Below are 65486 nucleotides of genomic sequence, written 5' to 3' on the forward strand. Positions count from 1 at the left end.
TTGAATTTAGAAAAATATCGATTGCGAATGGGGGTTTTTGAAGATAAAGGATTTGCGGACTTCATTTATGATGCAAATAATAAATCAGTAGTAGTAGATATTGCAAAAGTATATGCAGAACCAACTAAATTAATTAGAGATAAATTAAATACGTCATTAGTGTTTGTTCCGGTTCCTAAGGGAGAAAGATTTGGCACGATTTTGGATAATGGCACCTCATTTGGAGAACTTGGTCTGATAGAAAACCAGAAAGCAGATTGTACAATACATACTCATATAAACCAAGTTCAAAAGTCTAATAATGTAATTTCTTTATATCCAACTTATTCTATGCACATAGTTGCATTGGCTCCGAAGCTTTGTGATGATTATCATACAACTTTGTATCAAATTCTTGGATTCAAAAATGGAATTGGTTTACTAATTTCTATTGTATCTGTTCTTCTTGTCAGATTGTGCATACATTATTTGAGAGAAATACGAAGTATTGAAACAAATATGATGAAATATACATTTTCGTTATTGGCCGTCTTATTTATGGTCTCTCAACGCATGCCAAATTCAACTAGTGAAAGATTTTTAATTATAGGTTTTATCTTAGGGAGTATGGTACTCTGTTTTGCATGCCAAGCTTTTATTTTCCAAATCCTTGCACTCCAACATGAAAAGGAAGAATTCAACTCTTTGGAAGATGTCCTTAATAGCAACTATAAAATATATATGACCAGAGGATTATCAGACCTTACTAAATATTACTCAGTTCCTCCAACAACGAAGGATAAGCTATTGATGAAAGCCCATTTTCTTACTAAAACCGATGAGGTTGCCAGAAAAATCTCTCATGGCGAAAAGTCAGTGTTAATAACCGATTCCATAACAATCTCTTATTATAAATACCATTTTCTGTTGCCGAATACCAGGAAATTGTCTATGTATATCGTAAGAGAAAATTTTATGGTGGCTTACGCTGGAAACCTGTTTTTGAAAAAATGACCGTTTTTTGAACGTTTGCAAGATTTGAAACTACGTATGTTGAGTTATGGGATATTCGCAAAAGTAGTATGTGATGCAAAATATGAGTGGCGTTTGAGTACACTTAAAAATGAAATGAATGCTGATGAGACTTTATTTTTTACACTGAACGAGTTATCTTCATTATTTTATTATTATTTCATTTTGAACGTTCTATCATTTATTGTGTTTATTTTGGAAATTATATCGCATTATTGTAGTAGAATGCGCAGCGCGAAAAAGTTGTAGTCATTATTCATCCAATTATTTATCTTGGCAAAAATATAAAAATCCGAAATCATAATTTGCAATTTTTGAGTTCATCATATCATTTCAGTACGTTTTGAAATTGATTTTAACATCTTTTCAATATTTGCTAGAATAATTTGAACAAAAATTTTTAACAGAAATATTTGTATAATAGTGAATTGAAGGACAGCTATCGATTCGGGAGTGTTTTTATCAATTTGGTACATTTGGCTACATTTGTCGTATTCAATTTTTTAAGGGTTATTCCAGCGGTTTCCAACCTGTGGGGCACTCCCCTTATGTTAGGGAGAGAAATAAACCAATAATTTTGAATTGATATAAAAAAATAAATAAAGAAATAATTATATTTTATACATATTTTACCTAATATTACATACTAATTTGTAGACTGATAATATCAGGAGAGTATTTATAAAAATAAAATTGTGGAAAAAATTAAGGGAGCGCACGAAATGTTTTTATTAGAGCAGGTTATTTATTTGGGCGCGGTGCGATAAAGGTTGGAAACCACTGGATTATTCAATTCATACAATTGAGACTAGTATTTTACACTAAACAAAACGGATTTCTAATTCCAAAATTTTTCCCAAAAAAGGGATTTTAAAACTCGACAAATTATAGTTGCAGTTCGTCGTGCAGTTGCAATTTATAAAATATTGTATACATACATCGATAAGTTCACCAACTTGCTTTAATGCAAAATGCCGCTTACGCCTAGTTTGACTTTTCATTACTCAACGAACATATGTGAACTTGTTTTATATTTTTATTGCAGATTGCTTGCCATGTAGTTTTATATATTTTGTTTAGTCATAATTCAGGATTATAAGAATATTAGAGCTTTTAAATGTTGATAAATAAAAAAGGATATGTGCGATTTAATGTAGACTCATGAATTTAAATTGTGTAACCGCTTATTTCAGTAAATAAAAATATTGATAATAGACTAACTGTATTATTGTCTAATATTTTTCCATAAACATTAACTGAAAATTGCTATTTCTCAAATAATATGGTGTACCTAAATGCAATGATGAGAATAATGATATACCATAGCATTTGTGTCAAAGACGGTTGGCCAATGTTAGTATATATATTTTCGCCAACTATTTTGCAAAAAATAACAGTATGTATGCATTCACGAGCATTTTTATTTATATAAGTTTTACATTATTTGGGAAAACATTGTCAATGCAATATATTTGGGCAAACATCTCTAATGAAGAGGACATCCGGCTGAAAAGTTTCGTTGAAGAGTACTTTTTGGTAAGTAAGCATTTTATTTTATTTTTAGCCCATTTGTTAAATAACCACTATTAATTTTATTTCAGGATAGAAAAGCAGTAGTGATGCTTGAGCCTATTGATCAAATAAATTTCTATGAGAAAGTTCCGATCTCTCTGTCTAGAATAGCAGTTGTAAATTTTGAAATGAATGTGTAAGTATGATTAAAATATTAGAATAGGAAATAATTTATTTGAATATTGGGCTAACTTGAGATGCGCAAAAATATCCTGCTTTAAAATGTGAAAAAAAAAATAATACAAAATTCGTTCATCAAGTTAATTATGGTTTAACCTAAGAATATGCAGTCATGCCTTTTAATTTAATATGATCGTATTAATCGAAAGCATTAAGAAAGCACCATAATGATTTTTTCTTCTTTGAGTTTTATCCCAAATCCGTATTTATTTTTAATACTTGGCTGGTTTTATTGCATTTGACTTTACTTGGCTAAAGATACTTTCTTTTCACAAAAAAGATACAAAAAAGATGTATCTTGATGTCTACAATGCTATCAAATGTTATCAAATTTATTTTTACAGGAACTCATCAAAATTAATCGACGAAGAAAATTATACCCACTATTTACAAGAATTAGCTGGGGATCAAATTGGTGTATTAATATTAAATTTGCAAGCTAAAGATATTTTAAAAATTTCAAGCATAATTTCGGAAAATAGCGTCAGCACTCAGATAATATTATATTTGCAACGAAATGATTTTAGTGAATGCAAAAAGTTGCTTAAAATTATTTGGACCAAATTTAAATTGCAAAATGTAATATGCTTTTTGAAAAGGCCAAACTATTCCAATATTAATATCATCATATACGATCCTTTTGAATTTAATGAACAAAACCAAAGAGGCATCTATTATAATCTTATTTTGAATAAAACTCATATATCACATACAAATCAAGCTGCCACAAAAATAGTTGGAAATAGATTTTCCAGTTTTCACAAATATCCAATAAGGATAGGAGTTTTTAGAGATCGAGAATTTTCGGACTATATTTATGATGAATATGGTGTAGTCGTAAACGTTGCAGGAATTCTTGCTAAGTACAAAAATTTAATAATAAAAATGTTAAATGCGACTGCTATTTATGTGCCGGTTCCAAATAAAGGTACATTTGGAACGATTTTTGAAAATGGTACGTCTATTGGGGAATTAGGATTAATGGAGGAGCAGAAAGCTGATTTGTCCATGCATCCTCATTTACTTACAAATATTAGATTAAATCATACAAAATACATGTATCCAACGCATGCAATGCACATGGTTGCCCTTGCACCGATAAACTATAAAAAATATCAAACAAGTTTGTATGAAATTGTTGGATTTAGCTGCGGCATAGGAATACTTATTTCGTTGATTTTGGTATTTGCTGTAAGACAATTATTACATGTTCTGAAACAAAAAAAAATATCAAAAAACGATCATACTGCTTCTGATCATATTTTATCTCTATTCGGTATTTTTTTTATGGTATCGCAACCTTTGCCAACTTCTACAACCGAAAGATTGTTAATAATAACTTTCATATTGGGATGTATGATAATCTGCTTTGCATATCAAGCCATTATGTTTCGAATTCTTGCAATTAATCACGAGGTAATAGAGTTTCAAACTTTGGAAGATATTCTAAAAAGTAATTTTGAAGTATACGTGACTTCTGAATTACTTGATCTGACTAATTACTATTCAGATCCCCCAACAACAAAGGACAAGTTATTAATGAAAGCTCATTTTATTCAAAAAACAGAAACAGTAGCTAAACAAATTTCTGAAGGTGAAAAAGCAGTATTAATTACAAATTCGATTATAATTGAGTACTTTAAATACCATTTTATATCACAAAGAACTGGAAAATTTACCACATACATTGTATCAGAAGAATTTATGCAATGGTTTTCTGGACCTTTAATCGGGAAGAAATCACATTTTTTCGAACGAGTGGCATTTCTAGAAGGATGCATTAAATCCACTGGCATTAATGTGAAAATACTTGAAGATGCAAAATTTAAATGGCGTTTATACTTCGACAGATCAAAAATTGATGTTGAGGACGAAATGTTTTTTACGTTAAAAGAATTATCTTCATTATTTTTTTATTACGGTATTTTGAATTTTATTTCTTTCATAATATTTCTTGTTGAGGTAATATACTATTTTTTCACAAATAAAAAATGAATTTATGAAATACCTTTGTATCTCATATTACGTACACTCAATTCGTAAAAAAGAGTATGTATATTTGTTTCCTTTTACTTACGTAAATGTTTCGTACAATGTAAGCGTTTTTTAGTAAAAATTACGTAGATATTACGGTCATGTTTTTTTGTTCTTCTATAGGTGTCATCATCAAGTTCTAAAATGGTTAAGTCTTTAACATGATATGTATTCTGATATATATGACTTTATACACACCTGATCTAATAATATTATTTTAGTGATGCTCCATATGGCTCTTGATTCGTTCTTATTTTTTTTATTCGTAGATCACATTTATGCAAATAATTTTTTTATTTCACAAATGACTAGGAAGAGTTTATAAATATTTTTGGTTTTTTGGAGAAACGTTGAATCTTTTTTGCTTAGTCCCTCTGGTGAGGCCGCGAACATATATGTTCTTCACTATAGTGAAGCACATGATATAATATTACCTCTTACGATATAATTTTATTATTTTTGTGAGACCGAAATTACCAAATTTTCAACATACATTCATGATTAATGTTATGTTACCATGGAAAACTGATACCATAACATTATTATGATATCCCAGAGTATGTCCATTGTTCAAGGATCCTATTGTTCCGTTAATGTGGTTAATGAATTCAAATTATGTGTTTAGACACATAATTTTGGTAATAAAAGTAATAACTTTGAAAATTGATATCCCTCACAAATTATGGTTTATCTAAATGCACTTATGAGATTTATTATGTACCATAATATTTGTGTCGAAGACACAAATCAGCCGATATTAGCATATATAACTTCCAACTATTTCACAAATAATCAGTATGCATGCATCTACTTGCATCATTATTTATTTAAATTTTGCATTATTTGAAAAAACATGGTCGTTGCAACATATTTGGACAAACAGCATTTATATTGAAGAAGATATAAAGCTGAAACGTTTCATGGAAGAGTTCTTTTCGGTAAGTAAAGCTTTTCTTTTATATTTTATCTATTTTTTGTAACAGTTTCTAATGTATTTCAGGACAAAAAAGCACTACTGGTTTTTGAGGATATTGATGATATGAATTTTTATGATGAATTTCCGATCTCTTTGTCTGGACCCAGACAACACAAGACATCCCGGAGAATGTCCACAGGATATCCACGCGCGGACATTCATTGTCCCTGCGATAGCCTTACGGATATCCCGCTTATCCTGATCTTATCCGAAACATGTTAATATGTCGCACCTATGGGACGTTCTGTAGGATATCCCGCGCGGGATATTCCGGACATAAACCGGACATGAATAGGATATAATTATGGAATTGTTTTTTACTTTTTAGATAATAATTATAATTAAATAAATTAAATAAAATGAATTAAAAGAACACAATTTCACAAAGTAAACTTTTATTACAAAATAACAAAATCCTGAGATAATTTTATAACAAAATTTAATATATACAACTTTAATTCAAAATAACTTATTTTACAATATTAAAAATATAATTAATTCGGCATTCAATCCTAGTTCATGGTTGATTTTCTCTCCTGAAATAGAAAACAAATGAATAAATGCATATATATGTATATATATATGAGTAAGTTCTTTAAGAGTGATACATCAATCAAAATGGACAGAGATTTATAAAATAATCTCTAATTCCAAATATATCGACACAATTTGATGTCATTACGAGTGAATATTAAACTTTGTTTTTTACATCTAAAAATGTGTACACAGCACAAATTTTGCACTAACATTGATACAACTAACCAGTCAATAATCATGATTTTTTTGTAAATAGGAAAAACATATAGTACACATCTCACAAAAATACCTTGTATAATATTTATTGGCACATCGCAGCCAGCTTTTTGCAGCCTCTGAAACAGTAAACTATGTCTCATGCGGCAAATTTTTCAAAGCAATTCCTGGAATTAATTATATATTAGTTTAATTCATAATTTACAACACATCATAAGTATAAAATATATAAATTACCTGTGATGACATCGCAAGGCACTAGATCACAAAATTTATTTTTGCCCTTTCCTCGTCCCTAGCAAAATTCTTTGTCCAAACCATCATCAAAAATGGATTTTCATAGCTGGACTCTGATGGCTAAATACAGAATATAAAGAGAAAGTTTGTTTAGTATATGATAAAGTTAACAAATAAAAATAAATCTATATAAACTTTTGATTACCAATTGTATTTTGATATCTTTGCTCAGAAATATAGCCTCCATAAGTTGAAGCTCCTCCAACAAACATAGTGGAGAGCTTTTCTTCTTTGTTAATTCTCTTTCAAACACAGCATTTGATACAAAATTAGGCATGGCTGCTGGATAAGCTGGCAGGGTAGAAATGTCAGCATTAAATTAAAAATTCTATTTGTACTAGTAACATAGTATTTCAAATAACAGTATACAGAAAGCTTTAATTACCATCGTTTATATCTGCCCCCTTTTCAATATGTTGGCTGCAATATTTATAACACACGCGCACATATAATTATATAGAACACATAAAATTTCCACTATTATTACTCAATTTTAGAGTATTTTGATAAATAATATTAATTATTTATAACACACGCTCATATAATTATATAAAGCAAATAAAATTTTCACTATTATTACTCAATTACTAAAAAAACTATGATAATTCGACATATAGACGCTATATGCTTAACCTTAAAGGACGAAGGACGCAAAACCGACGCGACGAAAGAGAAAGGGACAAACATATACGTTTCGAGGTCTCAAGCCGTGCGCGTATTATGAGAGCGACACATAGACCTTATACAATTTTGAAATTGTATAAGGTCTATGGAGCGACATGTTCTGAACCGTTCGTTATACCTGCTCGAGTCCTTTGGTTTTGAGACGTCCCGTTGCATATTCATAGGATATTCATAGGATATCGCGATATTAGGAGATTGTGAGGACAAGTGGGACATTCCCTGGCATGTCTTGTGCTGTCTGGGGAACCGCGACTGTAAATTTTAAATTTAACATGTGAGTACATTAATAGATAAAACTTATTTGCTACAACGTGAATTATTTGAATATTTTATTCATATATAAAACCTTTCCAGATTTTATGACAATTATTTTTATGATTTTGCAAATGACGCTTTTTTATTATTATTTGAAAAGTATTCTCAATATATACATTTAATATATTTTACTTTGATGAAAGTTGTCAAATTTCTCTTTGCAGGAATTCTTCAAAATTAATCGACAAAATAAAATATACTTATAATTCACAAAAATTAAATAGTGATCAAATCGGTGTTTTATTATTAAATTTACAAGTTAAAGATATTTTTAAGATTTTAAGGATAATTTCGCAAAATACCGTTGGTACTCAGATATTATTGTATTTGCAAGCAGATTGCAGAAAACTACTTGAAATTATTTGGTCGAGATTTAAATTACAAAATGTAATATGTGTTTTGAAAAGGCTAAACTATTCTAATTTTAATATCATCAAATACGATCCTATTGAATTTAATGAACAAGATCAAAGAGGTCTCTATTATAATTTTATTTTAAATGAAACACATATATCACAAACAAATCAAGCCATCATGAAAATATTTGGAAATAGATTCATTAATTTTCAAAAATATCCATTAAGGATAGGAATTTTTAGAGATCCACAATTTTCAGATTTTGTTTATGATAAGTATGGAGCGATCGTAAATATTTCAGGCATTTATTCTAGGTTTATCGATATAATAATAAAATGATCAAATGCAAAGATAGATTTTGTGCTGGTTACAAATAATGTCACATTTGGGACGATTTTGGAAAATGGTACGTCAACTGGGGAACTAGGATTGATCGAACAGCAGAAAGCTGATTATTCTATACATTTTCATTTCCTCGCAAATTATAAATTGAAACATTCTAAATATCTATATCCATATGCCTGTATACAAATGGTTGCATTGGCCCCGAAAAACTATAAAAAGTTTCACACAAGTTTGTATGAAATAATCGGATTTGGAACCGGCATAGGAATGATGATTTCGTTGATTATGGTTTTTGCTGTAAGACAAGTTTTATGTGGTCTAAAACAAAGAGATATATCAGAAAATGAGACGACAGCCTCTGATTATATTTTATCCTTATTTGGTATTCTTTTTATGGTATCACAACCTTTGCCAACTTCTACACCTGAGAGATTGTTAATAATAACTTTCATATTGGAATGTATGATGATCTGCTTTGCATATCAAGCTATTATATTTCGAATTCTTGCAATAAATCAAATAGTAGACTTTAAATCTTTACAAGATATTCTAGACAGTAATTTTAAAGTGTATATGACTACTGAATTACATGGCCTGACTAATTACTATTCGGATCCTCCGACAACGAAGGACAAATTATTAATGAAAGCTCATTTTGTTCAAAAAACCGAAATAGTAGCTAAAAAAATTTCTCAAGGTGAAAAGGCAGTTTTATTTACGAACTCGGTTATCATCGAGTATTACAAATACCATTTGTTATCACCAAGAACTGGAGGAATTACCACTTATATCGTGTCGGAAGAATTTATGGAATGGTTTTCTGCCCCTTTGATATGGAGGAAATCTCCTTATTTTAAACGAATAAAATTTCTAGGAGAACGCATTGGGTTTAATGGCATAATCGAAAAAATACTCGACGATGTAAAATATACATGGCGTTTATACCGCCTTCGATCAAAAATCTATGTTGAAGATAAAGTGTATTTTACGTTAGAAGATTTATCTTCATTATTTTATTATTACGGTATCTTAATTTTTTTTTCTTCCATAATATTTCTTGTTGAGGTAATATACTATTTATTCACAAATAAAAAATGAAATCCAGTACACCTGCGTGAAATTTGCATGCCGATTTGAAAAGAAACATCGTATTTTTTATGAAATACCACCGTAATTTGTGTTACGTACACATAATTCGTAAAAAAAGATATTTGTTTTCTCTTATTTACGTAAATGTTTCGTACAATATGAGCGTTTTTCGTCACAAAAATTACGTGGATTATGGTTTCATGTTTAGTGGGAGATTTTTGTTCTTCTACAGTATATCTCATCATCAAGTTAAAAAATAGTTAAGTATTTCAACATGATATGGATTTTGATATACTATATGTAATTTACATCCCTGGTCTAATAATATTTTAGTGATGGTGCACTACGGCTCGTTATCAAATTTATTATTGACACAGTTATGGAAATAATTTTTTTTATTTCACAAATGGCGATGAATAATTTTATTAATAATATTTTTGGTTTCGTGGAGAACCGTTGTATTTTTCTTGCTTAGTCCTTCTGGTGAGCCAACGCAACGCTAAAACATGGCAAAACCCATGATTTAATATTACCTCTCAAGATGTATTATTTTTGTAACACCAAAATTACCAAATTTTTAAGATACATTTATTTGATTAATGTTATGTTACCATGGAAATCTGATATCATAACATTATTATGATATTCGAAAGTATGTCCATTGTCCAGTTAATGTAGATTAATGAATTCAAATTATGTATGTAGGCACATATTTTGGCAAATAAAAATATTAACATTGAAAATTGATATCTCTCAATGACAATGGTTTATTTAAATGCGCTGACGAGATTTATGATATACCATAATATTTGTTTCGAAGACCATCAGCCAATAGTAGCATATATATTTCTATAATTATTTCACAAATAATGAGTATGTATGCATTCACGGGCATCATTATTTATATAAATTTTGCATTATTAGAAAAAACATTGTCAATGCAACATATTTGGACGAACAACATTTATAATGAAGGAGATATCAAGCTGAAACGTTTCATGGAAGAGTTCTTTTCGGTAAGTAAACTTTTTTATCCATATTTCATCTATTTTATAACTGTTTCTAATTTATTTCAGGACAAAAAAGCAGTAGTGATTTTTGAGGATGTTGATGATACGAATCTTTATGACGAATTTCCAATATCTTTGTCTGGAACCGCGACTGTAAATTTTAAAATAAAAATGTGAGTAAACTTAAAAGCTCATTAGACAAAACATATTTGCTACAACGTGAATTATTTGAATGTTGCACTACAATGTAAAGACTTTTTTTACGTTATTTTTTAGTAATTCGAATTTTAACTCAGCTTGTGAACTCATTTTTCTTATATTTTTTATGTATATTTCCTGTACAGTTATATCATGTTACATTTATATTTATGATTTGATGCTCTTATTATAAGAAATTAGTTGAAAAATATTCTCAATATGTACATTGCGGCGGGTCGATTTATATGAGTAAAAAATGGCACATATGATTTTCGTATACTAGGGATCAAAATAAGATAGTTTTTCGAAGAGACCATATCTCCAAAGTGAATTCTGATGTCCTGTGCATTCGCCCAAAGATTGGGTCAAATTTTGAAAATCTTGTTTTGGCTTATTTAGAGCGCCCAAATAGTGTCCAAATGTATGACCGACCCCAGTAAACTTTGGAAAGCCGATCTACCCATGCACATGGTTCACTCCCTGGGACCTCTCTTTAGAGGTAGGTCCCTCATACAAAAGTTGCATTTTGGGTACTTCTACATGACAAAAATCAGCGATTTATTTTTATTCTGTTTATTTATTATAAAATATGTAAATGAAACTATGTAAAACTTTTAAATCTTTGTTTGAAGTCTTTTTTGCTTTCAAGCCTGGAAAATTTTGCACGGCTCTAATATCGTCGCCGTAACAGCCTGTAGCTAGCATAGAAACAGAGAGACAAAATGCATTGGAAAAATTTATTCAAAAAATGTTATTTTTTTGTGAAAAAGTTTTTGTGCGTATATAAATTAATGTCTGAAAAATGGTTTTAAAAAAAAATGGTGAGTAAAATGCCAAAAAACGATGATTTTTTGCGATTTTTGTATGGAAGATCTCTAAGGGTAGGTCCAAGAGGCATGGGTCGATCGGCATTCCAAAGTTAGTTGGGGTTTGTCATACATTAGGACGCGATTGAAGCACTCTTAATGGGTTAAAACGGTATTTTTCAAAATTCAACCCCTATCTTAAGCAAAGTATCTTATTTTGATCTCTAATATCCGAAAATCATATGTGCCTAAGCGTCTTTTAAATCGACCCGCCCTAATGTACATCCAACATATTTTACTTCTATGAAAGTTATCAAATTCCTCTTTGCAGGAACTCTTCAAAATTAATCGACGAAGTAAAATATATTTATAATTCACAAAACTTAAATAGTGATCAAATTGGTGTTTTATTATTAAATTTACAAGTTGAAGATATTTTTAAAATTTTAAGGATACTTTCGGAGAATACAGTTAGTACACATATATTATTGTATTTGCAAGCAGATTACAGAAAACTACTTGAAATTATTTGGTCGAGATTTAAATTACAAAATGTACTATGCATTTTGAAAAGGCCAAACTATTCAAATTTTAATATCATCATATACGATCCTATTGAATTTAATGAACAAAATCAAAGAGGACTCTATTATAATCTTATTATGAATAAAACACATGTATCACAAACAAATGATGCCATCAAGAAAATATTCGGAAATAGATTCGTTAATTTTCAAAAATATCCATTAAGAATAGGAATTTTTAAAGATCCTGGATTTTCAGAGTATGTTTATGATAAACATGGAGCGGTCGTAAACGTTTCAGGCGCTTATGCCAAGTATATAAATATAATGATGAAATGATCAAATACGATGATTTCATTTGTGCCGGTTCCAGATAATGGTACATTTGGGACGATTTTGAAAAATGGTACGTTAACTGGGGAACTTGGATTGATCGAGCAGCAGAAAGCTGATATTTCAATACATTTTCATTTACTCACAAATTTTAAATTGAATTATACCAAATATCTATATCCATTGATCTGTGAGCACATGGTTGCCTTGGCCCCGAATAACTATAAAAAATATCAGACTAATTTGTATGATATCATTGGCTTTACAAACGGCTTGGCGATACTGATTTCATTAATTTTAGTATTTGTTGTGCGTCAGTTTTTAGTTCTGAAACAAAGAGAAATATCAGAGATTGAGACGACTACGACTGCCTCCGATTATATTTTATCATTATTTGGTATTCTTTTCATGGTATCGCAACCTCTGCCAAATTCGCCAAATGAAAGATTATTAATATTAAGTTTCATATTGGGATGTATGATAATCTGTTTTGCATATCAAGCTATTATATTTCGAATTCTTGCATTAAATCAAATAGTAAAGTTTAAATCTTTACAAGATATTCTAGACAGTAATTTTAAAGTGTATATGACTTCTGAATTACTAGGCATGAATAATTACTATTCGGATCCCCCAACAACGAAGGACAAATTACTAATGAAAGCACATTTTGTTGACAAAACTGGACCAGTAGCTAGAAAAATTTCTCAAGGTGAAAAGGCAGTATTATTTACGAATTCGGTTATGATTGAGTATTATAAACACCATTTTGTATCACCAAGAACTGGAGAAATTAGCACATACATCGTATCGGAAGAATTTATGGAATGGTTTTCTGCCCCTTTAATATGGAAGAAATCTCCTTTTTTCCAACGATTAAGATTTCTAGGAAGGTGCATTGGGTTCAATGGATTCACGGCGAAAATAGTTGAAGATGTAAAATTGACATGGCGTTCATACCGCCTTAGATCAAAAATCTATGTTGAAGATAAAGTATATTTTACGTTAGAAGATTTATCTTCATTATTTTATTATTACAGTATTTTAAATTTAATTTCTTTCATAATATTTCTTGCCGAGTTTATATATTATTCCCTGGCTGAGTAACAATATAATACAGCTCATATATATATTTCAACAATTATAAAACCTCTCACCCAAATTCACATGCTTGATCGAAAAAGAAGTTAATTATATATTAAATATAATTTCCAATTCCAATTGGATAGGTGTAAGAATTATCGTATAATGACACAAATGAATAACATGAAATCGATTTTTACATGGCATTTTACACACCTGATCTAGTATTATCATTTTAGTGATCCTACACTGCGGTCCTTGACTCGTTCTCAAATGTATGTTCAAATCAAATTACAATTATAAACATAAAATTTAACTTTACGATGGCGATGAACAATTCGTGAATGTTTTTGATTTCGTAAAAAACCGTTGAATCTTTTTTTATTTAAGGGATGAATTTGCGCACAGTAATCCTCCTGGTGAGGCAAGGCAATACTAATACAGATTGAAGCAGAATTGTTCTGTGTTTACCTTATGATATGATATTATTTTTGTAACACCAAAATAACCAAATTTTCAACATGCCCTTATTTGATTAATGTTATGTTACCATGGAAGACTTGTATCATAACATTATTATGATATCCGAAAGTATGTGCATTGTTCCGTTAATGTAGATTAATGAATTCAAATTATGTGTGTAGACTCTTATTTCTGTAAATAAAAATATTAGTAATAGACTTAATGCCTTATTGTCTTATATTTTTCTATAAATATTAGCTGAAAATTGCTATCTCTTGAATTATATGGTTTATCTGAATGCACTGATGAGAATGATGATATACCAACCAATATTAGCATATATTTTTACCAACTATTTTATGAAAAAGAAGTATGTATGCATCAACTTGCATGATTATTTATATAAATTTTGCAATATTTGGGAAAACATGGTCATCGCAACATATTTGGACAAACAACATTTATAATGAAGATATCAAACTGAAATGTTTCATGGAAGAGTACTTTTTGGTAAGACGTTTTTAAATTTTATTTCTTGTCTATTTTTTTTTAATAAATCTTTCAATTTATTTCAAGACAGAAAAGCGTGTTTTTTGAGAATATTGATGATATGAAATTCTATGATGAATTCCCGATCTCTTTGTCTGGAATAGCAACTGTAAATTTTAAAATAAAATTGTGAGTACATTTAAAATTGAAAAGCGTTTATCACATTCAATATATTTTAAGTTGAATATTCTTATGTTAAACCTGTCCAGATTTTATATCATACTACATTTTTATGTTTTTGCAAAAGTTGCTCTTTTATCATAAAAACCTATATTTTCTATTACTTTGGTGAATTTTATATAATTTTTTTTTGCAGGAACTCAACAAAATTCTTCGACGAAGTGAAATATATTTTTAATTCTCAAAAATTTAATTGCGATCAAATTGGTGTATCGTTATTAAATTTACAAATTAAAAATGTTTTTAAGATTTTAAAGATAATTTCGGAAAATAACGTTAGTACTCGTATATTATTATATTTTGAAGAAAATGCATTTAATGAATACAGAAAATTACTTGAAATTTTTTGGTCAAGATTTAAATTACAAAGTGTAATATGCGTGTTGAAAAGGCCAAACTATTCCAATCTTAAGATCATCATATACGATCCTATTGAGTTTAATGAACAAAATCAAAGAGGTCTCTATTATAAGTTTGTTTTGAATGAAACAGATTTATCACAAACAAATCAAGCCATCATGAAAATAGTTGAAACTAGATTTATAAATTTTCATAAATATCCAATAAGAATAGGAGTTTTTAGAGAGGCACATTTTTTGGACTATGTTTATGATGAATATGGAGAGGTCGTAAACATTACAGGAGTTTTAGCTAAATTTATCAATATTATAGAAAAATTGACAAATGCTACTATTGTGTTTGTACCGGTTCTAAATAAAGGTGGTGGACTAGGATTGATCGAACAGCAGAAAGCTGACATAACAATACATCCTAATTTGCTTACAAATTTTAAATTGAATCATACTAAATATCTATATCCATTGAACAATGTGCACATGGTTGCCTTGGCGCCGAAAATCGATAAAAAAATTCACACAAGTTTGTACGAAATCATCGGATTTGGAACCGGCATAGGAATGATGATTTCGTTGATTATGGTATTTGCTGTAAGACAAGTTTTATGTGATCTGAAACAAAGAGAAATATCAGAAAATGAGACAACAGCCTCCGATTATATTTTACCATTATTTGGTATTCTTTTTATGGTATCACAACCTTTGCCAACTTCTACACCTGAGAGATTGTTAATAATAACTTTCATATTGGAATGTATGATGATCTGCTTTGCATATCAAGCTATTATATTTCGAATTCTTGCAATAAATCAAGTTGTAGAGTTTAAATCTTTACAAGATATTCTAGACAGTAATTTCAAAGTGTACATGGCTTCTGAATTACTTGGCATGACTAATTACTATTCGGATCTTCTAACAACGAAGGACAAATTATTGATGAAAGCTCATTTTGTTGATCAAATGATACCAGCAGCTATAAAAATTTCTCAAGGTGAAAATGCAGTATTATTCACAAATTCGATTATGACCGAGTATATGAAGTACCATTTTATATCACAAAGAACTGGAGAAATGAGCACATACACTGTCTCTGAAAAATTTCTGGAGTGGTTCTCTGCGCCTTTGATATGGAATAAATCACCTTTTTTCAAACGAATGACATTTTTCGGAGATTGCATCGGGTTTCATGGCTTAACCGTGAAAATACTCAACGATGTAAAATTTACATGGCGGTTATACCGCCTTCGATCGAAAATCTATGTTGAAGATAAAGTGTATTTTACGTTAGAAGATTTGTATTCATTATTTTTTTATTACGGTATCTTAAATTTTTTTTCTCTGATAATATTTCTTGTTGAGTTAATATACTATTTCTTGACAAATTAACAATATAAGATGGTTTTTAATATGGATCTTTTTGAATTTCCTTGCTCCCAGGGACTCAAATGTTTCCAAATTGTTAAAAAAAAATCTCTCAAAGTTTTAGCCCTTAATATTAACTTTGAGATAGTCCGCACTTCAACCAAAGTTTCTATGGATAAAGTTCCATTTGTTATAAAACTTAGCGACAAGTGAAATTTTACAACAATAGCAACTTTTAGGAGCAAGGAAATTCGAAAACGTCCATATTAAGGACGATCCTAATAGATATGTATTAACCAAATTCACTTGCCCAATTGAAAAAGGTATCGTAAAGAATTAAGATAGGTGTAAAAATATCGTAATAATGATAATAATTAAAAAATAACATGTAATGGATTTCATCATTTTACACATCTAATAATCATTTTAGTGATGGTACGCTGAGGACCTTGACTAATATTCAAATTCATGTTAAAATCAAATTACAATTATACAAATAAAATTTTACTTTACGATGGCGATGAACAATTCGTGAATGTTTTTGATTTCGTGAAGAACTGTTGAATCTTTTTTTTATTTAAGAGATGAATTTGCGCACAGTAGTCCTCCTGGTGAGGTAGCGCGACACTAAAACAATGTAAAGCACCTTTCTTCTGTGTTGATCTTTTATATTATATTATTATTTTTGTCACACCAAAATAACCAAATTTTCAACATGCACTTATTTGATTAATGTTATGTTACCATGGAAGACTTGTATCATAACATTATTATGATATCCGAAAGTATGTGCATTGTTCCGTTAATGTAGATTAATGAATTCAAATTATGTGTGTCTTATTTCTGTAAATAAAAATATTAGTAATAGATTTAATGCCTTATATTTTTCGATAAACATTACCTGAAAATTGATATCTCTTGAATAATATGGTTTATCTGAATGCATTGATGAGAATGATGATATACCAACCAATATTAGCATATGTATTTACCAACTATTTCACAACAAGAAGTATGTATGCATCAACGTCCATTATTATATATATAAATTTTGCATTTTCTGGGAAATCATGGTCATTGCAACATATTTGGACAAACATTTATAATGCAGAAGATATCAAGCTAAAACGTTTCATGGAAGAGTACTTTTTGGTAAGATTTTTTAAATTTTATTTCTTGTCTAGTTTTTTTAAATTAATCTTTTAATTTATTTCAGGACAGAAAAGCAGTAGTGTTTTTTGAGAATATTGATGATATGAAATTCTATGATGAATTCCCGATTTCTTTGTATGGAATAGCAACTGTAAATTTTAAATTAAAATTGTGAGTACTTTCTCTGATTCGAGTTTTAACTCAGCTTATGAACCTATTTCTTATGTATATTCATATTTTGAACCTCTTAAAGTTGCTCTTTTGTCAAAGAACCTATATTTTTTACTTTGGTGAAAGTTATATATATTTTTTTGCAGGAACTCAACGAAATTCTTCGACGAAGTGAAATATATTTTTAATTCCCAAAAGTTCAATTGTGATCAAATCGGTGTATCGTTATTAAATTTACAAGTTAACAATATTTTTAAAATTTTAAACATAATTTCAGACAATAACGTTAGTACTCGTATATTATTATATTTTGAAGAAAATGCATTTAATGAATATAGAAAATTACTTGAAATTATTTGGTCAAGATTTAAATTACAAAGTGTAATATGCGTGTTGAAAGAGCCAAACTATTCTCATCTTAATATCATCATATACGATCCTGTTGAATTTAATGAACAAAATCAAAGAGGTCTCTATTATAATTTTATTCTGAATGAAACACATTTATCACAAACAAATCAAGCCATCATGAAAATAGTTGAAACTAGATATATAAATTTTCAAAAGTATCCAATAAGAATAGGAGTTTTTAGAGATGGAGATTTTTCGGACTATGTTTACGATGAATATGGAGAGGTCGTAAACATTACAGGAGTTTTAGCTAAATTCATCAATATCATAGTAAAATTGACAAATGCGACAGTTGTTTTTGTACCGGTTCTAAATAAAGGTACTTTTGGAAAGATTTTCGAAAATGGTACATCAACTGGTGAACTAGGACTGATCGAACAGCAGAAAGCTGACATAACAATTCATTCTCATTTACTTACAAATTTTAAATTGAATCATACTAAATATCTATATCCATTGAACAATATGCACATGGTTGCCTTAGCGCCGAAAATCTATAAAAAATTTCACACAAGTTTGTATGAAATCATTGGATTTGGAACAGGCATAGGAATGATGATTTCGTTGATTATGGTATTTGCTGTAAGACAAGTTTTATGTGTTTTGAAACAAAGAGAAATATCAGAGAATGAGGTAACTGCCTCCGATTATATTTTATCTTTATTTGGTATTCTTTTGATGGTATCGCAACCTCTGCCAACTTTGACCACTGAAAGATTGTTAATATTAAGTTTCATATTGGGATGTATGATAATCTGCTTTGCATATCAAGCAATTATATTTCGAATTATTGCAATAAATCAAATTGTAGAGTTTAAATCTTTACAAGATATCTTAGACAGTAATTTTAAAGTGTATATGACTACTGAATTGCTTGGTCTGACTAATTACTATTCGGATCCTCCAACAACAAAAGACAAATTATTAATGAAAGCTCATTTTGTTGATACAACAATACCAGCAGCTATAAAAATTTCTCAAGGTGAAAAGGCAGTATTATTTACGAATTCGATCATGATTGAGTATTTGAAGTACCATTTTATTTCAAAAAGAACTGGAGAAATTAGCACATACACTGTCTCGGAAGAATTTCTGGAGTGGTTTTCTGCGCCTTTGATATGGAATAAATCTCCTTTTTTCAATCGAATGACATTTTTAGGAGATTGCATCGGGTTCCATGGATTAACTGTGAAAATACTTGAAGATGCCAAATTTGCATGGCGTTTATACCGCGTTAGAGCAAATATTGGTGATGTTGAGGATGAAATGTTTTTTACGTTAAAGGAATTATCGTCATTATTCTATTATTACGGGATTTTGAATTTTATTTCGTTCATAATATTTCTCATTGAGGTAATGTATTATTTCTTCACAAATACAATTTTAAAACAATATGACATCTCATACGACAAAAACATTACTTGAATCTCTTTTTTTTTTGATCGATTATCAGGCAATGGAGCTTTTTGATTATTGTGATTTATTCTATATAGACTATTTAATTTAATAATGTTTTTTATGTACTTAAATATTGTCTGGTCCTTATTTCACGATATTATTCGTACGTACTAAGAAGAACAGTTATAAATGTGAATGATTTGTCCTCACATTTTTCACTATTTCTAACCGATATTTCAGCCACTATGTTGAAGAGACATACATTGCAATGTGTAATACATATAATAATAAATAAATACTACAAAATATCTGATTTTAACTAGTGAACAAAAATATATTGATTACAAAGTCTCCACTATTTGTTCTCACAGAAATTTATTCCCGTGCTTGCACCGAACCAATCGTATTACTAGACTCTGTACAGATTGTTAAATGTATGTCAAAAAGTCCTCTATTTGAGTATATTTTCATTTTACATCATCTATGAGAAACGTAATACCTACATATGTAAATATATGTGTGTATATTTATATAGGGTACATAAATAACTCGCAAGTTTCACATATAAGCGCGCCGATTTTCAAATAAACATTTAGTTTAAACTCAGCCTTGGATATACCACATACGTTTCTCTGGCGCTTATAAAAAAAGTTTGATGTGGATAATATAAATATTTTTTGATAGTTCAAATTGGGAAATTTGATTGAAAATATAGTGCTAGTGTCTGGTGATGCCCGTGACAAATGTGCTTGATGAAAAAAGTTTGTGTTGGATAATATATTTGAAATGAGTTGAATTTGCAATCAGAGGATTGAAGTGAGTTTAGGAATTAAATTCAGGCGGTTGCTAATACAATGATATGATGATGATGATCTATATTTTCATTTTTAATTTTAAATTTCTCGAAAAAGGTGCGTGTTTCTGCCAAAAAATTTGATATTTTAGATTTCGAGACGTTTCTAGTTATCCTGAATCAAGTGAGACCAAATTTGGAAAAAGTGCGATTTTTAGACTCATCGTCCACGTTTTCTCGTAAACGAATGCACCACTTAGGGACTGGCGTTATGATCGGTCGAGCCATTTTTTTATAATTAGAAATATAGAACATTTGAAAATTGTAACATTTTTTCGTCTACGTTTTGATTTACAATCCTGAATTGATTTTAAGATGAGATTCTTTAAAATGAAAAATGTATTATCAAACAAAGTTTTCTTGCCTTCGACATAGATATTCTCGAAAATCAATAAGTAAATCCTAAATACTAGATTCTAACTAAATTCTAAAAAAGTTTTTTGGATTCTTATGAGAGAATCTTATTGGAATGTTATTGTACTCTCCTTAGGATCCTCATCAGTTTCTGGTCGGATTTTTAAGAGACTACTTTTTAGGATTCGGACTAGATCCTGAACTGAAATCTAAAATACTCGAAAAGCGATTAAGTTTTATTAAGTTTTTCTAATTCAGTGTGGATTCCATCTAAATTGTTACTCTTTTCTAATTATATTCTAACTTAATTATAACTTTTTTTAACTTCATTCCGACTTCTCTACCACAAAATATTACTTACATCTTTCAAATATTATTGTTTCAATCATTATTATCCAAAATTTTAGACATTAAAAAAGTTTATAACACTTTCCTTAGGAGGGTTCATTAATTACGTGATCAATTTTTTAGGAATTACTGGACTCCCTTCATATCCTCTTTGGTGATACGTCGTGATATTCAAAATTACCCTTCCTTCCCACCAAATATCACTTATATTTTTATTTATGTAAAATTTTTCGAACAAATTATTTGAATTTACGGAAAAAAGATAATATTTTTTTTTTGAAAATATTTGGATTTAAAAAAAAAACAGGTAAAAATAAATACATGTGATATCTTACTAGATCATTTTCCTCCACGTGATGTTTCGTGATTTTTTGTCAACCCCCCCCCCTCTCTAAAAGCCTCAAACGATTAATGGATGCTCCCTATACTCCTGTCAATGAAGCGTTTTGGGCCTGAATTTTTTTACTGTGCTCCAATTTGCATAAAATTTTGAAATTAGGTTCATCGTACCCTTCAGTTCAAAAGTGTAATCAACTTTGGACTCCGGCACCACCCCCCGGGGGGATGACACCCCTTCTCAGTTGTGTAATTTTATTTTTCCAAAATAATGTCAGATATCGATAGAAGAACTAATTATAAAAAAATGTCTTAAAGTTTTTCAAAAAAACTAATACTTTTCAAGTTACTGGTCACTAAAAATTCATATATTGGCGTTTTTCTTCGTTTTTTTGCAAATATCTCCTAAAATATACATTTTAACGAAAATCATGTAATAAACAAAATAATGTCACTAAAATACTTAATAAATCGATGCTTTATAAAGTGTTTTTTTTTATTTGCAACTTATATCTATTTTACAGTGGTAATTATTTCATTACCTCTGAAACATTGTTTTTAAGCTGTTTGAATTTTCCACTGACGTTTTTCTGGAATTGAATTGCATTATTCGGGTATATTTTTGGCAAACCATAATAACATATGCCGTCGTCGAAGTCGTTAATTACATTTCACATATGGGTGCTCCTGTACGAATAAATCAGAGTTAATAACGTTCGTTTAACACATGGTCGAAAAACATTCGCACGCGTATAAATTGTACCTACTTTTATTACTTTGTAACAATATCCGTTACATTTGAAATCGGTCGAGTGGAGAGGAGAGGAGAGGAAATTTTAAATTTGGAAACGAACATAATAAAACTAATTTTTTTTTAAATATTTATTAAACAGGAATCGAAAATACAATTTTCATAAGCTATTTGGAAAATTATAATTAACATAACACATACAAAAAAAAACACTCACACATATACATATTTACACATTGCTCAAGTAATGTCTCCAATGAGGGATTTACAAATAGAAAACTAGCATAAATTCAAAATAATTTAAATTGTATCTTTTGGCCAATTTCTTTTGAATCGTCTTACTATTGGAGAATTGCGTAGTGAAGTTAATAATTCGTTGGGATGGTCTTAAATTTTCAAGAGGATTTTAGGCCATCTATCCTTGATAACGTCTGTTACGAATGAAATTTTCAAATAAAGAATATATAGGTAAAATTAAATTCACACGAGTTGGAAGTTTACACTTTTTACTCAGGAAACAATATTTTTGAAATAGTTATGTGGGGTACTAAATAATAAAATATTCTTCATCATGTAATCACCATTGTGCTTAACTAATTATTTACAAAAGTCAGCATAATATAAGCACAAACTAGTGGTTGAACTTGAAAAGAAACTTGAGGCAAATTGCTTGAACTTCCCGTACCGTAACGAAATGCTCGAGGAATATTAAATGTTTTTAAATAGATTATTATAAATACTGTAACACTGTCTAATATTTATAAGAATTATATCAACTGAATTACGAAGTTAAAATTATTTATTTAAAATACATAAGTGAGCTTTATGACTTTAGCCGGAATTAAAATTAAAATAACTCTTTGCTACGTATCTCCGTAACGGTTAGACCTGCCTTTGCCAAAAACTAATCAGCACATCTCTCTATCAATAGGAAAACGTCGACGAAAAATTGCGTACACACAAAACATACACATCCATCCATTTTTTCTCTATGTCAAAATATTGAGAAACCTTCAAAACGTGAAAAAATACAAAATTTTTCATTTTCGATTTTCGGTCTATTATTATAACTTAATCTACGGAAAATTAAATTTTATAATTAATTATTAATTAATAAATATAAAATAATTTGAATTAAAGTTTAAATCAAACGCAGGTATGTGATTAATTTAATTATAAATATAAACAATTATTTTTTAGTGTGAGAAAAATTATTGCCATACATTGGTATGTGGGAACTGCAATAACCAATTTTAGTAGAGCTATTACAAAAATGATATACAATGAGAGAATTATCTGGAAAAATTATTAAGTGTTTATTATGATATTTCATAAATGTTGCAAGCAGAATTTGCAAATTGAAAAACTTAATTATGAGTTAATGTCATAAGCCAGAGTGCCTCAGGAGGATTAAAATTCAAGAAAATAAGAAGAAATTAAAAATGGATATAATATGCCCAAATCAGGAATTATTTGATTCACCTATTTTTAATGGAACATGGACTCGAAATTCAAGATGTTTGGACGATGCTATCAGTTCGATTATATTTTGTATAAGCGTTTATACATATGTTATAACAGCTTTATGCTTATTGTGCCATAGGAAAAGGTAAATATCATTTTTATCTTAATTTATCAACTTTATCGAACACCTTTGCATATGTAAACACATTCGACGAAATATTTCTTAATTTTAACCGATATCAAATTGATATTATATATATATATATATATATATATATATATCTTATTTATGATTTCATTATAAATTAAATTATTTCTGAATCGATAATTTGGATTATTTGCATATTCGACGTTTATCTTTCTATTATCGAAAACTCCAAATTACTTCAAAGGTACATTAATCTAAAACTTTTAATAGATATATATATATTTTGAATATTGGAAAAATTGTTCTTTTATGCTATTGAAGATTATTAAATTCATTTTATTATTTAAGCAAATTTACAATAATGATTTTGTACAGATCTGAAGAAAAAAGTCAATCATACTCAAAAACAAGTATTCATTGCATTTGTTGATTCGATAATTCTACGATTTTAATTTTTTATGATATATTCATATTTTCTATATTTTCCAATGTACTTTAGTACTGATACATTTAAATAAGGTTTAAAGATGTTATTATAATTCTTGAATTTGCATAAAAAAATTACTTTTATAATCGATTCAGAATAAAGAATTTTCAACTTATTTCAAGGAATTCTAAGTAGAACTTTTATTTCATAGGATGTGAAATTATACGTTAAATAAATATTATTTTTGCTCAAATAATTCATAGAATTCTGAAGAAACTTAGCATCAATATTTGTCGTGATGAAAGCTAGATTTGTGGGATTATCCACAGTTCTTGTGTAAACTGTTAAGTAAATTTAAGTTTCCTGTTTTAGTAGATGTAGTAATATATTTTTCGATTTTATTTCCACATTTTTAAAAATTATCAAGTTTTTATTAGATACCATGGAAATTGTTATAGAATTTTTTCTATATTGTTAAAAGAATCTTACTAGATTCTTATAAGACTAGAATACATACTAAAATTCTTAAATAGAACTTTGAAAGCATTTAGTACCATTTTGTGTGAGAAGCGCTGCGTAGCATATTTATTTATTACCGAAGGAAAAATTATGTTTTTTTAACTTCCCTTAGGGTAAGTTATAGTAATTGCAAAAAAATCGAAAATGAAAATTTGTATATATCTTTACATTTCAAAACCTTCTGAACATTCTGGCATAGCTTAGAAAAAATTGATGTATGCCTGTGTGTGTATGTGTGTGTGCGATTGCTTTGGAAAAAGTTCAAAATTTCCAAAATATTTCAAAATGAAAAAAAAACGTTTTTTCCAAAAAAGTCAATTTTTCTCAAAAATTTAAAATTTTTCAGAAATCATTATTTTTTTCAAAGATTAAACCAAAATTTAAACTTTTTTTAAAAAAAAAAACTGTTGGTACGGGAAGTTCCAGCAATTTGCCATAAGGCACGATGCCATACATTACTAGTTCTCGTTTCAAGTCATTCTGAATCGTTTCATGCCAAAATTGAATAGAGTATATGTGAACAAAATTTGATCTTTCGTCGACGTTTCCTCGAAAATGTTTATGTATTTTTATTGCAGGTCAGACCAAGTGTCTACATGTATTCTTCTACCAAAACATTTAATAAGAAGTGTACTATCATTAATTATATCCATAACTTGGTGCCTTGCATTAGGAGAAGCAATATTATCCCATAAATATAAAGCCAAAAACAGAAACAAATGGTCCTTTACATTATCCATTGGTAAACCCATCTTGGGCCTTCTAGCAATCATAGGATACAACATTTGTAGTAGATTAATAGAGATTAATAGAGATAAAACTAGAAATAGAGGTATATATCATAATTATAAATACCATGCACATGTCTGTACATTATAATATTTATATTTCATATGTTTTAGGTAGATACAAATGGCTTTTGGCAAGCGCAAGTATGTACTTAATTCTATGTTTATGGATGGTTACACAAACAATGAATAATAAACTTTTATTGAATGGCCAAAAATTCTTATTGCCAATGCTTGATGCTGTTGTAACAATATTTTATATATTTATTTTTATTTTAGATTTATATACAGGCATTTCCGAGGTGGGTGTATTTTAAAATAGTCAAGTATAACATAAAATATAATTTATTTTAATTTTTTATTACAGTTTATTAAAAGAAATACCTATTACATAGAAGAAGATGAACATGGCGAAAATCCATTTGAACACGAACGCCATATTGCTTATAAATATAATAAGGCGACATTTCTATCCAGGTGTGTTCATATATTCATTCCTTTTTTTATAAAATAAATATATATATGCACTTTTTTGTTCAATAATGTTTTATATTTACTGATAATACTTTTCATAAAAAGTCTATGTACCTTAGAGCAAGTTTTTGGTTCTTGACATCATTATTAAGAGACGGCTATAGAACTCCGTTGGAATTTGAAAATTTAGGAGTATTACCTCCGGAAGAGAGTTCGTCGAAGATTTTTGAGAAAATTATTCGGATATTGGACAATGATAATTTTCAAATTAAGGTAATTGAAATGATTTGATGTATATAGATTATTTGTATATGAATGTATTTTGATATATTAAATAGTGAACATTTATATTAAAGGCAAACGCAACGCTTTGGAAGTGCTATTTAAAATTAATTTGGAAAACATTTTTATTGAGTGGAGTTTTGAAGTTTTTTGGCGATGTTGCGGCTTTGGTAAGTTATACAATTAAAAAAGTTATTAATGGTAACCATTACCAATGTGAAAAACTGTTTAGTTTTTCGTTCTTTTAGAATTTCACAAGTGATTATAATATTTAAAACCATTAAATATCAAGAGTTTTCAAACAAAGAACTAAATGTTGCAATTTCAATATTCTTTTGCCGACATTTTTAAATATTTGTAAAAAATGGCTTTTTTTTAATTTTTTTAATACTTTTTATGTTTGTATAGTTGATACTACATGAACTATTTAAAATTGTTAGCTCAGTGAACGAAAAATTGATGCATTTAAAATAAAATATGTTCATTCTAACAATAAGTCCGCTAAATTAGATATTGTTTATTTATATTTCATTCAAACATATATAAACAACGTCGTCTAATCTAATAAGTTTTCACATTTTGTCTACAAGGAACAAATAATGAAAATTCCAGATTTTATAATATTTATTCATAGACATTTTTGTTGACTGATTATTTTTATTTTTCGAATCTTTAATTACGGTACGCGAAGTTCCAGCAATTTGCCTTAAGGCACGATACCAATAGTTATTTAATTTTTTTTATTTTAGATTGGACCACTTGGTTTAGCTGTTATAATAGATCATGTCGACGGTAAAAATACTGTGTATTATTCTTCTGCAGATGAAGAATCAATAACTATAGGTGAATTTTTTAGAAATGGGTATGTTATGGCATTTATTGTGCTATTCGCCGCAGTAGCCCAGGTAAATGGCTAAAATATGAAAATAAAATTACTAAAAAAACAATTCTAACTAATATTTGAATTACAGGGTTTGCTTTCACAAGCTGCAACACATTTAGCAAATTTATCTGCACTCAGGATAAAAGTGGCGATGCAAGCTTTGATATATGAAAAAACATTAAGGTATCAGAATATAAAAAATGTGAATCTTTTCGCAAAAATTGTGTTTATATCATTGTTGAAATTGTAGATTGTCAAATAACCAGAACGAAACAGAAAATCAAAATGAAAAATCTAGTGATGAACTAGTTATGAATAAAACATCTAAATATACAAGAAAATTCCAAACCATTAATCATTTGAAAACACCGAAGATATGGAAGACGTCTTCAAATAAAAAGGAATCTGACAAAATTAGAAATATAACTCTGGATGCAAAACAAGAAGATGTAGGCCAAAAACATAAAACTGTTTTGGGATCAACTATGAATCTAATTCAAGAAGACGCTGCAAATGTTATGAATTTCATTTGTATAGGGCATCACGTATGGGCGATTCCTTTGAAGGTAATAAAAAGATTTCTGATATCATTTTACAAAAAAAATTAAAAATTCATATTTGTTTCAGATAACTTTATTAGTGTATCTTTTATATTTACAACTTGGAGTTAGTGCAATTTTTGGAGCATTGATCTGCGTTTTTACAGTAACCCCATTGCAGTTTATTATTGGCAAAGCTATGTCAAAAAATTCAAAATTATCTTTCGTGAGTATACAATTTTCACTTCAATGTAATTATAAGATTTATACGAACTTGCTTTTCCATTGCTACAAAATTGAGTTATAGCATTATCAGTTTTTTAACGTCCCGTAGAGCAAGTTATAATCATTGCAAAAAATCGAAAATGAAATTTTTTATCTATTTATCTATTTACGTTTCAAAGGTTTCTGAATATTTTGGCATACATTAGAAAAAATGGATGTATGTGTGTGTATGTGTGTATGAGTGTGTGTGTGTGTGTGGATACAAATTTTCGTCCACGATTTCGGGAACACCGATCAACTGATTTGAATAATTCAAAAAAACATTCGATTTGTATTGATAAGGAGACGTGCTGATTAGTTTTTGGCGAAGGCAGGTCTAGCCGTTCCGAAGATACGGCGCAAAAAGTGACAAAAACGGTAACTCAGTTTTTAAGAGAACGGAGCGTCCGATTTTAATAATTCAAAAGAGATTTTACTTGTATTGACAAGATGGAGAACTGATTAAATTTTTGGGAAGGCAGGTCCAGCGGTTATGGACTCTCAATGAAATTAAGTTAAAAAAATGTCACTTGGCGGTCAAAAATGTTTATTTGGACATATGTACATCAAATTATCAGATGTTTTATAGAGATTTTAGTAATGTGTACACATTCTGTGTAAATTTTTTTGGGTTCCGTACCAAGATTTTTGATTACGGTACAGGAAGTTCCAGCAATTTGCCTTAAGGCACGATGCCATGCACCCCACTAGTTTCTTCATATTTTTCTCAAAGTATTTGTTGATTTTCTCAAACTTGATTGTACAAAACTTATTTTTCAGAATAATTTATTTATCTAATTTTATTGCAGAGTAAAAGCGATGAAAGGTTAAGAAATGTTACTGAAGTTATTCAAAATTTGAAGACAATAAAAATAAATGCTTGGGACGATATATTTAAAAATAAATTAAATAATTCTCGTAAAGACGAACTAAAATATTTGAATAAAGATTCTCTATATTGGGCTCTCATGAGTAAGTAAAATGCATAATAGTGTTGACTCGATTTTATAGATTGATGATTATTTTTATAATTTCAGCATTTTTAACTCACCTATGCACTGTCCTGATAGCAACTGTATCATTTCTTCTAAGTTTTTACTTTACATTTAATACCAAGACCAATGAAATGGCAAATACAAATTACAAATCAGGAAATTCAACTTTTCTGGAGGATCAAAGTGGAAGTTATTTGGGACCTGCTGAAGTATTTTCGTCTCTTGCATTATTCAATCAGTTAGCTGTACCATTATTTATGTTTCCAGCTATTTTGCCAGTTGCTATTTCTGCCTTAGTCAGTACAAAACGTATTGCAAAATATTTATCGAAAATTGAATGCAAAAATTTATTGCCCGAGGACGAGGAAAATGTAAGTAGGATAAAACAGGAATGGTATTGTTATGTTACGGGTCTATCTTCGCATGAGTTGAACTATAAAAAAGCTATGTATTTGATGAGCTATCAGGAGTTTTACAATTAAATTATTTTTTAATAAAAATATGTTTTTGTGCATATGTTTTTCTATTCTCCAATAGTAGTATTTAGTTAGTTAAGGAATACTTTTATAAATAGATTAGATAAAAAACTAAAAAATATGAAAGGCATCAAAATTCTTCGTTTAATTCAAGTTTCGAGCTATTTGTTCTTTCAAAATACTGCTCTTTTTATTAGAGCTATTTGAACTCTATTTATCATGTGTATTTTCATTCCAGAATATTAACTCAAAAAGATTAATAAAAAATATCGACGTATTATCTGAATATAATAAGAAGATATTTGATGTGACAAGCACATTCTCAAATTTAAAGGAAGCAAACAGTAAATTCACAAATTATTTATTACTTTATGCTATCTATCGTATAGTTCAACCATACTTTTATTACAGACTTACAAAATGCTTTCCTTAATATTTGTGAAGAACAAAAAGATTTTAAACCAAAAGACAAAAATATTTCGGTTAAAAACCTACTATTGGAAAATCAAAATGAGGATCATAATGGATCTGCACTGAAATTAGATTCGTGTCAATTTTCTTGGAATCTAATGGGAAATGAAATATCTTTGCATGTTGCATATCTGGAAATTCCTAAAGGTGAGAAAAGATATTCATTTAAAAAAAATCTCTTGAAAAACATTATTTTATTTATGTAATATGTTTCTATTCTACTTAGGAAAACTGACTCTAATCGTTGGAAATACAGGATCAGGAAAAACTTCTTTTATGTCCGCAATTTTGAGCGAAATGTTTCTAATACAAGGATCCATGAAATGGGCCAGGTAATATAGTACAAATAATTAATATATATATATATATATATATATATATATATAATTTATTTTTCGTTACATTTTTTAGTGATACACGTATCGCATATTGCGCCCAAAAACCATTTCTCATGAATGCATCTATTCAGGAGAATATTACAATGTTTGGACAACATTTATGTCGTGATAAAAATTGTAAAAGGTATAAGAAGGTTTTGAAATTATGTGCATTGGATAAAGAATTGACAGAAATTCAACAGGTATTATTAAAATTATTATGCATAAATAATTAATAGAATGATACTCGTGTATATATATAGAAAACCATTTTACTTAGCATTCTTTATGCCAAATTATAATTTAAGAATAATTTAATTTAATTTAACAATATTTTAGATTTAATCAAAGAATAATTTATATGAATTAGTTTTACATGTATCTTATTATTATATTGTAGAGTAATCTTCAAACTATTGGAGAAAATGGTAATACATTAAGTGGTGGACAAAAGCAAAGAATTTGTTTAGCTCGAGCCATATATTCAGGAGCAAATGTTGTTGCACTAGTAAGTAATTTTTGCCAACATAGTCTTGTCCTTAATTTTATTACACATAATAAATTATTACAATTAAATCATGACATTATAAGTTCTGTATTAGTTTGGTTTTAAAATCAAATTGTACATTTTCTGATCTACTTTTCTGTAAACTTAATTTGAAACTCATGTGCGTTTATTCAATTAACAAGCAGTAGATTATTTTTAGCAATGGCTAGTTAAAATTATCAATAGTTATAATTTCTCATTATCATTAATGATATTGCTTTTTATATTTTTCCAATTAATAAAATTTCTTATATTTTTTCCAGGACGACCCATTTTCTGCTTTGGATGAACAAGTCTCCCAACAAGTTTTTGATTCGACGATACAGAACTATTTATTAAGAAAAAATATAACTGTAGTAATGGCAACTAATAAATTAAAATTGCTACAATATGCTGATCAGGTAAATAAAATGAAATTATATGAGTTTTATAATTTTTTGTAAGTTTCATAACTTTTAATTTGGTTGTGTGCTTCTTATATTACTCCATGTTATCTGTATACGCGAAAAAAAAGGAAGATATTTTTTTTTAAATCTTTTAAATAATATAATAATTAAGATTAAACTTGATTTTCAATCTAACAATCTATTAATTACATAAGATTATAGCATTAGAAGATAATAAGATTCGTGCAGTAGGATCCTTGAAGGAGTTAGAAGTGATAGATCCAATTTTAACAAAATCTTGGAAAAATTCATTATCAAATGAAAAGTCTGAAAATACAAGGTAATGTTGAATATATTTCTGTACACGAAATTTTTATTTCAGATATTGAATAAAAATTTTATTCCAGAACTGCTAAAGATCGATGGCGTCTGTGCAGAATGGTGACTTCAGCTAGTTTTCATTTTAACAAGAAAACTAATTTAATATCGAATACGGTATAGTTTATTTAATACAATAAAAATAGAGAATATTACCGTATATTACATAAATGTTCCCCGACATTTAATAAATATACCACATCTTGCTTGCTTGTCTTATCACTGATGTAGTCTCTGCAAATTATATACAAACTATATATTATTATCTATTATCTAATTAAAATTATATTAATTATAGTGCACAAGCACGTGCTTGTGTGTTCTAAAAGCACAGCTCATTACACCATTTTTTTTTAATTTTATATAATTACTAGCACTAGCACTAAATCTTAATAAGTGTTGGAATCTGGTTACAATTTACTTGGAATCTACTTTGAATTAGATTTCAGTATAATTTTATTATTTTGTATATTTTAGATTTCAGTTACAACTGAGTTCGAATCAATCTCGAACCCAATAAGAATTTAACAAAAATCTAGTACAAACTCAATAAAAATTTAGTTAGAGCGGAATCTGGTAATTTTAATAAAATTAGTAGATTAAAATTAGTAAATTAGTATTAGTAAAATTTCATAAGAATTTAGAGATGATCTTGCGAAAATCTCCTGAGAATTTCGTAAGGATCTAGTTTATTTGTCTGGAATCTAGTAAAATTAAAATTGGACCCTCATTAAAATCTATCAAGAATCCGCTTGGGGTTTGTGGGGTTTTGTAATATTTCAATCTAATTCAAGACTCTAGGAACTTTCCAACTACAAATTAGGTTTCAGTAATATTTTACTAGCAAATATAAGTTTTATTTTCATTTATTTTTTATAACGGTTATGAATTATTTAGAGACCAGAGTTTACACCACCGAGAAGTACTCGCTCCAGTATCGCATATGATCCATGTTTAAGTTTTGATTTACCTTTACTTTGGAACGAATTAACTGAAAGCAATGATGGTATGTTAATAAAACATATAATACTTAAATTAATTGATAATACCATTTCAATAAATTTTTAGGTTTACTAACGAGAAATTCATCAATACGCAGTTGTTATTCTCACAAGCCTACAGCTCGAGCAATATCCTTGCAAAGTCAAAGACATAGAAATTCGAGGATATTTAGGAATAATTTTGGTAATTTACCAAATATGGAAGAAATATCCGAAAAACCTAATGGGCATGAAGATATGTAAGATTATTTATCGTCCGCCATAACAACGAAATCTGATAAATTAATTTATTTTCCATATATGTTTCAGAAGATCTAAAAGGCATACAATCGATTCACCTCATGCAAGTAACATACTTCGTCAAATTTTATCGAAAACTCAAAATGTGAATAAAACTCTGAGCGATAATAAAAGTGGAGAACAGAGAAATATCTTTAGAAGGCTGGCAGATCGATTATCTTTCAGGTATTAAATGATAACTATACAAATATTATTTTTAGTAATAATAAATACGTTAATGTGTAATTTGTTTTTTTGCAGACGATCGAACAGGAGCAAAGAAATTAATCGGCACAAAATAATTTCTCGATTAATGTCTGATGCATCTGATATAACAGTCGATTTAAACGACCTAGCTTCTTGTGAAAGTATAGTAAACATTTATTCATTTATATATATATATATATTTGTTCATATTTTTTGAAATTAGATTTTATCTGTGATTCTTTTTCCTTAGCACATCAGATATCATCATTAAGTGAATATAACTACAACCAGAGAACGGCAGAAAATCAGGAGAGAATTTATGGAACAATTCCTTTGAATATTTATCTATATTATATAAAATGCTGTGGTATAAAAATATGCACTTTGTATATATTCCTAGCGTTTCTGTGGCAAGGATTAAGATTATTTGCTGATATGTCCTTAGGAAACTGGAGCAGAGAAAATATGGAATCATATGAAGGATTTGATCAAAGTCACGAGGTGAGATAGTAGATGAATATCAAACAATTTTTTCTAAAATTTTCAGAGAATTAATTTTGTTTCTATTATGATTTCTAGAAAGCATTCTCACTTCTATCAACATACTGTTACCAATCAGCAATATGTGCCCTGGTGTCATTGCTGTGTGCATTTTCTGGACAATGGGCCGGATTGGTGGCCCGTAGTAATATTCACGAGTATTTAACGACGGCCGTACTTAAAGATAACAATATTTATGGTGAAATCGGAAGCACAATTAATAGATTCTCCACCGACATGAGTGTCATAGATAAGGTAAATTCAATTAATAGTTTATTAATTTTTCTATCAATATAGATTAATATATGTACATATATAGATACACATGATTTTATGATGGATTAATATAATTTTTTTATCAATTTTTAGAAATTATGTTCGTCTATACAACGTCTGGTACAATTCCTGCTGCTTTGTTTATGTGCCATATTAGTTAACTGTATAGTGTCATTATGGTTTTTAGTTGTAACAATATTTATTGGCACTGCTTATTACGCCGTGCAGAAATTCTATAGAAGATCTTCCAGGTGGGATAATAAAAATTTAAAAAAATATAATTTTTTTTTCTAAAATTAATTAAAATGTTGAAATTTTATTTATCATCTTCTCAGAGAATTGCAGAGACTGGAAAGTTTATCCAGATCGCCCATTTTCACTTTATTCAGTGATACATGCAGAGGAGCACAGACTATAAGAATATATTCGAAATCTAAAGAATTTTCAAGACTTATGTTTCTCAAACTTGATGACAATACAAATTCACAATTACTTTTGGACACTAGTGCTAGATGGCTGGGTGTTGCCCTGGTAAGTGTACAATTAAAATAATCTAAAATAATTCTTTGGTTCTGTAATACCAGTCAATAAATAACATTTTTTTAATATGAATTATTTTTTATTTTATGAAGGATTGCTTAGGAGGTTTCATAGTTTTCGCATCTGCCTTGACTGCCCTATATTTTACCGAAAGTGAAAATTCTTCGATAGCTGGCTTTGCTCTAAATAGCACTTTGCTGGCGCCAATGTATTTGAATTGGGTAGTAAGATTTATTTCCGAAGTGGAAATTAGTGCAAATGCTGTACACAGGATTAAAATTTACTGCGATGATGCAGAGGAAGATATTGAATATGATCCGAAAAGTCAACTGAAGAAAATTCAGGACGATATTCCGGAAGAAAATTTTGATAAGAAAAACTCAGCTTCAAAGATATATTTAGAAGAAAATGACAAAATATATGATGGGGATGTTGTTCAATTAAGAAAGAACTCAAATGTAGAAGGTATGGGATGTATTCTTCTTTCTAGGCTCAGATAAAAGTCTATTCTGGCCATATTCTTATTAGGCTTTGACCATATTTTGTTGAATTCTGGCCAGATTCTTATAGAATTATTTCTGGATTCTTTCTAGATTCTATAAAATTTAATTGATTGATTTTTGAACGAAAGCAAAATGTTACTTACACCGAATTGCATACTAGATTTTTTAAATATTTTTTCAGGTTCTTTGTATCAAATCATATTCAACAAAGTAACTCTGCATCACCATCTACAGTCTAATGCAGTAATAACAAATCTGAATCTGGTCATAGCACCTGGGGAAAAGGTTAGCAGATATTTAATTTAAAAAAAATTAAAATAAATGTTACTTTTACTATTGTTGGATATCTAACTTTAACTCCTAAAATTTTAAATCAACAGTTGGCAGTGTGTGGACGTACAGCTAGTGGAAAATCTAGTCTATTTTTATCATTATTTGGGCTGATGAAAATAACCCAAGGAGCTATTATGTTAGGCAATGTAAACCTAACAAATTTAGATAAACAAAAGTTTACTGAAATTCGAGATAAATTGTGCTGTGTATCACAGGAAGGTGCCTTGTTTTCTGGCAGTTTTCGGCATAATTTAGATCCAAAAGGGTAAGAAATCAACTTTTACATTTAAAAGCAGTTTCTCACATTTTGTTTAATTTATTGTTCTAAAAGTATGGTTCAATCAAATATTTCAATACAACAAACAAAGTTATAAACTAAATGTTATTAGACTTTAGATATAATATGGTATTAAAACTTTATTATATTTTTAGTGAATATACAGATGAACAAATATGGGGTTGTTTAGAATTAGTAAAAATGAAAAACTTTATAGAAGAATTTCCTGGCGGTTTAGGTAAACATTTAAAATGAATACTTATTTATTTTACGGATTGTGAATAAATAAATTGATATTACAGATAATGAAATATCAACAGAAGGTGGATCTTTAAGTCATGGCCAGAGGCAATTAATATGTCTAGCCAGAGTAGCCTTAAAAGCAAAATGGAAATCTACATATCCTATTATATTAGGTAATAACATAATATATTATTTTTATAATATTTGGTAGTGGATTTATACATATAGATTTCTTAAAAATCTATTAAATCAATTCAACGACTATATGGAATTTTTAAATCCTCTTGAATATACGATTAAAATCGGAAGTCTCCAAAGTACTTATACAATTAGTATAGAACTACATTAATATAGAAGTGGATTTATATATACCTAAATCAATATAAAAATTTAAAATTGTGTCTTAAATTTCTGACTGAAAATTGCCATTATCTTCTATATTCTTGTAAGACTTTCATGGGATTCTTATTGGATTCTCACTAGATTCCTTTTTTTCTAGATTTATATAGCATAAATTTATGAAGTATTGCACAAATATTAATTTTTTCGCGTACCTTTTACTAATGATAAATATGAAAATTACCTAGTTTGCAATTCAATGCTCTGAAAATATTCATTTTTTATCAATTTTAATATAAGGCATAAATGCCTCTGAATATAAAAATACATTTACAGTATCGAATTATTACCTACACAGATTTTTTTTCATTTTTTATTTATTTATTTATTATGTTTTAGATGAATGTACAAGTGCAGTGGATCCCCAAACTGAAAAAATTGTTTTAAAAGATTTCTGGAAAACTTTCCACGATAGAACAATCATTTGCATAGCTGTAAGTACATGGCACATTAAAATTTAGTTTATAAAATTTCATTCATAATTTTTTTTAGCATCGTCTGTCTGTTATAATGGATTTCGATAGAGTTATCGTTCTGGAAAACGGCAAAATTATTGAAAATGATCGTCCAGAAGTGCTTCGTCATTCACAGAATGGAAAATTTGCAGCAATGTTGAAAACTTCGGAAATGTAATAAATGTACAAGAGGAATAAATATATGCGCGCTTGTGACATTAAATTTTAAAGATAAACGCTTGAATGCTATAAATAATATTTTCAGTGTGATAGTGCAGTGAGTATTAAAAATAATTCAGTAGTTTTTCATCTTTTTTACATTACGAAAGGTTTTATTTAAAATATAGAATTCCTGCATAAATGTGTCTTTTCTTGCATTTATTCCAGAAATTTTATTTTTGATAAAATCGATTGAAAAAAATCTAATTATAGAATATAATATATAAAAAATATAATTACATTTAATTACAGATACAATTACATTACATTTAATCAAATATATTTTATTTCAAAGCACTTTTCGTATGCCTATAATATTTTAGGATGTTCGTTAAGACTATAAGCTCACACTACAAACTTTAACAAAATCGTTAAAAATTTGTTTTCAATGATTACGAAGAAACTCCTTTTAGGTCTTATTAAAAGTTAATCAGCACGATTCTAAACTGATATTTTTTAAGAAGCTCATAGTTGTAACAGAAATCCTAAAATAGTACAACTAATACAATGGTTTACAAAAAGATGTGTAATTAAAAAACTTCATCAAAGAATGGAAAAATGGGTCGAGTCAAAATTTGACAATTTTATTCTAAAGTTTTTTAAATTTGCAATTCTAGAAGGTGATGATGTGGGTGATATTAGCAAATTGGCACGTGACCATACCTATGATTATATCCCTCCAAATAATTTAAAAGAATATTGATAATATAATATTTTTAATTAAGAATAATGTCGCATTTATATGAACTATATAAAAATCAATTTGTTTTACAAATTAGGGACAGTCTCAATAAAAATTTATAACTTTTTTTTATGTTTTCGATTTTTTTCACAAATTGTTCGAAAGCTTATAAAAAACTACTGAGCACTACTGAGCTTATAAAAAATCTAAAAAAGTGAGAAATTCACCAATTTTTTGCAAGAAACCAATTCTTAAAAGAAAAATTATCTTTTTAATACAACATTTCACTTTAGTGAGTTAATTATAATTTTTTTAAATTTTTTTTAGGTTCAACTAGAATAGAATTTAATCCTGAAAACAATCAATTTTGTCTCGTTTCGATAGGACGTTTAGTTTTTGTGGTATCTTTTCCGCCAATTAGGACGAATCGAAAAATTAAAAACATAATTTAAATTTGTTTCTAAAATTTAAGGGATTATTCTTAGCTAGTTTTAGAAGACATTTTTGCAAAAAAAAAACGATTTTTAAAAAGCTTCTAAAGCAGACTCCCCCCTTAAAGCAAATGATCACATACACCCATTCATTATTCGTCATAATACGAAGTGATCGTATTTACATGATATATGTATATATATATGCATAGCTGGGCACCGTTAATCAAATAGTTAACTTCGTTAATCGTTAATCCGCTACAAAAAAAGTTAGCTTCGTTAAACGTTAAATCGTTACATTTCGGAAGAATTAACGCAAGTTAACGTTAATCGTTAATCCGTTAATATGTGTAAAGTTACATTTTTATATCATTGTGTTAGTAAACTTAAAAAACTTATTGGTTTGGGTTCTGGAAAAAACAAAATACTTGTATAATTCAAATGTGTAATTTAACCCCGTGTGTATAAGGAAAATAGCGCGACGCGCTTTATGCACACACCGTGATAATGACGCTATTGGTCAACTTTCCGTTTTTATGATTGCATATTGTTTTTACAAGAATTTTTAACTTCCCGAAGGAGAAATTTATGTTTTCATCAAAAAATCCGATTTGCTAATTTTATGTTTTCTCGACGTTTCAAGCCATTCTGAATCGAATAAGACCAAATTTGGAAAAAGTATGTGTGTGTGCGTGTTGAACAGATTTTTTGCCGTAAATCGACGTTCTCTCAAAAACGGTTCGACCGATTTCAAAAATTTAAAAGCCAATCGATGTAATCGATGAGGATTATCGTTTGTCGGATTCGTGCGACGATCTGTCGAGCCGTTTCCTTGTAAATAGCAGAAAAGTGACAAAATTTTCGTCCACGTTTTAGCCCGCAATTCTGAATCGATTCTGAAAATTCAATAACCGTTCGAAAGATATTGGTTCGGAATCGTGCTGATTAGTTTTTGGTAACGATCGGCCGAGCCGTTTTCTTGTAATAAAGTTAAAAAAATCCGACAATTTTTATGATTTTTTTTTTGACGGTAGATATCATAGTCTTCTAGATCATACTAAAATATTACCGCCCTACGACAACTTGTTTAGCTTTAAATATTTGTCAAAGTTTGCAAAAATTGGTATCGTTTTTGGCATTTGTCAAAATTAGACCTTTCATCGACGTTTGCTCAAAAATGCCTGAACTGTTTTCAGAAATTTAAAAGCCATTCGATGTATCTCAATGAGCACTATAGTTTATCAGTTTTGTGAGACGATCTGCCGAGCCGTTTCTTTGTAATTTAAAAAAGAGTGTTAACTTTTTGTCCACATTTAAACTCATTCTACAGACTCGATTTTAAAAAATAAAAAACTGTTCGAAAGATATTAGTTGGGAATAATACTGATTGGTTTTAGGTGAAAATGTACCGAGCCGTTTCCTTGTAATTAACTGTTGAAAACAAAATTTAAGCCGATTGTTATCAAACTTTCTTTGGCGATGTATATCATGGTCTTATAGAACTTACTCAAATATTACGGCCTTACGACAAGTAGTTTAATTTTAAAAAATCATCAAAGTTTGAGAAAATGAGTAGTTTTGTTGACGTTTGTTAAAATTAAAATTAGATGATTTACTTTGTATAACGATAGATTACTTGGTCTTAATGAACATACTAAACCATTAACGTCCTAAGAAAACTGGTTTAATTATAAAAATTATTGATTAGTGAAAATTTGCTTTTAGAAAATACTCCGAGTTAACGTGTTCGTTCGTTTTCAATTATGCGTAATAAAAGCTCTCGGAATACTTCTAATCATCATAAATTAATTTGTTTATTAAGTCGATTATTTACACATATCGGAAGTTCATGTAACTTGCCTCAAGGCTAAATACCAACTAATTTTCTAAATAAAGGGAAAGAGTTATTTTTGCGAAAAATAGGAAACGCGCGACGGGTTAAGCGTCGGGCATAAGTGCATATTCCCCTTCATGAACATTAACATGTTCGAGTTCTCGTCTGAAAGCGAGGCTTGTTTTGGTGTCAAAATGTCTTTACCCGTGGAAAATAAACGTTCAACTGCAGCGTTTGAGGGTATAGCAGTATTGTATTTAATAAATAGATTTGTGAATATCTGTTCCCCGAGGAATGCAGCAGACTTTGCGCTTTATTCTTTAAAGAGAAGACAGAATTAAAAACGTCTTTCTCCTCGTCATCATCGTTGTTATTGGCATTGCTCCCTCCGCCACTTAAACTGTCCTTCGAATTTTCCGCTGCTTCTTGTCGTAAGGCATCTTCTACCTTTTTTTCCATGCATTTTCTTACTGCATTCCTCTCTACTGCTGTCATACGTTTCCAGCCACATTAACCGAAACTTTGGGTGAAATGCCGCGGCAAGTTGGCACTGTTTATCATTCAGGAGTGGTCCAAATCTTGCGGTGCCGTGCGGTAAATAGTAGGCATTGGATTAACGATTAACGGACTTCTGGCATTTTAACGGAAGTTAACGTGTCCGTTAACATTTTTAAAAGTTAACTTAAAAGTTAATCCGTTAATCAAAATGTTAACTTCGTTAATTAACGATTAACGGATTAACGAGTTAATGCCCAGCTATGTATATATGATATATATAAATATGATTAATATATATATAATATATATATATCAAATGTATAAATATACAATGACATATTTTTTATACTGTTTCGTTGATAGCGTTATCACTCCTGAAATAATTTGCGCTGTATGTATAATATTTATACGCACCTGAACGCACACATTCATATAAATAAATACTGTGGAAATAATAATGTACCTTTGTGAATTGTGACCGTGTAAATTTATATAATGTCATTTTCAGTAAATGATAACTAGTCTATTGATACACTCGGTGTGCATTGGTTATAACTAATTGTACGTATAATTAGAAATACATACATACATATATTGTATATATATATATATATATATATATATATATATATGAATATGATATTTGTACACACGTATGCGTACATATGAAAATTAGATTAACTATACAAATTGTGCGAAATAAATAGGTTAACAGTGTATAAATTAACAATTGTGGTGATTTATATATATATATATATATATATATATATATATATACAAAATAATATCTAGTGTTCAAAGGGATTTTACAGAAGTTATTATTATCACAATGTGCTATAACAAATAAATTGTTTACAAAATTATAATATGATCCTTAAGTAGTGCAAACTGTTGTGAATGTAATAGAACAAAAATCAGGAACAAATACATAAAATAGATTAAAGGTAAGACTATATGATTACTATATATATTATTATATATATATATATATTATATATCTATATATATATATATATGTATATATATATATATATATATATATTATAGTGGATCGATTTGCATGGGTCAAAAAGTCGCTTAGGCACATATGATTTTCATGAGATCAAAATACTTTGATACTTTGCTGAAGAAACCATGTCTCTAAAATGAATTATGATGTCCGGTGCATTGGCCCAAAATAAGGGTTGAAATTTGAAAAAACTCATTTTGATGCATTTAGAGTGGCCCAATCGCATCCAAATGTATGGCCTCCCCAAAAGGTTTTTCAAAATGTAACCCTTATCTTTGGGTCAATGCACGGGACATCTGAAATCATTTCAGGGATATGGTTTCTTCAACAAAGTATCTTACTTTTTGATCCCTAGAATCCGAAAATCATATGTGCCTAAGTGACTTTTAAATTGACCTGCCCTAATATATATATATATATATATATATATATATATATATATATATAGAATTACATTCATGTATCGTATTTTTATTTGTTATATCTTTTAGTAATCTTGCAATTTTTTAAATCTTTGTAGCAATACTCCACTGTAATGGTGTATTTTTTGTTTTACATTTACAAAATATACATTTCAAAAGTATGTTTCAATGTCGAACGAAAAAATCTAAAGTTTTTATATATATATATATATATATATATATATATATATATGAATAATTGTGTCATGTTTGTCACAATACTCCTTCGAAACGGCTTGAACGATTTTGATTAAAGTTGGTGATCACGTTCAGTAATACTGAGAATCGGCCAACATCCCTTAAGTTTTTTATTTTAGTGATTGGACCATTTTTCAATTTTTTTTATAATTCACAAGTATAGCCCTAAATTTGACCCTCCTACCACAAATCTCTATTTCGTAAAAATTACTTAGTTATAGTTCGAGTTGGTATAAGCTTATAATTAGAATTATTAGATTTTAGTACTATTTTTTTATTATTTATTTTTTGACTTTGTATACAAGTACATTAGTCATATACATTTTTTAAGTTAACTTTACAATTTTATTGTATTAGATAATTATATAGCGCGCTATATATTCTTTTTTTTTTGTCAACAGTGTTATAAAATTAGTTGGGAGGGAGATATTTTGCCTCACTACTATTTTATTCTTTTTATAATATTTTGGATTTCAGTTATAATTTAGTATTAGTTCAAATCTAATTTTTTCGAATTTTCTATATCGCTTGTATTTTTAAACTAATCAAACCAATAACATATTTTTCACCAATATGATTGTTTGCTTTTCTTGGACCACTTTTGGTGAATTCAGAAAAAAATGTATCATTTACATTATGTTTTTATCAAAATTATATTCCTTTCCGCAAAATTATTCCACAAACGTAATTTTTTACTCGTGCAATTATATAAATGTCTTGAAAGATAAGTACAAAGATAAATGTACTCATATAATTGAACCATAATTTATATTAATTGCATATTGGAGCTTATATGTAGTACATTGTACAGTTATAAAAATGACTTTCTGAGGATGATCAAAATTATCCTAAATAATATCAAAAAAATTCCTTATCAATTTTATCACATAATTAAATTTTCGCAACATAATGCAAGTCACTAGAATTATAATACTCCAACATTTATCTCAAAATTGTAGTTTACAAACTCTTGAATATTTAATTATTTATAGAAGACAAAAGTTTGAAGACAAAATAAATAGTTTTCGCGTAATTTTTTACGTGCTATAAAATTATCAATATAGGCAATAAAATATTTATCATGAAGTGACTCATTTCTTGAATTTTTGCGTAGTAGTATTGATAATATATAGCATTTTGACGTAAGTAGAAACTCGTTATTAAACTATTGAACTCTTTTATTTTTATAGCTGATTGTTGGTGCACCTTTTGCTCTCGAAACTATAAAATTTTAAAGAAATTTATATTCTGTGTCGAAGCATTAGCTAATAAATATATCACATGCTATATATCTATATTTAGCTTATTTTCAATATTGGGATCATGAGGTGACATCATAGACCATGACTTACTAGATTTTATTCAGGGTTTTTTTTTTGCAAAACCCAAAATAACAAAAAACCACAGACCTTATCCCATCACAATTACTATAAAATTATTAAAATGATATATGACATTTAATCAATCGGAAGAGTCCGCGATTGTCGTCGGCAATGTTCGCTCAGACATGTGACGTCACATACCCTTCTAAGTTTAAACGTACTATATAAGGGAGTGCCCATTAAACAAGTGAGGTTTTTCGGGGAGGGGGGTTTGACAAAAAATCATGAAGTATCACTTGTGGGAGGGAGGGGTAAAGTAAGGTATCACATGTATTTATTTTTTACCTGATTTTTTGTTAAAAATCAAAATATTTTCAAAAAAAGATAAAAAAAATTACAATTTTTTCTCGTAAATAGAAGTACCAGTGATGTTTGATTAGGGAGGAGGGTAATTTGGAATATAACTTCAGATCACCAAGGGGGAAGGGGGTCCAAAAATCCTTGAAAAATCGATCACGTGATTAATGGACCCCCCAAAACGGAAAACGTATGAGGACTAGTTGGACTACATGGACTGATGTAGTTAATTATAAAATTAATTAATTATTAATTACAACATGTATCACTTCATTTGCAGCTGTTAATGTGGAAGTTAATTGCCTTTGAATACAAAGCTTGGCTGAGAGAATACATAATATAAAATTTGTATAATGTGTAATGTAAAGTTAATATTCAAGTCACGAACGGGCTATAAACGTTAACACATTTGATTCTTTTTAATTAACGGAAACAATTGTGTAAACAACAGCGAAACATTTATTTCTAAGATAAGAGTTTTGCATCAATTAACATCTCTGTGAATTGTAACGCGCGCACTATACTACTGAATTATTAATACAATATTATATAGATATAGTGATATAAACCATATTATTTAATTATTATTCAGCCAATGCTTTGGTACTCGATTCTGAATGTAGTAGGATTCTTAATAAGATTCTTACAAAAATTTTATAAGAGGCATTCATTAATCACGTGGTGATCGATTTTTTTAAAAGGTTTTTGAAACTCGCTCACCCTTGGTAATACGGCATGGTGATTTAAAAATTAAACCTTCGTCCTCCCCAAAAATACACGTGATGTATTTTTAGTTACGACAAAGATTGTAAATTTTTTTTTTTTTTTTTTGAAAATGTTTGAACTTCTTTAAAAAAAAAATAGGCAAAAAATAAATACACTTGATAGCTTACTGTACCTCTTCGTGATTTTTCTCAAAATAATTAAAAAAAACAATTGATTTGTATTGATAAGGAGACGTGCTGATTAGTTTTTGGTAAAGGCAGGTCGAGCCGTTACCGAAGATACAGGGCAAAAAATGCCAAAAATTCTAATTGATTTTTTGAGAGAACGGGGCGTCCGATTTGTATGATTCAAAAAGCAGTTTATTTGTATTGACAAAATGAAGAACTGATAAGGGCAGGCGGAAAAAATGATCATTAGACATATGTACATCAAAATATCACATAATTTATAGATGTTTTAATAATAATAACAAGTTTTGTTCACTTTTCTATGGGTTCCGTAACGATGTTTATACGTTACACTGCGACTCGGCGCCCACGCGCTTCGATATTTCGATTCTACTCAGCTAACGTATCGCGATTGCTTTGAAAAAAAGTTCAAAATTTCAAAAATTCTAAAAATCTCAAAAATCTTTTTTTTTCAGAGTTCTGAAAGAAAATTCAATCTTTTAAAACTTTTAATTTTTGATACGGAAAGTTGCAGCAACTTGCTTCAAGGCACGATGCCATGCACAACTAGTTAAGTTAAATAATTAAGTGCGAAGTTTATTTGTTTGATCGACATGTAAAAGAACCAGAACTTTATGATAAGAACTACAAACCTAAAACATGACAAATTCCTTGAAATTATTTTTATCTATCATATCAAAATAACATTGTTCATTCATTTTATCAGTTTGACAATTATCAAGGTAATATAATTGTAAAACAAAGCAAATTATTAATATAAAAGTTACATGGCAAATGTAAATTCAAAATAATAAAGAATTCTTATTATAGTTACCATATTAACTAATTATAAGCCTAAATGTAAATAAGCCAACTTATACAATGAAAAATGTAGATTTATAATTTCAAATAGCAGTGTAATTCAACATTAGCCAAGTTAAAATTTTATTTTTTTCATAGAAAGTATTTCAATTGGTTACTGAATATAATAAAATTGCTTTTCCTGAAATGATGCTATTTCTTAATTTTTACTACGTTTTTTCGCTGTGGTCAACAAAATTGTAACTTTTTCAAATTGTAGGTAATCTAATTATAAAAATTTATACTCATCAACTCTTTACCAATATTACATGAACGTTAATATTTTTATACACGTAAATATTCAAGATAAAAATAATATGAGCTTAACGGGATATAAATTTGTTAATTCTAATGCCGCGATAAGATACTATTAAAGCAAATAAATAAAATCGCGCATAAATACAATGTCAAGATTGCTAAAATTTTAACATCACAATAGCTATATAATTTAATTTAATTTGAGTTACAAGATAAATTAAAGAAATTTTATTTTTATTATAATCTTGAGAATTAAAACTAAATTGGAACATGCACACTGATTTTTAGTTTAAGATTATAACTGTTCAATTTCTACTTGAGACCACGATGATCTATCTTTGATAAATTTTATATTTTTTTCAGCATGTACTATAAAATCTAAAAATTATATTAAGATATTTATTTGTTCACACTAGCGCAACTTAAATAACATTTTATCTAAATCTTTTGCCGAATATTAATCGAAGCTTTTTTAACTTCCCGTAGGGCAAGTTATAGTAATCGCAAAAAAATCGAAAATGAAAATTTTTATATATCTTTACGTTTCAAAGGTTTCTGAACATTTTGGCATACCTTGGAAAAAATGAATGTATATGTGTGTGTGTGTGTGTGTGTGTGTGTGTGTGCTCGGATACAAATTTTCGTCGACGATTTCGGGAACACCGATCAACCGTTTTAAATAATTCAAAAAACATTTGATTCATATTGATAAGGAGACGTGCTGATTAGTTTTTGGCGAAGGCAGGTCTAGCCGTTCCGAAGAAACGGGGCAAAAAGTGCAAAAAACGGTAACTCAGTTTTTAAGAGAACGGAGCGTCCGATTTGAATAATTCAAAAAACATTCTACTTGTATTGACAAGGTGAAGAACCGATCATTTTCATAAAGGCAGGTCTAGCGATTTCTAATGAAACCTAATGAAAAATGAGATCTAATGAAAAAAGTAAAATAATGCCATTTGGCGGTCAAAAATGATCATTAGACATATGCACATCAAATTATCAGATATTTTATAGAGATTTTAACAATAAGTATACATTTTGTTTGCATTCCTATGGGTTCCGTACCAATGTTTATTTGTTAGACGGCGACGAGGCGCTTACGAGCCTTGACATTTTGTCTCTATGCAGTTAAAGCTGTACGATTGCTTTAAAAAAAGTTCAGAATTTCCAAAATAGGTCAAAATAAAGAAAACATTTTTTTTTCAAAAAAAAAAATTTTTCAAACAAAGTAATTTTTTGTCAAATTTATAGTTTCTCAAGAATCTAATTTTTTCGAAGTAAAATTTTTTCAAAAATGTTAATCGTTTTTAAAAAATTAATAATATTTGGTACGGGAAGTTCCAGCAATTTGCCTCAAGGCACGATGCTCTAATTGCCTTAAGGCACGATGCCCTAATTGCCTTAAGACAGAATTCCACTTACAGCTAGTTGTATTTTAAGTTGTACATTATATATGACTAATGCATTTATTATACATTCATTAATTATTTTGTCGATTTCTATTTAACAGTTCTAAACAAGATGCCTAGTTGTAACCCGTTCTCATTTGTGAAAGGAAAATATAACCTAAAACATATCAAAGTCCAAGAAAGCAAAGTGCCTGAAGGAAGAATAACAGTAAGGATAAAATCATATAGATTATTTTATATTAAACTTTAAATAAATGTGAGCAAATATATTAGATGTAAAGTATATAATTTATTAATCAATATAAATTTTTTGAGGTATTCCAACTTCAAGGCCCTGTAGTCCAACAAAATGGTAACACCTCTGCACCACCAGTGATGCGAAATCAGGAAGGCAATAGACTATACAATCGTCAATTCAGTCGACAAAAGGAAGAACATATTAAACATGTGGAAGGTATTGTTTCTTGAATTTAGGCATCACTTTGGGGCCAATTTTCCGGAAAAATAGGCTATAACGTAGCGTTGTTATGGCAACATCAATACTTCATTCACAGACGGCTTTGTTGAAAATACTTATACCCTATAAATAATATATGATGTATTTGATCTTGTAATTGACTTCCCTTAGAGTAAGTAATAGTAATGGGCAGAAAATCAAAAATGGTAATTTTTGCATTTTTTCACGTTTTGAAGGTTTCTGAACGCTTTGGCATTCCTCAGAAAAAATGTGTGCGTTCACGTTTTCGGGCGCACGGGCGCAACCGATTTGAATGGTTCAAAAAACATTCTATTTCTATCGATAGGGAGATGTGCTGATTAGTTTTTTGCAAAGGCAACTTCAGCCGTTACGGAGATACGGAGCAAAGAGTGCAGAAAATAGAAATCGAGTTTTGGAGAAAACGGACCATCCGATTTTAATGATCCTAAATCCTAAAAACATTCAATGTGTAATGATGTGGTGACTAGTTTTTGACAAAGGCAGTTGCGTCCGTTTTCGAGATACGGAGCCAAATGTGCGAAAAATGGCAGTTTTTGAGAGAACTAAGCATCCGATTTGAATGATTCTAAAAAATTTCTGCTTTTGTTGACCAAACGATTGTTTTTGGGAAAACAAAACAAAATATTTCAATTTTTTTGTATTTACAAAAAATTTTTTTAAATATCGAAAATAATTCGGATTTTCAAAATTTTAATTTGATACGAGAAGTTCCAGCAATTTGCCTTAAAGAACGATGTCATACACCACTAGTTTCTTATTGTTTAAGGACCTTGTAATCTGGTACAATGGCTATTTTCTATTCTTTTCTACCTTTATATAATATATACATTTTATATAATATTTAGTTGAAAGAAATGAACAGGTTAATGTCGAACCTGAATTTCATGATTTTAAATATTGTTTTTTTTAAATTTATATCAATTTTGGTTTACAGAACTCAGAGCTGAAAAACAAACTCGAAGAGCCACTGCATACATTCCTGATATAGAGATTGATAAAAATAATTCGGACGATGAAGACAATAAGTAAGTTGAAAAATATCTGAATAGAAAAAGAAGTTATTTAAAAAAATAAAATATAAACTGCAAAACTCATAATAAAAGCATATTTATGACAACAATGTATTCTAATTCTTTCAAGACGTATATTCCAATTTTAGGCAACCAGAAATCGTTTTCAAGAAAGTCAGCAGGGAATCTGTAGCCAAAATCCAATACCCTGATATGCATGGTTGTTCATTTTTAGAAGCAAAATTGACTGATGTTCCACCAAATAGAAGCAGCAATGAAAGAGTGTCATTTGAAGCACGTGATCCTAAAGATTTTATTCAGGACACGAAGAGAAATTCGTTTTTGAACATTGCCAAAGTAAGAAAACCAACATAAATTGATAATGTTGTTTTTATTTTAATGTAGTTTCATGAGTAGTATCCATTGATCCATTAGTCCAAGTTATACTGTTAGTTTTATTGAAAATTGGTATATGCTTATGCGATTTTACTGATATCTTATCAATTTCAATATTTTCATGAATCAGATAATCAATTGCATATTTGCAATTTTAGTTTCTAATGATTTTTCGTTTCCCATTTAGGAAGAAGAAGATTTGCACAGAATGTCCCAAGAAAGCGTTGAGTATGATTATAGAAAAAAACAAGATTCGCTTACATTACCAAAAACAAGTATGGAATCACAAAGTGAGGTAAAAATATAAAATTGTATTTTTTAAATTATTAACTTATTTTAAATAATCTTAGAATAGCTAATTTTGATAAATTTTTATATTATGATTTTAGGTATCAGATAAAGATGTAAGGATGAAAACTAGCATCACAAACTCATCACAAAAGTCGTCTTTGATAGGGTCTACGAAATCTGTATCTGTAGACATGAGTACTTCGCCATCTAGTAGCATTTCTAAAAAGGTAAATAATAAGGCTGTTATAAAAACCGATATTCTAAAAAAACGGTTTTTAATAGTCTTTTTTAAACCGGTTAAAATCATTTTTTGAAAAAAGTACTATTGAAAAACCGGTTTTCTGTGGTCTGTTAAAAAAACCATTTATTCGAATTATTCAAATTACAGGAATTTTCGAGTAATTAAAATTTACTATTCAATTATAATAGTTTTTTAACGAAATTTAGAAGAACAAAAAAATAATGATTGATCAGGATTAAATAGCTTTAAAAACCATTATTCGTTGTTTGTGCAAAAATTTTAGATATAAGAGTGTAAATGTTTTTTTTAATAGTGAAACGAAGGACGACTATCATATATATACAATGTTCTTATTGTCATTTTTTAAAGTTTGATATGTTGAAAACCGGCATTTTCTACTAAAAACCGGTTTTGGTATTACATAATATGCTCCTTGAAAAATCGGTCTTCAAATACTGACAAATCCTAGAAAATAGCTAATTGAGACATTTCTGATTATTTTCTAAATTGTTTGCTGGACTTTCACCATTTACTAAAATCAGCAATACATTACATTTAATATATATATATATATATATATATATATATATATAAATATATATATGTGTGTGTGTGTGTGTGTGTGTGTGTGTTCATTATGTTATGTTCATTTTTATCTTATACATGTTTTATGGCAATTAGACAATACAAATTTACTTAAATTAATTTTAATTTGACGTAAACTTAAATATATGCAATAAAAACAATATTAAAAATGTTTTTGTGTCAAACATATTGAATTATTTTAAAGAGTATTAAACTAAAACAATGTTTAAGAAGAATGTATAAATCATTCTGTGTAAGTTGGAGTCATCATAATAAAAAACATGAAAAAGTAAGCCATGTCAATTATTATAATTATGAATTAATATTTGTTTTATGGATAGCTAACATATATTTATGTAATAAATCAATTTTAATGACTTTGCGATGTTTACCAGGTTCTCGTAAAACTGTAAAGGTAAATCTCTTCATTGCACCCTTAGTTTTGCCATGAAAAATTTATAGATATAGATAATTTTTTTTAAATATTTTTTTATTTTAATACACGAGCTTTTAAAACTAGCTTAATTTTAGAGCTTTAATGATTTCAAAATACATGCACATTACAAAAAAAAATGGGTTTGGAAAGTTCTTGATAATGCCGTATTGGAAACTTTGGTACCCTGGAAATATGATCTAAATTCAAGATTGAGATTTTTTACAAATGGATTTGAACAATTTAGAAGGACCAGCAGGTCTATGTTTAAATTCAAATTAACTATAAATTAAACGTGTTATTTTTCAAATTTATAAAATCATGTTTTTCCCATTCAAAGCAATGAAAGTATATTTCTGTTATTTATTAGGACATGACAGTATCAGATTTTGTTCAAGGAGAAGACGATGACGACAGTGACAACAGTTCTATAAGACCGAATCGTAAAGCTGGAGTTTTATCTGCACCAGTTGACGATGAAGAAAATCTGGACAATATTTCTTTGGATTATGTTGAAAAAGATTACAAGTATGAAAATAATTAAGCAGAGTAGTATTATATTTTATGCCAAAATAAATGAGAAGCAAATAACGAATTTGCTTTCACCATCTAAATTTCTACAAATACTTACAAAAACTAAACAAAATTTTTGTTTCCTTGCTATTTCACTCATCAAAATTTACGTCTAATGCTATCCTGAAATCTAGTATTTATCTCGAGAGAGCAAGCTAGCGGTCAAAAACTCTTTTGTAGACTATATATGTATACTAGATAGTAACATCCACAAAAGACGATTTTCACTTGAAATTATATTTGATATCTATAACCTGAAGTGAAAATTTGATATCTTACTGCTTGATATCGAGCTGGCCGTGGTTGTGATAGAACCCGGTATAAGCAAATTATATTGCAGCATTTATATTGATTTTTGTTACAAATATGTACCACAATAAATTATAATTTTATTTTACAGAACTCGTCAATTAATTGAAATGGCAATATTAAACAATGATTTTTTGAAGAATATAATGTACGATGATAGATTGGAACGTGTAATAAGTGCAATGACATCACAGCAATATGATGCTAATAGCTATGTTATAAATGAAGGAGAAGTTGGTGAGTCTCAATAATTATTATAAGACAATCTACTTTATATATTTTTTATTTGGATTATTCTTTATGAGTTGTATGATTATCAAGCAAATTAATCTCAAATACTTCTAAACATCTGAAAAATTAGTACGGTGGTACCCCGCCTTATTAATAAAAACACTTTGATGGAACGAATTAGTAGCACTTCAATGTATTTATATGAAAAATTTGCTTCGAGGCGGGGTACCACTGTATTTCTTTTTAATCAAATGGAAGTATTAATCACGTGATCAATTTTTTAAGGATTTTTGGACCCCCCCTCCCCCTTGATGATACATGGTGATATTCAAAATTAGCCCCCCTCTTCCCCATCAAATATCACGTGTATTTTCAGTTCTGAGAAAAAAATGTATTTTTTTTTATTTTTGTTGAAAATGTTTGAATTTTAAAAAAAAATCAGGTAAAAATAAATGCACGAGATATAACCATTCCTTCCTTCCCCCACGTGATATTTTGTAATTTTTTGTCAAACCCCCCTCCCCCTAAAAAAATCACGTGATTAATGTACGCCTCCTAAACAAGTCAGTATTTTTATTCTTTTCTAATTGGTATTATTTCTTTAAGGTTGAAAAAGTTTGTATCTTATCTTATTTCTATCTTGTGTAATATATTTGAAGTAATTTTTCAGAAACGCGCCAAAATTCAGAACTTTTGAAAATTTCATTTTGTATTTATTTACCATTACCATAATGTACCCTACGGGAAGTTAATTATATTAATTTAAGATTATTTTAATGTAATTTCGAATTTGCAGGATCGAATTTATATGTATCGGCTACTGGAAATTTCGAAGTAATAAAAGATGGCAAAGTTGTTAAAACTTTTGGTCCTGGAGTTGCTTTTGGAGAGCTTGCAATTCTGTACAAAGCAAGAAGATTTGCTTCAATAAGAGGTGAAATTACAAAAAAAATATTTAACAATAATTTCATCGAGCTGGTGGCAATAACTTGTTCAAATTTAAATCAGTGTGTTTTTTAAACAAACAAATTTATTTAATATTTGTAATAATTTCAGTAACGACACCAGCAACAGTATGGACCCTCGAAAGAACTATGTATAGCAAAATTATGATTGGAACCAGAAGGCAAGAACAAGAGGAGAATGTTAGATTTTTATATTCGTTCCATTATTTCAAGATGTGCACCTGTGGAGATCAATAGAATTTGCGATATTTTGAAACGTGTATGAAATTTATTTATTTATGCTCACTAATGCATAGGATTTTCATTTTATTTTTTTATATTAAAAAAAATCATATTAAAAAATTATCATTTTAAATATGAAGAACGCTCAGGGCTGTTATAGAACGACTATTCAAAATATCGTTGTAGTTTCTTGTTATTTAGTTTTTTCTCTTAGAGTATATTATTATTGATATCCGTTTGCTCACCGTTGATATAAATTTTTATTTTTTAATATTAAAGAAAAATCATTCATATTTATTATATTAAAACAATTACCATTTATATAATCTCTATAAAAGCTTACATACGAGTAAGGTAAAAAGAACCAAGTCTTTGGCAAATGTGTAAATAAAAAGAAAGTATATTAAGTCTAAAAAATGCAATTCTAAAAGAGATAAATTAATATAATAGTTATTCGACCTCTGTTGATAAATATTTTATTCGAAATGCCATAACAAGTTTATATACAAGGACATTTTTCTAAAATTTACACAGGTTAAATATTGTAGCTATTATTTTCTAAAATCATTTTAAAACTTAAAACGTTTGATCTGTTTGACCCCTGGCTGTTCCTTTTTACACAGCCGATGGGTCAAATGGGAACAGATGACAGATTTTAGAAAGATCTTAGAAAAAAATATTTCTATAGTTAGGAATTAACTGAAAATTTTACTGAACATACTTCGATAGTTGTTTGTTCTAATCAGTTTCCCAATGTGTATATCAAAATCGTTTGCAAAAATTGTCAAGTTTCAGCTTTGCTCTCTTTATCGCTTTCCTGTTTATATTATCATAATAAATTCAATTACTTTTTATCAGCGAAAAACTGTACATTTTTTCTCTCGAGCAGGAATTTTATCAAACTGGTACTGCCATAGTTCGTCAAGGAGAACCTGGTGACAAATTTTATATTATTCGTGGTGGAAGCGTCGAAGTCACTCGCCGGGAGTCCGATTTAGAGGCTGATGCCCCTGCTGGTATTCTTAACAGGGGCGATTACTTTGGAGAACAGGTTAATTTAATATAATCTATATAATCAGTTTTAATTAACTTCACGTGCGAGGCGTTTATTTGTTCGATTAGCAAAAACTTATGTTTTTTCGTTTCAGTCATCTCGAGTTTTGTAACACCGAAATTGAAAAATGCATGTAGTTTCTTATTAACTTCATCTTAACTACCCATAGGGTAAGTTATAGTAATAGCCCGAATCTAGAATGAAAATTTTTGCGTATCTTCACGTTTCATAGGTTTCTGAACATTTTGGCATACCTCAGAAAAAATTGATAATGGTGTGTGTGTGTTTTGTATGTCCGCATTTTTTCGTCCACATTTTCGGGCGCACGGATAGATCGATTTGAATAATTCAATAAGCATTCGATTTCTATTGGTAGAAGGATGTGCTGATTAGTTTTTGATGAAGGCAAGTCCTACCGTTACGGAGATACGGAGCAAAGAGTGCCGAAAATAGAAATCGAGATTTTGAGAGAACGGAGTATCCGATTTGAATGATTTGAAAAACATCCAATTTGTAACAAATGAAAGAAGTGGTGATTTGTTTTTGACAAAGGCAGGTCCAGCAGTTTCGGAGATACAGAGCTAAATGTACAAAAAATGGCAGTTTTTTAGAGAACTAAGCATCCGATTTGAATGATTCAAAAAACTTTATGCTTGTGTTGACAAAATAATTGCTTTTGGAACAAAAAAAAATTATTTCAATTATTTTTCTATTTTTTTTTGTATATCAAAAATAATTCAGATTTTAATTTTAATTCTGGCTAAAGTTTTAAAGCTCACTTTGCAATTCAGTTTATATAATTCTTATGAATATTAGACAATGTTACAGTATTTATAATTATCTATTTGAAAACATTTAATATTCCTTGAATATTTTATTACGGTAGAGGGAGTTCCATCAATTTGCCTTAAGGCGCAATGCCATACGCCACTAGTTTATCTTATTTATTCTTATTATTTTACTTATTACTATTATTCCCTCTATCTCTATAAATGTATTAATGATCATTTTTGACAGTCAAATGTCAATTTTAAACTTTTTTTTGTAACCCCTAAACCGCTAGAACTGCCTTCGCAAAAATTAAATTCTTCATTTCGTTATTACAAGTAATATAAGATGTTTTATGAATCATTCAATTGGATGCTCTGTTCTCTCAAAAACTTACTTTCTATTTCCTACACGCTTTCCCCAGTATCTTCGTAACTGCTGGACCTGCCTTTGCCAAAAACCAATCACGCGTTTCCCTATCAATAGGAATCGATTGCTTTTCGAATCATATACATCGGTTGATCCGCCCGAAATCGTCGACGAAAAATTGTATCCACAGAAACCTCTGAAATGTAAAAATATGCAAAATAATTCATTTTCGAGTTGTGGACGATTACAATAGCTTACCTTTCTGGAAATTAATAATAATAAATTGCAAAAAATATTAAAAATAATTAATGAATAAAATAATAATAATAGTTTAGAAAACCGTTAATCTGTGTAAATTATTCAAAATTACGAGACACATGTGTAAGAATGTAATTTTTGCATCATTTAAACCAATTAACAATTAGAAAATTAAGCTGCAGTTTCAGCAGATGCTAAAACCGTTCACTTTACAAAATTGCAAAAAATTTTTGCTAATTTTTATTTTTTTGGTTAGCATAATCATATATCAAATACGTATTAAACTTTTTGCCATTTATCCTTGACAAATATATTCGTCAACCATGGATACCTCATTAATAATTTAGAGTTATTTACATTTTCTTTGTTAATATTGCTTTTCAACTAATTATATATGAAAAATTCAATTTATAGGCTTTGATTCATGAAAGCGTAAGACTGGCAACTGTTACTGCATTACCACCTGGTACAGAATGCTTAACTCTCGATAGAACGTAAGTTTTGTATCAAAACATTTATCATATTGACTTGAAAATTTGCATATTTATATTTTTAATTAACTTTATTTATTTATTAGCGCATTTATCGAGTTATTAGGCAATATCAAAGATTTGAAAGAAAAAACTTATCCCGGTGCTGGAGCAGCTGCAGTCGTTACTGCGAACAAAATTATTAATAAAGGTATATTTTTTCATGTTATATATTTTTTTATGCAGCAGGCAAATCGGCAGTTTATTCTAGAAACTAAAAATTTTCTAGAAAGTCTATGTAGAACCTTAGATCTGTAGATACCTTAATCATTTTGAACTTCATATTTAGAAAAAAAAACTTTGGGGGTATTCTGGTCTATGACATGAACTTTATGCGGTTTTAAAAGGTCTTAAAAAAAGGCAAACAATATTTCTGCTATACTTTTTTTTACAAGATATTAAGTAATGATTTTAGAATACATAATAAAAATAAAAAAATTGAATATTACACAGGCCAACAAAGAAAATGGTGCAAACGATTTCAATGCTGTTTTTAAGTATATTTGGGGCGCTGATTTCAAAAATGACATTGTTTTTTTCTATGAGCTTTAGTTTTCAAGATATGATATATTAGGTGCGCAACTAAATTCTAGCTGTTTTTTCGATGAAAATGTAACTTTATTATAAAAAAATTGCATCAACTGAGTTCGATACAGTTCTCCAGTGATGGTTTCGCTCGGTTTCAACAGCTCATAACAAATAACACCGACCTGGTCCCACCATATGTAGAGCATACCCTTCGAAGTGAATATTCGGCCGAACCAAGATTTTCTCCTCTTTGGATTGCTGTAATGTATTCATTTTTTTATGACCTGTCACGATGTGATGAAGAACCTCTTCTTTTCTCGCCGCTGGAGCAGTTGTTCACAGGCGAAAAACACAGGCGAAACGCTCGACGTCTCTTGGCTTCAACTCACAAGGAACCGAAGTTTCTTGCTTCTAAATCATTCCCAACGCAGGCAATAGCTTGGAAATGGCTTGATGGGTAACTCCTAATTCTGAAACAAGATCTTCTTGAGTTTGGCACGAATCCTCTTCAAACAAGACCTTCAATTTAGCGTTTTTAAAGGTTTTGGCCTTCCTATGTATGCCTACTCGTGCATACAAACTTACAAGACCCATTCGGCCTTAGTTGGGACATTAGTTGACACTGTGAAAAATTCTTTTCCGTGACGACCTAGAATGGACCTGGTTTTGGCAACTTCTTTTCAAGTTCCAAACTAGAGCTGATACAAAAAAATGGTTTGCAAAAAATTTGAAATCAGCGCAAAAAATACTATAAGAATCAGCTCTAACATTTGATGCACCAAACAAACAAAAATTTTGTTGGCCTGTGTTATTAAAGTTTTAATTCTAGAAGTGCAAAATTGGCACCTCACCATACTGAAGTTATATGTATTCTTGATCTAGAATGATGTCGTAATTGGATACGGACAAATTAAAAAAAATTACGAAATGATGATTGTCTTAAGAATAAATATCTCTACAATTTTATTTATATTCTCGGTTTTTTTAAAAATATTTTATTTCGGAATTTGAGGATGAGCATAAATCATACTGGAGGCAGGTCTATAAAAAAACACCGTAAAAATTTTAAGTAAATCGGTCTAGTAGAATTTGAGAAATCGTGGGTATAGTGTCGAAAAGGTCAGATTCGAGAAAAACGCGTTTAAAGTTTTACGGTGGAGGAAAGGAAACGATTTTTTTAGTCTATATACTCTTTTGAGAAAATTTCGAGCGTATCACTAATAATGTAAAATTGTTTAAAATCTTTAGTTTTTTTATAATTTTTCTCTACAAGTAGATTATGCACATATTCGCCTCAATGAACTGGAAATAATTGGTACTTTGGGCGTTGGCGGATTTGGTCGCGTGGAACTGGTCAGTCATCCATCCTCACCAGATAAGACATTTGCTCTAAAATGTCTCCAGAAAGTTGATATTGTTCAGCAGCAACAACAACAGCACGTTTATAATGAGAAGCATGTTATGGCTAGTTGTGACAGCCCATTTATATGCAGGTATTTTAATATTTTTGCACCATTCAAGCGCTACTTTTATTGATTATAGCAAATATTTGTGGTTTTGCGAAATATTTGCTACAGGAAAAGTGCAATTATTCCTGTCATAGTGGAATTTGTTGATTTACTACATCTTTCTCACTTTGGACCTTATCTCAAAATCAGTATAATTTAGCTGTTATGACGATTGTCACTGCCCCGTGCCTAGTCTGCCCTACATTTAAAACAAAATTCATTAGATTTTTTTGGACAAAATATAAAAAACTTGTTTCTGATCAGTTAAAAATCAAATTTTTTTCTAATAATTCAAACTAAAAATTTTTTAAATTTGGTTTATCAATAAAATCATTTCTGATTGGATTGTTTCCCTTTTCTGCAGATTATACAACACATATAAAGATACCAAATACTTGTATTTCCTAATGGAAGCATGTCTGGGAGGTGATGTCTGGACGGCGTTGCATAAAGCAAAATGTTTTGATGAGAAAACTTCTAGATTTATAACCGCTTGTGTTATTGAAGCTTTCGAATATTTACACGACAAAAATATGATCTTCCGTGATTTAAAACCTGAAAATCTCATGCTAGATACTAAAGGATACATCAAACTGGTAATTCTATCCAACAATATAAATAAAATGAAGATTGTTGATTGCACTGAAATTAATTAATAAAAAAAAATAATAAATTGACTAGTCCACAACATCTTGGAATTTTTACTTATAGGTCGACTTTGGATTTGCCAAACGTGTGGATCCGGGCAAAAAAGCTTGGACATTTGCCGGTACTCCAGAGTATGTGGCGCCCGAGGTACTTAAAACAACTTTAATTCACAATATTATATTTTGCCATTCCTAACTTGAAGTAGAACTAGTTGGTATTGGTATTTTGCCTTGAGGCAAGTTACATAGACTTTCCGATATGTGTAAATAATCGGCTTAATCAATAAAAAATAAATTAATTTATGAGTGATTAAAAGTATTCCGAGTAGATTTATTACACATATTTGAAAACAAACAAACACGTTAACTCGGACTAACTAAAAGCAAATTTTCGAAAAATTTCAGTTTTCGCAGGACTTTAATGGTTCAATATGTTTATTAAGACCAACTACTCTATCGTTATATCAAGTAAATCGTCTAATTTTAATTTTAACAAACGTCAAAAAAACTACTCATTTTTTCAAACTTTGATGAAAATTAAACGACTTGTCGTAAGGCTTTTTAATATTACAGTAAGTTCTATGAGACCATAATATATATCAAAAAAAGTTTTATAAAACTTGGCTTGAATTTTTAATTTACAGTTAATCACAAGAAAGCGGCTCGGTAGACTTTCACCTAAAACTAATCAGTATCATTCAATATCTTTCATACATCAGCACCAAGCAATATCTTTCGAACAATTTTCAAAATGTGGACGAAACGTAGACAAAAAATCTTTCACTTTTCTGCGATTTACAAAGAAACGGCTCGGCCGATCGTCGCACAAAACTGAGGAACGCTAGTCCTCATCGAGATACTTCGAATTGTTTTTAAATTTTTGAAATTGGTCCGGCTGTTTTTGAGAAACGTCGAGAAAACATATAATTAGCGAATACGTTTTTTTTTATGAAAACATAAACTTTCCCTTCGGGAAGTTAATAATTATAATATATTTTTTAATACTTTGTTCTTAGCATTGGCATATATAAACCATTTTTCTACATCATTAGTAATAATTAATACTCAATTATTTTTGGCTACATTTGAAAAATGTCTTTACTCTTTATGATTTATTGGTATTTCTTCCTCAGGTTATTCAGAATAGAGGTCATGATAGAGCCGTTGATTATTGGGCTGTTGGTATTTTAATTCATGAGCTGCTGGTAGGAAAGCCACCTTTCCGTGGTTCTGACAACATGAAAACGTACCATCAAATATTGAAAGGAATCGATCATGTTCAAATGCCTGGAAAAGTAAAAATGCAACACTAAATATTAAATAGCTATGGTAAATGTGTACTAATTTATTTTACTCGTTTATTGTTGCAGGTTAGCAGAAAAGCCCAAGAGTTGATTAGAAAACTCTGTAGACCTGCACCTGCGGAGAGACTAGGATATCAAAAAAATGGATTGCAGGATGTTAAAAAACCATTTGTGAGTATTATTATACCTCTTTAACTAGACTGTGGATTATGTTTATCTTTCACGAAAGTGATAAAGTCTGAATTAAAATTAAAATTTGCTAAAAATTAATAAGGAATGAATATTATTTTTTTCCAAATTCTCTGACCTAAATCTACATATAAGGTTGTCAAATATCTCCCTTCCGCCTTTTTGTATTATAAACCAAGAGCAAAAAAGCGGAAGGGAGATATTTGACAACCTAATATAACTTACATTACAGTATTATTAGGAATTCAAATTTTAAAGCGTAAAAATGTAGCTGAAATTAAGCAATTATTTATTTCTATTGAGTTCAAAATTTACTCTATACTTCAATTATCTATTTAGATGGTATTCATCAGTTTCATTCGACTGGGTGAGTCTCAAATCTCAAGAAATGCCTGCGCCACTGGTCCGCACAGTAGAAAATTCAACAGATATGAGAAACTTTGACAAATTCCCGAAGAACAGAGAATTTCCACCTGATGAATTATCAGGTTTCGATATAAACTTTTAAAAACACTAATTTGCACACCTGATAATGTTACATAAAATCTACGTGGCTGCAGCGCTACATGCAACCTTCAGAAAAGGTGGTTATAAGTAATTGGTATTATAAATACAGAGGTCATTCTTGAATATAAGAAATTATTTATATATTTGTATCGATAATATTGAAATAAATTGTTTTATATTTCGATAATATAAAAAAAAGTTTAAACATGTATAAATTATTATACATCATTAAAAGTAGATAAAATTATCTATGAATTTATTTAAAATGGATTAAATTTTGAACGTTGAATTGAACGTTTTCTCGATTAAATAAATTCATAAATAATCAAATCAATAAATAATCAAGCAGTACATAAATAAAACAAAAATATAAAATATTCGCGCCAGAGTGAATCTAAATATTAGTTAGTCTATGCTGTATCGTAACTAACTACATGAGGACGCCATGTTTGTAAATAAAGATATACATAATCGTTATTAATTTGCTGAACTTTGAGGTGAAAACACTGAACTGTAAATAATGAGATCCTGGCGTAAGGCGAATATATATAGTTCAAACAATCAAACACTATAAATATATAAATATATAAGTAGTCCATGGATTTTCCCAAAAAAAAAATTCACAATTTTTTTTCTGATTTTGTGCTGAATCCAATGACATGATCACGGTCATTTTTATACAAATCTTAATGGTGACGTGGTATATGAAATAATTCAATATAAGTAGTACAAATAAAAAAGATGAACCTGATTAATTTGAATAAATGAAACGAGGACAAAATATACGTGTACAAAACATATTTTCATCAAAATTACAAACATGTTGTTAAAACCAAAGAAAATTACGTGGGCACATACTTTTTTTTTATACATATTTGCCTACCCGTGGGTACTTTATACATCATATTTGATCTTAATATATACAGTGAATATTGATTGTGAATACAGCGAGATGCGTGACAAATTGTTTGGCAAAAAAAGAGGAAAGAATACTTTTCCTCAAAAAAAGCCACAAAGCAATATTTATAATAACACATAATTATACAAAAAAAGAATAGATTTATTCGCACTGAAGGAAAATCTGTGTCGAGCCAAGTGTCATTTGCCGCTATGGGTCGATCAGTATATAGTTTTATTGCCATACCAAATTACGTCTCTAGTGTATTGGCCGAGGCCCGCGATGTTAGTATTAGGATGATCCCCGCATTTTAGATAAAAAATTTTGGTGAGCTTTTTTATATAGTCGAGTATTGTTCGTACGTCAGTCTGTTTGTGTATGTATTTTGAAGAGTAGTAATGTCTAGTCAGTGGGTCCCTTATTTTGTTAAATACTAATCGTAGTGTCTTACTTTGTAATGTCTGTAGTTTCCGTAAGTTGATCTTAGTCGTCGCGTTCCATGCTGTAGCGGCGTATGTCAGTAACGGTCTTATTAGTGTCAAGTCAAGTGTCCGCTTGTTCTTCACGCTTAGCGGGCTGTTGTGGTTCAAGAGAGGTCTCAGTAGATTTAACATCCCGTAAGCCTGTCCTATTTTCGCATTGATATGTTTTGTAAAGCTGACTATTATTACCCACCACCACAAATTTTTTTGACCAAAAATTTTTTTTCCCAAAATTTTTTTGACCAAAATTTTTTTCCCAAAATTTTTTTGAGAAAAAAATTTTTGTCCCAAAATTTTTTCTTCCAATTTTTAGACCAAAAAGTTTTTTACCAAATATTTTTTTTCCAAAATTTTTTTGACCAAAATTTTTTTTGGAAAAAAATTTTTTGTCCAAAAATTTTTTCTCCCAATTTTTTTGACCAAAAATTTTATTCCCAAAATTTTTTTGAGCAAAATTTTTTTTCCCAAAATTTTTTTGGTCAAAATTTTTCTCTTCCCAAAATTTTTTTTACTAAAATTTTTTTCCGGTTATTATTAAACATAACGAGGTGGCGCCAAATAAAAATGCATTCGGCATTTATGCATGCAGCACACGCTTCAAAATACTGCAAGGGTGATTATGAAATAACGACCTAGCAGCTGTTTCATTGCACATTAACGCACTAAAATGACTACTACATCGAAACAGTGTTCTGAACTCAAAAAATAAGAGGACCATATATCTCACATTAATAAGACCAATAATCACCTATGCGGCACAAATTTGGGTCACAACATGTAAAAGTAACATTCATAAACTGCAAATATTACAAAATAAAGTATTACGATTAATACTAAATGTGCAGAGAGAGATCCAATCACCAGACACTACAAATCTAGTAAGTATCTTCATGAAAAATCCAATCTGCAATTTTTTAAAGAGACCATACTCAACATGATGGCAAAATTGCAAACACAGTCCAAATCCAATCATAAAAAGCCTAGGAAGAATTACAACAGACATGATATGGTACGGCAAATACGCTTTGCCAAACCACCTGATAGAGGAGTACTATTTGGAAAAGATATAGTTACACCTATTCATAATAATATATTTTAGTTAGTATTAAGCTTTAGTGTTATCTTAGTTATAAGTTATAATTGAGCGAATAGTGTTTTTTTGTTTTCCTTTTTTTCACTTATTGTCAACATTATTGATATTGATATGTAACTAGATTATTAAAATTTCCTTAAATACCATACATAAATTGCAAAAATACTTACTAGGTAGTAATGCATAAAATATTACACTGGGCTTTGTAACATATATTGATAGAAATATAAAAGTTTATCAATAATCATCATGTTTCATTGCACTTAGTACTATGTACTCATTGTACTATTGCACTCAGTAGAGAGTCGACTCAACTTTTTGTTGGGTTTCATTTTGTTCAAATGAGCAATCACTTGCTTCTGCCAGGAGCAGAATTTGATTGGGTCGTCTCATGTGGAACTTTTTGATATTTTCATCAAAATTACAAACATGGTGTTGAAAAAATATAAAATAAAAAAATTAAGCGCATTCCGCTGGAGCAGAACCTGATTCGGTCGTCTCATCTTGATTTTTGTGATCGCAGACTCGGGAGATAACGGTATGGTGCCTCTTTCTTCTCCCGTTGCCTGCGGCTATTGGGGGATACTGACAGATTGGGGCTGTCAGTTTTGTGTGTTTTGCATGTTGCATGTGCATGGTGTGTTTGAGTGCGTGTGAGCGAGTGAGAAGCGTTTGCGTTCGTCGACTTTGGAAGACCGGGTCCAGAGTCGACTAGCGATCGCAGCGTGAATTCGGCGATCGTGCCATAAGCCGGACTTTGGAAAACCAGATTTTTCAAAGTCTTTGTCGATCTCAGAGCGAATCCTCCCCCTCGTGGCTGACACCTTATCGTGGTGAGGGGGTCCAGTTGGGCGATAACCGTCCAATTGCCAAGAGCAGCCACTTTTCACCACTTATAAAAGGTAATCCATATTGTTGTACATGGAAATACAAGTTTTTAAATTTAATTGAATTAATAATATGTTGTATAGATTTATATTATATATATATATATATATATATTATATATATATATATATATAGAATATATAGACTTGTTTAAACTGCACCTTATTTTTTCATTCCATCTTTCAATATTTTTCAATATATAGAATGCATGCGCCTTTGCGGGTATTAAAACTTCGATCACCAAATTTTTTTCTCCCAATTTGTTTGACCAAAAATTTTTTTCCCGAAATTTTTTTGACCAAAAATTTTATTGATCAAAATTTTTTGGGCCAAAATTTTTTTTACTAAGATTTTTTTGACCAAAAATTTTTTGGACCAAAATTTTTTTTCGAAAATTTTTTCGACCAAAACTTTTTTGACCAAAATTTTTTTGACCAAAAATTTTTTGGACCAAATGTTTTTGGACCAAAATTTTTTTTTCGAAAAATTTTTTGACCAAAATTTTTTGGGTCAAAATTTTTTTTGATCAAAAAATTTTTTCCAAAATTTTTTTGGGCCAAAATTTTTTTGACCAAAATTTTTTAGACCAAAATTTTTTTGACCAAATTTTTTTGAGTCAAAATTTTTTAGGCCATAATTTTTTCGGTCAAAAATTTTTTTGAGACAAAATGTTTTAGGCCAAAATTTTTTTGAGTCAAAATTTTTTAGGCCCAAAATTTTTTGGGTCAAATTTTTTTTGGGCCAAAATTTTTTTGGTCAAAATTTTTTTCCCAATTTTTTTTTGAGCCAAAATTTTTTTGGTCAAAATTTTTTGGGTCAAAATTTTTTTGGGTCAAAATTTTTTAGGTCAAAATTTTTTTTGACCTAAAATTTTTTTCCCAAATTTTTTTGGGCCAAATTTTTTTGACCAAAATTTTTTGTGGCCAAAATTTTTTGTGTCAAAATTTTTTTTGGCCAAAAATTTTTTTTCCTATTTTTTTTGGGCCAAAATTTTTTTGACCAAAATTTTTTAGGCCAAAATTTTTTAGGCCAAAATTTTTTCGGTCAAAATTTTTTTGAGCCAAATTTTTTTGGGTCAAAATTTTTTTTGACCAATTTTTTTCCCAAAAGACCAAATTTTTTTGGGCCAAAATTTTTTTGACCAAAATTTTTTTCCCAAATTTTTTGACCAAAATTTTTTTGACAATTTTTTTTTTCGAATATTGGTCAATGTCGGTCCAAATTTTTTGGACCAAAATTTTTTGGGCCATAATTTTTTTGACCAAAATTTTTTTGACCAAAAATTTTTTGGACCAACATTTTTTAGGCCAAAATTTTTTTGACCAAAATTTTTTTCCCAAATTTTTTGACCAAAATTTTTTGACCAAAATTTTTTTGACCAAATTTTTTTGGGCCAAAATTTTTTTGACCAAAAATTTTTTGACCAAAAATTTTTTTGACCAAAAATTTTTTTGACCAAAATTTTTTTCCCAAATTTTTTGACCAAAATTTTTTTGACATTTTTTTTTCCGAATATTGGTCAATGTCGGTCCAAATTTTTTGGGCCAAAATTTTT

General features: G+C 29.0%; 2 protein-coding genes across 2 annotated transcripts; both read left to right on the forward strand.

Annotated features, from left to right (window-relative positions):
* Window positions 1–20267: 20267 nt before the first annotated feature.
* On the forward strand, window positions 20268–36910 carry LOC113384578 (ATP-binding cassette sub-family C member Sur-like). Its single transcript, XM_026622315.1, has 36 exons — window positions 20268–20424; window positions 23451–23859; window positions 25387–25640; window positions 25711–25898; window positions 25964–26073; window positions 26190–26343; window positions 26427–26522; window positions 27102–27257; window positions 27324–27418; window positions 27486–27801; window positions 27863–28000; window positions 28848–29010; window positions 29076–29404; window positions 29748–29853; window positions 29921–30127; window positions 30207–30312; window positions 30392–30560; window positions 30758–30865; window positions 31168–31305; window positions 31506–31630; window positions 31698–31785; window positions 32566–32674; window positions 32737–32908; window positions 32979–33134; window positions 33210–33316; window positions 33406–33656; window positions 33735–33950; window positions 34065–34222; window positions 34307–34502; window positions 34604–34976; window positions 35196–35299; window positions 35395–35612; window positions 35780–35862; window positions 35927–36040; window positions 36606–36700; window positions 36759–36910. The coding sequence occupies exons 2-36, from the start codon at window positions 23693–23695 to the stop codon at window positions 36897–36899; spliced, it is 5706 nt and encodes a 1901-aa protein (XP_026478100.1). The 5' UTR covers window positions 20268–20424; window positions 23451–23692; the 3' UTR covers window positions 36900–36910.
* A 4344-nt stretch (window positions 36911–41254) lies between these two features.
* Window positions 41255–60574, forward strand: LOC113384699 (cGMP-dependent protein kinase 1-like). Its single transcript, XM_026622452.1, has 20 exons — window positions 41255–41329; window positions 47255–47361; window positions 47469–47607; window positions 48587–48677; window positions 48812–49019; window positions 49246–49353; window positions 49448–49576; window positions 50979–51136; window positions 51582–51727; window positions 52518–52655; window positions 52778–52901; window positions 53767–53959; window positions 55772–55851; window positions 55935–56038; window positions 57692–57908; window positions 58288–58519; window positions 58635–58718; window positions 59704–59865; window positions 59941–60049; window positions 60417–60574. The coding sequence occupies exons 2-20, from the start codon at window positions 47266–47268 to the stop codon at window positions 60569–60571; spliced, it is 2673 nt and encodes an 890-aa protein (XP_026478237.1). The 5' UTR covers window positions 41255–41329; window positions 47255–47265; the 3' UTR covers window positions 60572–60574.
* Window positions 60575–65486: the final 4912 nt, after the last annotated feature.

This window comes from Ctenocephalides felis, unplaced genomic scaffold (genome assembly GCF_003426905.1).
Source record: "Ctenocephalides felis isolate EL2017-DRISC unplaced genomic scaffold, ASM342690v1 CF-g0.4_SCAFFOLD_03571, whole genome shotgun sequence".
NCBI classification, from domain to species: Eukaryota; Metazoa; Arthropoda; class Insecta; order Siphonaptera; family Pulicidae; genus Ctenocephalides; species Ctenocephalides felis.

Excerpts from the sequence above, each read along its gene's own strand:
- LOC113384578 (XM_026622315.1), top strand. The coding sequence starts at position 23,693 with ATGGATATAATATGCCCAAATCAGGAATTATTTGATTCACCTATTTTT. Across the intron at positions 30,313-30,391 it reads GGATCCATGAAATGGGCCAG|TGATACACGTATCGCATATT; the intron begins GTAATATAGTAC and ends TACATTTTTTAG. Across the intron at positions 31,786-32,565 it reads CTAATTTAATATCGAATACG|AGACCAGAGTTTACACCACC; the intron begins GTATAGTTTATT and ends TGAATTATTTAG.
- LOC113384699 (XM_026622452.1), top strand. The coding sequence starts at position 47,266 with ATGCCTAGTTGTAACCCGTTCTCATTTGTGAAAGGAAAATATAACCTA. Across the intron at positions 51,728-52,517 it reads TATAAATGAAGGAGAAGTTG|GATCGAATTTATATGTATCG; the intron begins GTGAGTCTCAAT and ends TCGAATTTGCAG. Across the intron at positions 52,656-52,777 it reads AAGATTTGCTTCAATAAGAG|TAACGACACCAGCAACAGTA; the intron begins GTGAAATTACAA and ends TAATAATTTCAG.